General features: G+C 29.5%; 4 protein-coding genes across 4 annotated transcripts; all 4 read right to left on the bottom strand.

Moving 5' to 3' along the window:
* Positions 1-10,075: 10,075 nt before the first annotated feature.
* LOC148299793 (facilitated trehalose transporter Tret1-like) lies at positions 10,076-15,282 on the bottom strand. The gene is made up of 2 exons (XM_088275670.1): positions 14,632-15,282; positions 10,076-12,701 (listed from the first exon to the last, which is right to left on the bottom strand). The coding sequence occupies exons 1-2, from the start codon at positions 14,714-14,716 to the stop codon at positions 11,332-11,334; spliced, it is 1,455 nt and encodes a 484-aa protein (XP_088131796.1). The 5' UTR covers positions 14,717-15,282; the 3' UTR covers positions 10,076-11,331.
* A 5,178-nt stretch (positions 15,283-20,460) lies between these two features.
* On the bottom strand, positions 20,461-23,980 carry LOC148299794 (trehalose transporter 1-like protein). Its single transcript, XM_088275669.1, has 2 exons — positions 23,720-23,980; positions 20,461-21,813 (listed from the first exon to the last, which is right to left on the bottom strand). Exons 1-2 carry the CDS (start codon positions 23,805-23,807, stop codon positions 20,489-20,491), a joined length of 1,413 nt encoding a protein of 470 aa, XP_088131795.1. The 5' UTR covers positions 23,808-23,980; the 3' UTR covers positions 20,461-20,488.
* A 2,523-nt stretch (positions 23,981-26,503) lies between these two features.
* On the bottom strand, positions 26,504-43,589 carry LOC148299795 (facilitated trehalose transporter Tret1-like). Its single transcript, XM_088275667.1, has 2 exons — positions 43,080-43,589; positions 26,504-28,439 (listed from the first exon to the last, which is right to left on the bottom strand). The coding sequence occupies exons 1-2, from the start codon at positions 43,162-43,164 to the stop codon at positions 27,070-27,072; spliced, it is 1,455 nt and encodes a 484-aa protein (XP_088131793.1). The 5' UTR covers positions 43,165-43,589; the 3' UTR covers positions 26,504-27,069.
* A 21,292-nt stretch (positions 43,590-64,881) lies between these two features.
* Positions 64,882-68,925, bottom strand: LOC148299796 (facilitated trehalose transporter Tret1-like). Its single transcript, XM_088275671.1, has 3 exons — positions 67,908-68,925; positions 66,674-66,701; positions 64,882-64,975 (listed from the first exon to the last, which is right to left on the bottom strand). Exons 1-3 carry the CDS (start codon positions 68,797-68,799, stop codon positions 64,882-64,884), a joined length of 1,014 nt encoding a protein of 337 aa, XP_088131797.1. The 5' UTR covers positions 68,800-68,925.
* Positions 68,926-72,089: the final 3,164 nt, after the last annotated feature.

Consider the following 72,089-nt stretch of genomic DNA (forward strand, 5'->3'; position numbering starts at 1 on the left):
CATTTCATGAATTATTTAGTTGATATCTTAACGAAGATAACTAAGTCTGGATGTTGAACAGACTTATATTCTGTCATAGGCTGGTTTAAGTAATCACTTATACGTACTAACTATGAATCTTACACACTTTTGTGAAGGTTTCTGCTTGAGATTTCATCAAAGATGAAGAAGAATATGGAAGTCTGGGCATTCACGGGGCTGACGACCGTCATAGGCTGGTTTAAGCGATCACTTTACACACGTGTAACATTCACCAATTCTACCCATTATTGACAACCACACTACTTGACACACTATTGACTACTTGACTTGACTACATTATTGATTTGATCACAGTGGGCAAAGTGATCTCTTAAACCAGCCAATGACAGGTCGTAAATTAGAATTGCATATTCTATTTCATCTTTGTATAGATGTCGACTGACAAATGTTGTAAATAACTCCTAAATGCTACGACCAAATCCAGAAGACGTTAACAAAATTTTGATGCTAAAATTTATCGTGAAATTTCATAAAATTCATCATTTACTGATTTTTAAAAGAAAAGAAGTAGTTTTTTTTACTCGTTGAGTTTTTTAACTTTTATTTTCTTAAAGATATTTTTAATAATAAAGTAGAACGAAATAAGTCTTAAATTTTTTACTCTTATTTTTTTCTACAAAAAAAGCGAACAATAAAGGTTTTATAATTATATAATGAGAAAACAGGAAAAAGTGTATATTCCCTTAATGGAGAAATTAAAATCTTTTAGTAAATCCCATTATAAAATATTTCCTAATGATAATCCAGTCTTTAATTGCCTAATAATAGGGCAGATGCGAAAATACGAATTAAGTATTCAGAAGGCTTTGAAAATATTCGGGAAAAATAATTTCACTGAAAATCCTGAGGGGTAAGGAAATTAATGAGCCTGGTACTCGTGAGTGCCTGACTATTTCAACACTGGAAAAAGTAAGCTTATTTTTCAAAGTGTTTGTATACAGGAAATTGAATTTTATTTGAAAAAGCGACGGATGGATAAGGGAAAGGTGATTTAAAGTATCAAATATTTTTCACAAACAGGATATTTCAAAAATTAAATTGAATATACGATTTTTTCACCTTTACTCGGAACTTCTCATCAAAATTTTACATCCGAGGCTCAATCAATGTAGAAGAAAAACAATAAGTGTTGTAATTTTTTTTTCTTCGAGCGAATTCCTAACGACAATGGTCTTATCTTATCTTATCATATCAGTGCATGTTGAAGGTCTCATATCAATATAATAAGGGCTTTTCACAGATGAAATAAGCTAATAAATAAGTTGTTTTAACGAATTCAGAAATGAGGACATTGAGGTGCATTACTGAAAACTCATTAAGAGACGGAATAGATACATGGGAATTCGGAAGATGTTCGGAAGGGAATTCGGAAGAACTGGAACACAAGGAGAGAATACAAGAAAGTAGATTGACCCGAATTGCTCTTCAAGAGAACCCAGATGGAAAGAGACCACCTGGAAGACTTCCAAAGCGATGGCGTGTTAGCTGGCGGTCCATATTACAAGAAACGGATATCGGAATAGACAGATCTTTGGATCTATAAGCAGGAAAAAGAAGAAAAGAATAGGTTTTTGCAATTATCACTTTACTTTATAATTAAACCTACGATTAATTTACATGTTCCTGTTTTTAGTACAAAATTATTAATGATTTGTTGGATTGTCGCATTGAAGTCACTGACGAAAAATAAAGAAAAATATGAATACATACTTTTTTTTTACTTGATTTCGTAGTAAATTACTTTATATTTCAACATCTGAGATCAATCAATAAATCTTTGGTTAATATATCAGGATAATCAATGAAATGTCTTTAAACAGAGGTTCTCATTTTTTTTTGATGACGGACTTTTAAAACGAAATATTTTACGGAACCCTGAAATAGGCAATATCTGATTCAATCTTCAACATTCAAGAAAAATCATAGAAAAACAAATCCTTAATACACAACTCACTTCTAGAGCAATATACAAAAAAATCACCCAAAACATGAAATAATACTGATTTCACTATGAATAATGAACGAAAATCAATTCAATGCGCGATAAGAAGTTGTTTTAATTGTTATTGACCAACCGTTTATTGTTGAATAAGATAGAAGTGAGTTGAAGACATATGTAAGGCTTAAGATCGTAGCATCATTGTTTATTTATTATGCTGCTTTTCATAGCAGAGCCCTAGAGCAGAGACTTGGAACAGATTCAGGACTCCGCGAAGCATACTATGATAAACGCTGCGTTAGAGGTTCGACGTCTCACTTAGAAACATCTGTCACCCTTTTAAATGAAATTAACATTTGGACGTGATTTTCTTTTGAAAAAAATAATAAAAATAGCACGGTTGTAATTCATCTATTTCAAGTAAATATTCAATTCAAATACTAAAATATTTATATTTGAGCTCACGTTACAGTAACATAAAGTGTTTACTCAGTTCCCTGACACGTGTGAGCCTCTCTAGATGTTTTCGCACAATAGAAATGCAAATAATAACTGTTTGCCTTTACCATTAAACTATTAAAGGTATATTGATAGTACTATCAATTTGAATTGGTTTGTGATGAAAGACAATAATTTACATAAGGTTTTTTTTTCATAATCAAAATATGATTTTGTATGAAAATTGGTTAATTAGTATATTTGTTACTTTATGAATTGAAATGTGCACACACACACACATACAAACATGTAAAATGAAAGGGTTGCTTTGTAATTATATAAAATGCAGTTTCACCTAGAAGTGTCTTTACAAAACAAAAAATTTAATACATCATTTATTCATCAAAAAGGGTAAAGTCTATCGAAATAATAATAATAAAAAAAACTTTGGCTAAAAAGTATATTTTGCCATCGAAAAATTCTAATTTATGTCAATAATTGGATAGTCTTTTAAAAAAAGACTACACTTTGTCCCTATGGATTGGATTTATCAAGTAAACGATATTTTTCAAGACACGATTTTTAAACAATCAGAAAAATCACAATACTCGTTTCACAAATTGTTTTGACTTTTCGAATTTTATAAAATAATATTCGCGACAACGATTGAACTGGTTGTACTTTGAAATGTATTGTATATAAAATGCTTGTCAGCACTATGTTGCTTGACAATAAATAAGCTGGGGTGTATTCCCAAGTGGCCAATTAGTGCGACATCCAATCAGCGACATGGTACATAAGTACATATGAATTTGTAGACAAACATATATATGCACAAAATTCCCTGGTTCTCATATTATTTCGTTTATAAAAACTGTGTTTTTTCCCATGAGGATTGATGATACTTGCAGTGGAAAAAAATTGTTTATTCATATGCACACCATTGGACTAAAAAATATATATGAATATAAATATATGTATAATTATGGGTAGATAAAATAGTGCATAAAAAAGTAAATGGACATTATGCTAAGTCGAGAATGAGCTGTTTTTAAGTCATACTTGTATCACACCGCTACAAGAAGATCATTAAAAAAGAGTTGGTTATAATTATTATTTATTCAATTAAAAATAATTTTTGTGTCATAATCCTAACACCATTAGACTAAAAAATAGAGCTTACGCATTTACACACATATATATATATATATATATATATATATATATATATATATATATATATATATATATATATATATATATATATATATATATATATATATATATATATATATATATATATATATATATATATATATATATATATTATATATATATATATATATATATATATATATATATATATATATATATATATATATATATTTATATATATATATATATATATATATATATATACATATATATATATATATATATATATATATATATATATATATATATATATATATATATAATATATTTATACATCATATAATTTTTTTATGATGCTTCAATACTTTGTTGAATTCATAGTTTTTTTTTTATTCTGGATCTTATTTATGAAATTGCTAAGTTCAGGCACGAAATATACGATAGCCAAATTAATTTAAAAAATATATATATTTGGCTGGAATCGAATCCGCAACCCCCGCATTGGAGTAAGGTATCTACCGCGTAGTGTTGCCATGTCTTACTTCTGTCATGTGTTTTGACAATCCTTTTGATTCACAGATTTTCAGCCATATTTCTTCATTAAAATATTCACATTACGTTTGCTCAGCGTAAACTTTTAGATTCTCATGCATACAATTTTCACATTTGCTTTTACCACTGTCAACTTTATTTCATTTCCAGTTTCAAGTACGTCATCGGTGGTAAAGGGAATTAAATTTTCCTTTAAATTCTTTTATAAATTGTGATACATTTACGATTATTTTTATAAAATCGTTGAGAGGAGTTAATTTTACTTTTATGTACGACCAGTTTGTAGAATGACGAAGAAAAATGTTATTCAATATCAATCATAATTTTTACAATTATAATTCATTCTGGTTTTTTACTTCGAATCGGTTTAAACGTTTTACAAATTGAAAATAAAATTTAAAAAATAGATAGAAACAATTTTCTTTGCCGTTATCTTATAAAAAATATCATATATGCTTCTCGTTTGTTGGGACAAGGTGGAAAGAGAATAAATAAAAGTCTATGTGTAATTATTTTATTGTAAGACCTTTCTTATGTATAAATATATATACACATATGTGTATGATGCAGTGCTTTATGCACCATTGAATGAGGATAAAGATTTAAAGAAGAAAAATACTTTTTTTTAATTTATTAATTTTAAATTATTAATTCGGCAGTGACTTTAAGGTAATATGTATTAATTTTCAATTTAAATATCACTTGATTAATACCAAAGTTTCTTAAAATCTATTGCCACACGTATTCCGATGCCACGTACACGTGCTTTTTGTAATTAGGCCTTTATGATGTTCTTAGATCATGTTGAAAACGATAATTGAATATAGAAAAGGATAAGGCAAGCCCCATGAAATTTAACGATCCTCCTGAAAACGATCGATAAAGTTTAGAATATCAGTTAATTTTTCACTTTATTCACGCGACCATTTCCCGGAAGTCTTGTTGAAAAGTGGAGAAAAATTAGTCTTAGGTGGAAAACTTTCGAAAAAGTTTATTTAAATGGGGAACTGATAGGTATTCAACCATTTATGCCTGCATCGATATTTAAACCCACCTGGGAATCGAACCAAGGACCTCCAGGGTGGTAGCCAAACAAGACTTGGCATCAATCTAGTTGTATCAGAAGTCTACGTAACCGCAGAGCATGTATGACTAATCATATGGATTTATGTATAAAAATTAAACACTTGTGTAAGGCCATATTTTGAGTTTATTAATGCAAACACTACTAGTTTCGATTACCACAGACAGGTAGTGTAAAGACAAAGGGGTATATCTGTCTCAGACCAAATTTTACAGCAAAAAAAACTTGTGAAAATAAATAACTCATTTATTTTATGTATTTTTATATGTACATTTCTTAATAAAACTAAATAAGTATTGCAACTACAGCTATATTCTTTTGCCAGATTATGGAATACACATTTTAAGACATTTTTCGGAACAAACTTAGAAAATGAAAAATTTGACAGATATACCCCTTTGCCTTTACACTACCGAGATATTCTCATCAACAGGTGAAAAAACGAACTCAGTTAAAACAAAAATTAGTCACGTTTACATTAAAAAACTCTAAAAGTGGATTTTACAAGTGATTTTATTTTATATTAATATCATCATGTTATTCCAGAATGTTAATGCCAAATCAATCAATAATTTAGATGTTTAAATGTGAAGGAAGCCAGTAGTATATTTCAGGACACACAGTGGGCGTTCTCTGCCTGCCCCTGCAAACAAATGGCGTGATGGTAGTAGAAATATTACAAACGGTAGCTTGAAGTGGATTTTTTTAAGGCATAACGTAAGAAAGTTTGAATTCTCAACCACACACGCGCTACTGGTACACCCCTCGCTTTGAACTTTTCATTTAGTATAAGTTTATCAATAATTTCCAAACGACTGGGTTTAGTTCTCAAATAAAATGTTCGTGGTGCCAAGCCAAGGGACAACTTTGTTAGGAAATAAAGTAAGCCAACGAGAAACTTCCATTAATTTTTTTAAACTTTGTATCGCTTCGCGGAGACTCGAAGACATTATTGGAATTTTCGCATTAAAAGCCACTTCAGCGGGTCAGTATTGTATTATGTATTGGTATTGTTGACAAGGATTTTGTCAAAATGCAAATAAATAAAAAAGTAAATGACACTTTCCTTATCATTCATCGTTTACTTAATGTAATACCAATCAAAAGCAGTATTACTTAAAGTGAACGATGGATGATAAGAAGAGTGTTATATATTATTACCAAACCACAAATATAAAAATGCTTTTAATGTACAAAAAATAATAATTTTATGTTCGTATACAGAAAATCTTAAATCACCTGGAGTAATTCACAGATTGATTAAAAATTTTAATACTTATTTCATTAGTGTGGTAAATAACTTATGAAACATACTCGTATGTTGTTAGAAATAGGAAATTTGTTTCAGTCCTTTCTTTACTCATTTGACTCACACGTCCAAACCTTTTCAATACACCTTTTTTAATTTGATCCATAATGCTTATCCAACTTTGCGTACTTTCCTAATGTTACCATTTGAAGATAGTATATCACGCAACTTCATACATAGTTTTGCGGCACATTTGTCTGATAGCTCGCATTTCGACTGCGTCTAGTCTACCTGAATACTTCTTTTGCAACGCCATGTTTCACTACTATTTTTTTAAAGATAAATATCTGTTATTTTTTGACATTTCATCAAAGATGAAGAAGAATATGGAAGTCTGGGCATTTACGGGGCTTACGACCGTCATAGGCTGGTTTGAGTGATCACTTTACACACGTGTAACATTCACCAATTCTACCCATTATTGACAACCACACTACTCAAATTCTTCGAAGTTCTATATATATGAACCAATTTAGAAACTTTGTTCTTGAATCATTAGAACTTCACTAGAGACATCTATTGGTGAGATGTAAAGAAGCTTTTTTATTAAGCAGATAAATGTTGTAAATAAATAAGTATCTGTGTTTTTATTATTTACAAAATACTTCGATTTGATATTATTCTGTGAGCCTAAGTAGCTCAGAATCTCTGACTCAAGAGTCCGCGACACTAACCACAAGATCACAACCCGATACAATTTTCGGCCATATTTAGTATATAATAAAATATTGTTTTTCCGTGCCTTATCGACACAAAATGGTACATACTCGTTTAGGTTACAGCATCGCATAGGTACAGTTTTAACTAATTTTTAAGCAAAGCACAGGTTAAAAAAATACTATCGAAGATTTTTTTTATATGAAACTATACAAAGAAACACGGATAAATATAGGAATATGGATGTCTGGGTATTTTCACTATGTCAATCGCTATTTTCATGTGTAAAGTAGTATAAATACGAGATTTTAAAAGTTATTTTAGTATTCGTATACTGTAACGTAGATAAAATCCTTTTATTTTAACAGAAAAACCTAAATATTCACAGACAATGTTCACGTGATAAATCAGGATAGAACTTCATTCCCGAGGGTCACATTGAATAGGGTCAAAGGGAAAATAGGTGTGTCCCGTTTTATTTTTTCTCTTCCTTTTTACCTTTTTTAGTTTGGGTTTTCTTTCACCTAATAAAAATTGAATTTATTAAAGAAATCTCTTCCTCCTATCAGACCATACTTTCGCATTTTTAAATATAATCTGGGTGTAAATGGGATAATTTTGGAGCAGTTGGATGATTTTTGTATATCTGGAGAGTATGTTTTCTAGGGCTGGACAGGTTGATAAACATTAAGAAAGAAGAGTGAATGCTGAGTACAGATTGAGTAGTGGACATATTTAGTTAAAGTAAACAAAACCTTTCAGTTAAAGCCGAACTGGCAGTACAAAACGTCCTGGTATCAACTGTAATGCATGGAAATGAATGGCGAAGTTAGCGAAAGAAGGATAAAAGTAGACTAATTGCAGATAAAATGAGATCTCTCTGATTAATTTGCGGCAAAACGATGTATGATTGATGTCTGAAAGGGGAAATAAGGAACGAATTTAATACAGAAATAAGCATTATTGATTAGATAAGAAAGACGTGTTGAGATGGTTTGGACATGTGGAATGAATGAGTGAAGAAAGAATATTAAAATAAATTTACAAGGCGAATGTTGTTGGAAACGAGCAGAGGAAGTCCGAGGTGGAAAACTTGGCATGATCAAGTTTGGCAAGTACGTCATTTTAGAAGCGAGAATAATCGGCGGGTATGCATGATGAAATGCGTGAATGTGGAAGAGGAGAAGATTATCGACAAAGACATAGAGTTGTGGCGTTCTATTTCTCTTCCTATGCCCGCGGGAAGCGGCGGCGGCGTGATGGTTAGTTACTTTAATTATTGTATTAATAATTTCATAAAACTGGATTAACAAAAAAAAAGTATTATTTATGATTTGTGTATTTGATTCCTCCCTTACAATAATAATAACATCTCCCATTAATGTTCGATTCAGGAAAAAAATATAAATAAAATTTATTTATCAACTACGTTAGGAAGTTAACATAAATAAACGTATACAGAGCTGATTTTGGATGACGTGAGTGGTTAGAAAAAGCATTAAATTTATATCAATTTACCTTTGTCAAAAAGATATATACACATCGAAGATCGATATTCTTAAAATTGTGAATTAAGTATTTATATAAAAATAAAAAGTCAATAAAATATGTAAACGAGATCCCTCAAAATATTTTGTTACTGCCATCTGTTGAGCACGTGCCTCAACTAAATAATATTGTAACGGGCTTTTATATAATACTAACACCCCTTTTGAGGATATACTTTTTGATATGATCAATAGATGTCGCAAAATTTTGCAACAATATTTTGACCACAACATAAATGACATTTTTTTTATAAGTTTTTTTAAATTTAAAAATATTATTTTTAATAAATATATATGTGGGCATAACTTGTGTTGAAGCGTAGCACAAAATTAGAATTTGGTTTATATCTCGATAAATAACTTAAAATTACCTCAAAAACCTTTCCTTTATTTGTCAACTATTTAGATAAGCCTATGTGTATGTGTATTAATATGCTTAGTGCTTGAAATAACCAGAAGGTAACAAGTTTAAAAAAATAATTTAAAAAATCGTCTCTAGTAAAATCTCATATATTGAATACATTAAACGTATATTTATTTCGAGAAATAAAAATACTTTGTGTTTTGATCCACTCACATTTTTAGTAACCAACTAGTTTCGGCAACAACCTGTTGCTCTCTTCAGGGCTTAATTTATGACTAATACAAAGTATTTTTATTTCTCGAAATAATATGCTATAACTGATTGATTGAAATAAAAACCTATCAGCGGAAGCTAAACTGGCAGTGCACAACGGATGGTTCCAACTCTAATATTTGGAAGTGAAACATGGAGTTGGCAAAAGAAGGATGAAAGTAGACTGAATGCAGTCGAAATGCGATCTCTCAGAAGAATGTGCGACAAAACGATGTATGATAGATGTGCGAATAGTGAAATAAGGAAGGAATGCAAAGCTGAGATAAGCATTATCGATAAAATTAAGAAAGGTGTGTTGAGATGGTTTGGATATGTAGAACGAATGAGTGAGGAAAGAACGGTAAAACAAATTTATGAGCCGAATGTTAGTGGGAAAAGAAGCAGAGGAAGACCGATAAAAACATGGCGCGATCAGGTATGCCAAGTACTTGAAAGTGGTCAGGTTAGGAGTCGTAACAATCGGCGGGTATGTATGAGGAGATGCATGAACCTGGAAGAGGCGAAGAATGTATGCAAGGACAGAGTGGTGTGGCGCTCTATTCTCTCTGCCTACCCCTGCGGGGAAGCGGCGTGATGGTTAGTCAGTTAGTTTTTTTTTTTTTTAAATAATATATCAATATGATCCATAAAGTTAATGCTTTCAATATTCAAAACACATTAAACGTACTTTGGTGGGCAACTATCGATCCAAATATGTTGAAATAAAACGCAAAAATAACTTATCATTGTATAAATGTATTTTCATAATATTATCGTTATTTTTCTCACAGACAACAGATTATTCACCCTGCGGATGATGAATCAATAAATATTATAGCTGTTTCAACTTGAGATAAAGCATTTATAGTTTTATACGTACGAATTTGCAAGTCTGTGCATCCCGGGACCTTATATGGATTTGGCATTTGGCTGGCTTAAGTTATTACTTTACGCAATTGTGCAAAGCTCATAATTCTACAGAATATATTGATCATCCAAAAGTATAAAAACGATAAATGCTTAGTCTCGAGTTCAGTTACCTATAGTTTTAATGTAAATTATCTAGGTACATATTAAAATGGTTATAAAATATTGTGTTCAGATCCGAGATTCTTAAAAGGTTACACATTTATAGGTGAGTATGGGCTCGGTATGAAATAAAATCATTTTTTTTTACTGGTAGGCAGTTAAAATATTTAACCATTATTATTATTATTGTTTTTATATTAAGTAGTATTGTCTTTTTTTAACAAAACAAATACAAAAAATGCAAATTCTTCTACGAGTATACATATTTGTATATAATAATTTAAACAAGATATTCATTTGATATCGTTTTCATTTATGCATGAAACAATTTTTTTTTTAAATACATATAATATTTACTTGTCCGCATATGCGAACATATGAACAACTTTAGCATCCGTATTAAAAAATCATGTTTATATTTGACCTAGTTACTAAATTCCATGAAAAATAAGGAGGCTGCTCCCTATTCATTATATCCCACCAAATCCAAACAAAAACATCCAATTCATAAGTAATTTACTATCGCTCTGGAGTCTGAAGGGATGTATCCAAGTGTCCAATAAAAAAAAGGATTTAAATATCATGATGGGCAAAGATCAGCGTTTTTTTATATGGATTTTTCATCACTGTCGAATACTAACAGGATTTGAGAATACGGACATAAGTAAACTTATTTCAATATAATAATAATGTCTTAGGTATAATTGTCCAGTCAAGAAAAATACATTTATTCTAAGGATGTTTCACAGAAGCAAAGCTAAAAGTTATATCTACTAAATAGGCAAAACATGAGTTTTATTTTTTTAAATTCAATTCGACGTATCGCACAAAAACAAAGTTTTCACAAACAAAATATAAACTGTTCACGATTTTATTCTAAGGCCTTGATATTCTGATAAGTTATTTTGCAATTGTTATATAATATAATCTTAAGTACTAAGGACATAAAAATAGCAACGATCTTTAGAATCGCGTTGCGATTGTTTCCATTTTAATATTTTCTACAGATTCATTTTTAGTATTAAGAAGCATGTTTTGAATATCTGAAAAGCTTCTAGATTTAGTTTCTGGTACAACCTGAATCATCAGAATGAATGTACATAATGTAAGGACTGAAATGCCCCAAAACACACTAGATATTCCGTAAGAGTCTTTTATTATCTGAAACAATTTGGTTATTAGGACACCTTGTAATCCGGATATAACGGAAATAAGACAAATCGCGATTTCTTTAACATTTGAGGAGAACAATTCTCCCAGTTGTGTGTAAGGAACAGGCCCTAAGCCGAAAGCAAAGAATACCTGAAGACAGTTTATAGCAATCACAGGAGTCCAATTAGCACTGGGTGTGTTTTGCAACAGTTCGGTTCGGATAACATACATGTATGTTCCCAGAATCCCTGTTGCCATTGTACATCCCACGGTGGATATCATCAGAAGGGGTCTCCTTCCCCATCGATCGATGAATAATACTGATAGGAATCCAGCCGTATTCCCAATTACGGCCGATATCATCACCGCAACCTCCGCAGGTATAGGAACTTTGGCTGCTGCATAAATTTGCTCTTGATAAAACGTTACGACAATTGCACCGCAAACATTTTGCCCAACGAATAGCAAATTCACAATGCCTAAAGCTTTCGGATTCGGTTTCCTCACAAGCTGTTTACATCCTTCGATCAAACTTAAATTTTCACTCGCGCTTTCCTTTATCACGTCCAATTCTTCGTCAATCACATTTTTGTTCGGTTGTCTTCTAAGCCACTCGATCGACTTTTCAGCCTCTTTTTTTCTATTCAATCTTATAAGATAATACGGAGACTCGGGCATAAATAGCATAGTCATAAATAGTAACGTTGGAAAAATTAAGGAAATTTCTGCCATCACACATATAGTAATGTACGGTCCAATAAAACAAACGAATAATGCACCGATACCCATGCTGAAAGTGAAAAATGATAAAAGAGCTCCCCTGTTGCGGTTTTCTGATATTTCTGCTATGTATATAGGAGTTGCAGTTTGTCCAATGCCGACAGCAAATCCGGATAAAAATCTTGAAGAATATAACCAAGTAGGTCCTTTCGCGAAGATTATTAATAGAAACCCAATTAGGTAAGGAAACGCCGATAAGGTAGTCGTCTTTTTCGGTCCTAGATATCTGGATAAGTATGACCCAATTAAAGGTCCTACGGCACAGCCGATGGGAAGGAAGGCAGCGATCCACGAGGCTTCACTGTCGCTCACCACGAATGGACCAACACCAGATTGAAGTATGGCAAGAGACGGGGAGGACCAGCCAAAACATATTCCAGCAGTGAAGAAATTCAAGGACGCTGTTAAAAAAAAAAAAACATGATTATAACAACATTTTGAGTGTGCCCAAATACTCGTTCACAAATCTGTATTTTCTCCGATTAGGAGTTTTTTTTACATCTCAATAAAAATCAAGAAGAATATGGAAATCTGGGTATTTACAGGGCTTATAGTTTGTCATAAGCTGGTTTAGTCATTACTTTACATATGTGCAACTTTTCCCATTCTACCCATGATTGACAACCACACAGTCTACTCATTTTTTGGAACTCTTATGTGTATCATTAATCTTATGACGCTGTACATATGAGTTCACAATAGGCATTTATGTTGGATTGAGAAAGCATGTTTGCGGTGCAATTGTTTAGCAGACCCTTTTTTGGTTATCTGCAAGTGTATGCAAATGTATGGAAACACCTTGCTTGCATATTCTTCTTCATGTATGTTGAGATGTCAAAAAATATGTAAACAATTATTTTTTGACCGTGAGGATTATTTATCAAATTATTTCCTATATTTGGGAAGCATCTTTTCTAGGGATGGTGAGACCGATACATATATAAAAAGGAGAGCACGTTGAACGATTTTTTTCGCAAATCATGAATGATTTTTTTAGGAATATTAATAAGCATACCAATATTAAGGCATACCAATATAAACTGGCTTTAACAGCATTTGCCTGTTATAAATTTATAACTGCAGCATTTTTTTCGTGAGAAACTATGATAAAAGTAACAAGATAATGTTTACATTGCATAAATAGCTACTCATTTATAGTAAACTTGCATTTTATTATCAGGACACGTTTCTTTTTGCGCACTTTTATTTCCTGTTCTAAAGTCTAAAATCAATTATTTATTACTTCATCATTATGCAAGAGGTATCTATTATCTGTTTCGAACCCGGGAAATTAATTTGCTTTATGTTCGATAACAAAAGGCAATAATTAGATAGTATTTGACGTGTAAATATAAGGAACTGATAATTTTGATTTATTTATTTTGTCCGTATTGTATAATGCATTTATTAATTGATTTGTTTTAAACTTTTTGAACGTAAAATATATCAGTGGTTAGTTTACTGGTATTTTAAATCTACTTAATACTTATTCTCTGCAATTTTTATTCTTATTAATAAATAAACACACTTAATAAAGTTTATCGATGGCCAAGGATATTTTATCAATCGTATTTAATCGTATTTTTTATTAACAATTCATATAAATAAAAATGAAATCTTAATAAAAATTGAGAGAGTTCTTGGCCTTATTACGTATTTTATTATTTAATTTATGCCAATGAGAACCGAGTGAGGACCCGTTACAATATTATAAATAATGGATCTTTCAACTTTTTTTAAATCATAAAATGTATCGTTTTAATTATAATACTTTCATATATTTGTCGCATTCTTTTTCTTTCTTTCTTAAATTACAAAATAAAATTGCCATCATTATCGATATTTTTTTCATCTTTTATATAGATTTTCAATACCCCTTTATATAATACAAATCTAAATAACTCGACACTGGCTATAACATAAGAAGAATACAAATCTACGCGTGTAGTTATTTTGAATGAAAATATCGGATGATACAATTTTTAACATCGACCACATTAGGATTTTTATCTTCCACTGAGTGCTCATTAGATCTAAATAGACGATAATAAAAAAGAGCAAGGTCTGATGAGCATAAAGGGTGAGGTATGACATTCATTCGAAGTCTAGGATTTTTTAAGGGGACATTTATACTGAAAGAGATAGAATGCTGTCTTGATGCAGTATTACTCGATTTCGGTTGACTAAATATAGCCGTTTTTCTTTCAGCTACAGACTCCTTTCAGGAGTCTCTTCAATTGACTACAATTATCTTATGATGTTATTGTTTTAACCGGTTTTAATGATAAGTTGCTGGAAAAAAATTATATACCAAATTCAAATAAATAATACCTGATATCACAGCTATCCATTGAGGCCACTGTTTGTTTGTATTAAGCTTCTCTTCGTCAGGACAATATTGGTTTTTCAAATCCATTTTCTTTACAATTATATGGAATTTATATTTCGATTTTTCATAAAAACAACACTTATCTCCACAATGTTAGTAAATTGAATTCAAACGCAAAAATTTCAGTTTTGTAATTCATTCAAATGTCACTTATTTTAAAGCCATTTTGGCATTTACATTATTTACGATTTGTACTATTTTTATAAAATGTTATGTTAGATTTATGTTGGAATAATATGAACACTTTATTTTAATAAATATTTCTCAATCAACTCAACTTTTAATTTAATTCTGTAGCTTTCATAACTTTTCACATATTATTTTAACATGTCAATGTAAATTATAAACTTCGATTTGTCACCGCGAACTACAAGTTGTGCCAAGATACCAAACAACACAGAAATGAACTCCTTCGAATATAAATGGAATAACATTTTTTAATTAATAACATCCAAGACGAAATGCTGATAAGTAAAATTATTTAAAAAATATACACAGGGAGTAATGCTTCATTTATAACACAATGATTGTTTTATCAGCAGTTTGACCATATTATAAGAATATCACGAGTACTCGACTGACAGGACCAAACTAACGCATTTCTTGGAAGTTGTGTTATAACAACCAAATATTACTGAACGCAGTATGGTCAACGCAAATATTTAGAATTACCTACGTACATAGATACTAAATAGTGATAATAGACACTAAATATCGTTACTTCAGAATCAAAAACTTGTATCTGAATCGTTGCAAAAAAAAATATTAAAATTTAAATCTGTATAAAACAAATGTAAATGGTCATTTGTTCAAAATTAAAAATCTCTTCAAGTTATCGACTTATTTGTTTATTGACGAGGCTTTGAAGTATGTGCGTGTTTTTACATTTTTTAAAAATAAAGAATTATAAAAAAAAATTAAATGTTTTTAAAACTTTTAACCTTGAAGTAAAGTGTTAATGCATCTATGTTCCATATAGAGTATGCATATTTTAAAATAAAATAAAAAGATTGTTTATTCAAAACCTAAAATTTCCTTAAGTAATACACTAACTGCTTTGAAATTTTAATACAACTTTACATTCGAATTATAAATACTTACCTGTTACAAATGTTTTTAGCTGTAACAGATAAAAAAATCCAAAGCCTAAAAATACGGCAATGGAAGCGCCATCTGTTGAACCTAGAAACAATACATGACATATCAAACATCTCCCATGGTGGACAGCGTGCTTCTTGATAGCTGCTGTCACTTTGCATTTTCATCGTACACAATTGCATTGTTGTTTCACAGATTTTTGAAATGTTTATTGCATCGCAAGCTCTTTTTAATATAACTTATTAGAGATGTATGCTTTTTTTTTCTTATTTATTAGAATGATTTTCATTGTTTTGGATTCGGTAGATTTTTTTTCATCGCTACATAAGCATTGTGAAATCTGAACCGTTTGACTCATTACAATGTGATTATCAATATTTTAAATATTTATATTGATAAACTATGAACCTAAAATTGATAGGTAGGTATTTTTTTTATGCATTACCGACGACATTATGTTATATGAGGACGTACTCGAGTAAAGGAATTTGTTTATTTAGGCGAAAAATAACTTGTTGGATGTTGGATGGTTAGTTGAAATCAGAAAAAGTAAGTCGGATAAAACAAGCAAGAATATCATTCAATAAGAAATCCAAAAAAGGATAATCACAAAACATGAGTTTGATTTAAATGTGAGTTTAGTTTAAGAAATAAATTAAATCTCTAGTCTGGATATACACATATATATATATATATATATATATATATATATATATATATATATATATATATATATATATATATATATATATATATATATATATATATATAAATATATATATTTATATATATATATATATATATATATATATATATATATATATATATATATATATATATATATATATATATATATATATATATATATATATAAATATATATTTATATATATATATATATATATATATATATATATATATATAAATATATATATATATATATATATATATATATATATATATATATATATATATATATATATATATATATATATATATATATATATATATATATATATATATATATATTTCTTTCTTATATATATATATTTATATATGACACCCAAGCCGGCTTCTTATGATAGTGGAAGGCATGTGCGAATGCACAAACTATATGGGCCAAATCATGTTTGACATGCATTGTATGCTGAGTTGAAGAGACGAGCGCAGGATAGATGCGGCAGGAGACTGTCCATGAAAGAAGCAAACCAATCATCTCTTCTTTTTTAAATCCTTATTCTCACTCGATGGTGCATAGAAAACTGCATCTTGTCGCAGTGTTATCTTGGTATTACTTGCATGATGCTAAGGTGAATGGTGCACTGAAATCAAGCAAAAAAAAACCATTCAGTGAAATTCAAACTGGCAGTGCACAATGGAGTCCTGGTTCCAACCTTAATATATGAAACTGATGCGAAGAGATAGCTAAACAAGGATGAAAGTTGACTGAGTGCTGTCAAAATGCGATCTCTCAGACGAATGTGCGGCAATGAGATGAAGGATGTCGTTATTTTGATTTTTTTAAGTATTAAAAATGGCATGAAATAGATAGAATAAATCATTATATTTGCAAATATTAATAAAAAAATCTTAAACATAACTATTGTTAAAGTCAACTTTATAAAAAAAATCTTATTATTCTTTACGTTAGCCGTTATACTTCGAGTTTTAGTGACTTCTGACCTTACCGCTCTTAATTTGACTGTTATCTTTCTTTGATTATTTCATAGCAGAACATTTTTTCCTTATGATTGGTAGTATAAACAACCACGTTTGTTTGATAAAATTAAAAAAAAATATGTAATACCATAATGTTCAAGCTAGGTATTTGAGTGCATGGAAATTTTACTACTGCTACTGCTTTTATATTTTTGTTATTATTTAAATAATTATAGTGCATGCCAAAATATAAAGAATTAAGCCTTTTCTTGTGTTATCGGATCATTTGTTAGTTCATATCTATGTAGATATCACTATTTAATGATGTTAGTATTGATTAGCAAATAATGAATGAGCTAAGCGTTTAATGCCATAATTGGTATAATATGAACTAATTCAAGAACAATGTTTTGAAATTGGTTCATATATATATATTTAGAACTTTCAAGAATTTGAGTAGTGTCGTTGTCAATAAAAGGTAGAATTGGTGAATGTTACACGTGTGTAAACTGATCACTTAAACCAGCCTATGACGGTCGTCAGCCCCGTAAATGCCCAGACTTCCATATTCTTCTTCATCTTTGATGAGATGTCAAAAATTATACAGGAAAAGTTGTATATTAAAATATTTTCATATTATTTTTTGACATCTCATCAAAGATGAAGAAGAATATGGAAGCCTGGGCATTTACGGGGCTGACTACCGTCATCGGCTGGTTTAAGTGATCACTTTACACACGTGTTACATTCACCAATTCTACCCATTATTGACAACCACACTACTCAAATTCTCGGAAGTTCTATATATATATATGAACCAATTTAGAAACCTTGTTCTTGAATCACTAGAACTTCACTAGAGACATCTATTGGTGAAATGTAAGGAAGCTTTTTACTAAGCAGAAACTCTTATATTAGTATGTGAGGTCCGAATCCTGGATTATAATCACACACATGAGAAACGCCAGAAAATACCATTTTCATTTTTATTATTTAAGCTTATAATTTGACCAGATAATTTATTTACAACATTTTGAGTGTGTCCAAATACTTGTTCACAAACTCTGGATTATCTCCAATTACAGGAGTTATAACTCCTGTAATTGGAGATAATCCAGATTTTGTGAACAAGTATTTGGACACACTCAAAATGTTGTAAAATATTTTCGTTATTTGTACAGCGCCTATCATTCCAATTATCGCGCTTAGCGCTTAGCTCATTCATTATTTACTATATCTTAAACTAAGCCTAAGATATCATTAAACAGAGATATCTGCGTAGATATGAACTAACGATTGACCCAACACCAAAAGATAAGTCTTGATCCTTTATCTTTTATTACGCACCATAATTAATATGCAAGTATACTGAATTAATGCATTTGTTTATTCACCAAACATTCCTCATGAATCGGTTTTACGATCATTTTAACAACGTTGTAAAGATAATTTTTGCTTACTTCTTTTTAGAAATAATAAAAATAAAACAAACAACAAAAACAAATTAACATTTTAGAAAGACTAAAGACAAACAATTACTAGAGTTACCATCACGCGGGTCTTTGCAGGGGTAGGCAAAGAGGATGAATGCCACACACGTCTGTCCTGACTTATCTTCTTAGCTTGCTTCATAACCATACATTTAGACATAAATGCCCTTCGGTTCCATAGACTTTTTACAAAAGGAAATTCTAGGTTCAGGTTGATCTGATCTTGCCAAGCCTTTTTTTAAGAAAATGCATTTTTATTGTAATTTTAGCCTTGGGATGGAATAACAGTAATAATACAACACATTTCAACAAAGTTTAGATAACATTACCTTGCCTCATTCGTTAAAAAATATGAAAATTAATTTTGAAAATTAATTTTCCAAAAAAGACAAACAGTTTAAAAATGCCGAGTTCGTAATAAATTAATTCCCATATATTAAATAGAGTTTAAAATATATTTTGATATAAAGCGTTCATTTCATAATTAAATCGTATTTAAAATATATTTTTATTGTGAAAATCCAATATTCAAACCAAAATAAACATTTAAATTATATTAAAGTTAGTTAGAATAGTCGATAGATGTCGCACACTTTTGCCGTCGTTTTCTTTAAGATATATTGTTATTTATATATCGCTCACTCCTTTCAAGAACGTCATAAATCAAAAATCGACAATTTTCAGTTGTACATGTTTTTGAAATGCCCAGAAGATGAACTATATCCCAGCGAAAGAGGCATATTTTTAACTTAATATTTACCCGCTACAGGGCAGAAAGTGTGGTTTTTGCATTTGGAAGAAAAGGTGTTGTTTAATTTTTTTTTTTTAATATACAATTTTTTTCAAATGGAGGAAAAACCTTCAGGTTTTACCTAAAAAGATCTGTAGCACAGTAAAAAGTTCAATAAGTGGCTTGATATTTATTTTTAATACATTGTGTTATATTTTTAAACTTTAAAAACGTTCTCCTGAAAAATCAAGTATTTTGATTTATGACGTTCTTGAAAGGAGTGAGCGATATGTTACATCCATTTCAAATATGTACCGTATATACAGCATGTAACTTTAATATATTTAATTGTGTTGCTGATTTATTAGTGTATAATCAATGTTTTAATTGATATAAAATTCATACCATAAATTCAATGTAAATTTATTCGACACCAACATAATAATATTTATTAACTGTGGAAAAAAAATACCATCCACTATAAAGGGATAAGAAAGTAGCAAAACTTTGTATTTTTGTTATAAAGTGTATTGCAATATGTAATGGATGAAAACAAGCAATCCATAATATGAAACTCACCAAAATAAAAATAAAAAACAACAGATTTTTTTAACAACCTATATATTTTTTTATAAAAATGACATGTACGAATCAATTATTGATACATTATTTAACAAATTTATAGTTTAAAATATGATACATATTTGTTGTATGTTTATAATATAATAGTGATCATTGTTTAAAAATTATAAGCATACATAATATTCTAAATTAATAATCCTAAACCGTTTCCCATAAATATATCTGTATTTTAATCACGAATTTAATATTCTGAAGAAAGAAGCATATTTTGTATTTCTTTAAAGCTTTTTGATTTGGTTTCTGGAGTTATTTTAAGTATGATTGAAAATGATAAGAATGTGAGACCTGAGAGCCCCCAAAATACTACAGTTATTCCGAATGCATCCTGCACTATTTGAAATAATTTAGTTGCCAAGAAAAATTCTACTGAGACAATAACAGATGAAATGCAAATCGCTAGTTCTTTGATGTCCGCTGAAAACATTTCTGCTAGTTGGGTTGAGGGAATAGGGCCAAGACCTAGAGCAAAAAAAACTTGAAGAGTTATCAAAACCACCAGGGGAGTCCATTTTATACCAGGAAAACTCCAAAGCAATGAATTTTGATCTAAGTAAATGTATGTACCAAGTATCCCTGTAGAAATACCACATCCAAATGCAGAAAGAAGAAGCATTGGCTTCCTTCCCCAGCGATCTGTTAACGTCAATGATAATAATCCTACAGAATTTCCAATAACTGCGCATAACATAGCTGCAACTGGCGCAGATATGGGAACATTAGCTTTTTGGTTAATTTGTTCCATATAAAACATCACTACTGTAACTCCGGAAGCATGTTCTGCAATAAAAGACATATTCACAATTCCAAAAGCTTTGGGATTAGGTTTCTTAAAAAGCTTCATGCACGATTCGAAGAAGCTTATATTCCCACTAGCACTCTCCTTAATTATGTTGATTTCCTGAATGAGGACTATTTCATCCTTTTGTCTGCGTAACCACATTATTGCTTGAACAGCTTCCCTTTCTTTATTTAATCTTAAGAGATAGTATGGAGATTCTGGCATAAATGGAAGTGTTGCCAATAGTAGAACAGGAAATATTGTAGATATCTTTGCTGTTAATTTAATTGTTAAATATGGACCTATGAAATAAATCAATAAAGCACCGATGCCCATAACAAAAGTGTAAAATGAAGATAATGCTCCTCTGTTTCTGTTTTCAGCTATTTCAGCGACGTATACTGGAGTTGCTGTTAATCCAAAGGAAATTGCAAAACCTGACATAAACCTGGAGCAATACAACCATTCGGGGCCGTTTGCGAAGTTGATGAGCATAAATCCACAGATATAAGGAAAGGCCGACATGATCGTTGTTTGCTTGGGACCAAGATATCTGCATAAATATGAACTAACAATCGATCCAACACCACAACCAATCGGTAGGAATGCAGCAATCCACGAAGCTTCGATGTTGGTTATCGAGAAAGGACGATGATAGGTCTGAAGTATTGCCAACGACGGGGATGACCATCCATAACAAATTCCTCCAGTGAAGACGCTTAATGAAGCTGCGAACAAAAAATACATGGGTAACCTCTCAAGTATTTTTTTTTCAGTTTAAAGTTTAAAGTTTTTGAGGTTAGAGGTTAAAATAAAATATGGAACAAAGGCAAAATGAAGGAATGGGTAAATGAGCAAGAATTAATTATATGACAAATTAAAATAGTTTATGTTCTAAATTCTCTCTCTCTTTTATGTGTGTATATTAATTAGGTTAAAATGGATAAAAACAGTAAAAATGTGTGCGAAAAGAACTGTACCGACAAAACACAAAGGGGGGTCTCTGCAAAAAATATTTTTAATTTGTTTATAATTGTTCTTTAAATAAATGTATACTATTTATGATAATAAATATATATATATATATATATATATATATATATATATATATATATATATATATATATATATATATATATATATAAATATATAAATATATATATCAATAAAAGTATGTTTATGTTCTAGGATACTAGAGCGATAGGCTAATGTATACTTTTAAAAGATGACTTTTGAACTTGTGATCTCATTTCAATTTAATTTCAACCATACCCAGTCTAATAAATTTAATAAATATCATATTCATTCATGCCCTAATTATTTATTTATTTGTTAAATAATCAAGAGAGGATGATACTATAATGTTAAGATAGTGCTTAATATAAATAAAATTTTCTATATTTTTTGACATCTCAACATAGTTGAAGAAGAATATGGAAGTCTGGGCTTTTCCAGACTTCCATATTCTGTGAAGTAAGTAAAGCGATCACTTTACACCCGTGTAACATTCAAATTATACTTCCTTTGATTGACAACCACACTTCTCAAATTTTGAAAACTTCTAGATATATTGATCAAATTTGTAACTCGGTATATGCGAGTTCACAACAGCCATCTATGTTTCGATAAGGAAAACTTTTATTAAGAAGATACCTACTATTTCCATTTGTATGTGAGGTCTAAATCTTGAATTATGTTCACGTACTTAAGAAACGCTTGAAAACATGATATTTAATTTATTTTGGTTTATAATTTAACCAGTTTTTAAACAAGATTTTTCAAATATCAAAATTTTCATCACCACAACCAAAATAAGCATCAACGTGTAAAATTTATGAATCAAATATGGTAAGTAACAAGCAGAGAAAGACCAAGAGAAGCATGGCATGATCAAGTATGTCAAATACTTGAATGTGGTCAGTTCAAGTTTCGGAATAATCGGCGGGTATGTGTAGGGAGATGCATGAATTTGGATGAGTCGAAGATTGTTTGCAAAGACAGAGTAGTGTGGCGTTCTATTCTCTCTACCTACCCCTACAGGGAAGCGGCATGATGGTTAGTTCGTAAGTTTTTTGACAAAAATTTAGGGTTTGTAGTTCAAGTTTACTTTTCATCTTATTAATGATATTCAGACTCTAATATGTTAAAAATCATTTGACATTTGATCAGAACTATCGAGGTACTCTTTAGAGCTGCCATATACAAGGATAATTACCCTCGTAATAGTCGACGTCAAGAGTACCTGTTACGACACGCACATGTCGCTCACTCTTTTCAACAACGACATTTATCAAAAATCGTCAATTTTCAGTTAATCAATGTTTTTGGAATGCCCAGAAAATGTACTATATCCCAGCAAAAGTGGCATATTTTAAGCTTAATATTTATCCGGCAGAGATTGTTGTTTTTGCATTTGGAAGGAAAGGTATTGTTTTTTTTTTAAATATACTTCATAAGTGGCTTGATATTTATTTTTAATACATTTCATTTTATTCTTAAACATTAAAAACGAACACCTGAACAATTTTTTTTTGAAATATACGTTGTTGAAAGGAGTGAGCGATGTGACATCATTAAAAATCCAATAAGTAGTATTTTAATTTATGTATTTTTAAATGTAATTTTTTATCTTACCTGAAAAAACTGCAACCCATTGTGGCCACTGCTTATTCGAGCTATTTTTTTCATCATCCTTTAACAATTTTTCATTTTGATCTTTCATTGCATGTAACAACACAAAATATATTGTATTTAAATTAAAACATTATTTTATTGCACCAACTATCTGTGTTTTAAAGTTTGTGTATTTATTTTATATATTGAAGAGTAATACTTGAGTTCTAACACACTTATAAATCACAATAAAAAATTAAATGAGAACATATCAAAATATGAACATAATGATAACGTGATGGTGATACAATGAATCTGCTGGTATACCCTACGCAAAATCTGTGTCAATATTTTTAAATACTTGCGTCAATCATAAATTGCTTTATACATTATTTTTGTCGCCTACTTTTTAAATCCGCCAGATCCATGTGAGTTGATTTTACAAAAAATGAAAAATTCTCCGGGTAACATTAATGTTTAAAAGATTAGTCTATCTTTGGATAAAAATTTTTGAAATAGAGAATTTTTCCCCTTTTTTTTAGAAAATATTTAGTTTTAAAAAAAAAAACACGAGACACAAACCGATAATGACGTCATCTTAATTTTCACCTATCCCCGATCTCTGATTGGTCAATATGGGCCAGAAGGCAAGTCCCATGAATATAGCTGAATTTAAAATACAATGCTGTTTTTAAGTATTATTAGCAGGATTTTCAAGTAAACAATAAAACCCATAATTGGCATTCCGATTGATACTCCTGACCAATTTTACGACTCCTGACCAATTTTAAGAATTTTAAATTCTTGATCATGTATATTCGGTCTTCTTCTGTATCTATTTCCTACTATATTCACCTCATAAATATGTTTTACCGTTCTTTCCTCACCAATTCGATTCACATGCCCACACCTTCTAAATAAAATTTTCTAAATGTTATCGATAATGCTTGTCTCAGCCTAGAAATCTTTTTATTCGAACATGTATCATAAATCATTTTACTCACATTCTTCTGAGAGATCGCATTTCAATTGCATTCAGTCCACTTTCATTCAACTTTTGATAACCCTATACCATACATTAGGGTTGGAACCAGGACTCCGTTGTATATTGTCGGTCCACCTTTAACTATTAGGTTTTTTGGTTTTACTCGAGGAAGTTACGTGTATTCTATGATTACCATTTATGATATTATATGATATATATGATTAGGTATGTTCGATGCAAGATTGGTCTACGATGTTATTTAAACATTGAATTAATATAATAAAACGATAGATGTTTCATCTCAAGGTGAGATAAATTATAATATAGATATGTCATTTCAAGGGTGATAATTTAGTGTCTGATAAAAAAAATAACTGGTGAAATAAAAGCATCTATTTCTTTATTATTATTTAAGGTGAAAAAATTAACTAATCCGGAATCAATCTCACCTATGTATGTTCAATCGGAATAAGCTATATACTTTACAAAAATAACTGAAATAAAGGACCACCGCACCGTCAGTCACACTTCCAAAATCTTTTTTTTTATAGTAAAGAGAAATATTTATGTTTTTATTGCTTTCACAAATATTTCAATTTTATACTCATTTTATACTCATTATGTATCAAATTGTAGTAGAGTGGGTTCGAACCGAGAAACTCTGACTTAAGAGAACGTGACACTAACCACGAGACCACAACCCGACAATCGAATAACAACGAACATATTTGTGTCACCAGAATCCAACAACGTTGCATACATACGTCTTTCACAAATTAATGCAATATGGATATTCAAAAATGGGCAAAATAGCAAGTGATCACTTAAACCTGCCTGCCAAATGCAAGATCGTAAGAATCTGAATGATTCAACTGCCATCTCCTTTCGTTTTAAATAATATATGTTTTATCACAAGTTATGACACCCTGTAAAATAAATATATTTTATTATATTATTATTATCATCCATATTTTATTTTGATTTATTTGGGAATTGTACAGCTTACATCTAAAAAAAGATATAAAACAATTGTTACATTAACAATAATAAACATTACATTACATTGACAAAAAATAGTTACGATAAAAAAAAGCCGATTAAACAATTCCACAATTATGTTATAAAACTTTTAAAAAAATATGTAAAAAAAATGTTGGAAAAATATGGGGTGATAATATGGGGTAAAATATGGGGTCTGATAGAAAAAGTAAAAATGATAAAACCTTTTTATGCCTCTGAATGTCTAATTAAATTATTTTATATTCACACAAGTCACATGGATCCAACATTTTTTTTACATGTAAGTTGCATTTATTATGTACAAGGTTTAAAGATCAATTAGTGAATTTTTGTTTCTACAAGCTTAGTTGTTTGTTCATTGTTTTATTTTAATCTGTGTTGGGAACAAGAAGGATAAAATAGTGTGGGCTCAGCATTTGCTCAAAGCTGAGAGAAAACTACGTAAAACTCTTCAGGAGATGCCGGATTGATGACTGTCGTTAACGGGCCTCTCGGTCCACTAGAAAAGGGTCCAGCATTTTGCGTCCTAGATTGTTTTACTGTACCAATTTCCTTCACTATTTTTATCATGTATGATGCCACGGATCTAAAAATGCCAGCTACTTACTGCTAATTGAATTGAATAAATAAACTCGTTAATAAATTGCAATATAATATTCTCCCCCATCCCTTATACATCCCTTATAAGCAAATACCTGAACCCCTGTGGCAAATGAACATATTGTATTTATAAATGTCCGGCAATGTTTACATGTATAAAAAATAATATGATTGTATTAATTAATAAATAAAACACAGTGTAAATTTGCAGTTTTATTAAAACAATATTTTTCAAATCAAGTAAAAAATATATTTGAGTTTCATATTGATGAATTATTAACCAGTTAACTGTTTAATACTGATATTAATATTTTCTACAATACATAAGATCTTTTGAAAAATCATTAAATGTAATAAATCTTTTAAATCTAAATAAATTATCTTAAAAAAGTTAAAATCTAATTCAATGTATACTAATAAACTTATATCAAAATTTAAGCTAATAACTTAAAAATAAAATGTTCGTTTTACATAGATTTTCAAAGGGAGATATCACGAACATACTTGTTAAATATTAATTCTTATTTATAAAAACAATCACAGAATATTTATACTGTAATGAATGCATTAAAATAGTTTTAATTAGAAAAAGGCAAAAGGTTCGTGTCAATAAAACAAAACCCTGGTTTATTTTGAAACCTTACTTTATACGCAAGTGTCTAGGTTTTTTTTATTTCTATGGAATGTTTAATGGACATTTTACAAACATATCCGAGTACCTCTTTGTCAGACTAGATATTTTAGTGAATAATGCTATTCAATTTATTTAAAATCTCGTAGCTATATCGTATGGCTTAAAGTTCTCAACTGGTTCTTCTTTACAAGATAACATCATGTTTTGAATCTCAATAAAGCTTTTAGATTTCGTTTCTGGGGTTATTTTAATCATCGTAAAGAATGTCAAAAATGTAAGAATGGAAAGACCCCAAAATACTGTTGTAATACCATAAGCGTCTTGGACTATTTGGAACATCTTTGTCATTACGAAGCCTTCGAGGGCTGTGATGACAGATATGAGACAAAAGGCAATTTCCTTGACATTGGATGAAAAAAGTTCACCCAGCTGAGTATTCGGTACTGGGCTCAAACCAAACGCAAAGAATATTTGGAGAGCGTTCATCGCGACCACTGGAGTCCAGTTCACATTGGGAATATCAGCAAGCATTCCATTTTGATCTAGATAAATATAGGTTCCTACTGTTCCAGTAGACAGGGCACATCCAAGAGCAGAAGTCAACAATAGAGGCTTCCTTCCCCAACGGTCTACAAATAATACCGATAAGAATCCAGCAGTGTTTCCGATTACAGCCGATATCATTACAGCGACTGCCGCAGGAATGGGAATTTTAGCTATTTCATAGATTTGCTCTTGATAAAACATCACGACTATGGCTCCGCAAACGGTTTGTCCAATGAAGGATATGTTAACGATTGCCAAAGCCTTTGGATTTGGCTTTATAATAAGCTGCTTGAAGCTATCAACTAAGCTCAAATTTTCACCAACGCTTTTTCTGACAATGTTCATCTCCTCTTGAATAATATCATCATTTTTTTGCCTTCTCAACCATTTGATTGACTTTTCTGCATCTTTTTCCTTGTTGATTCTGACGAGAAAGTATGGCGAATCCGGCATAATTAACATGGTCACTAAAAGCAAAACTGGAAATATCGAGGATATTTCAGCCATTACTTGGATGCTAAGATAAGGTCCGAGAAAGGATATAAATAGGGCACCGATTCCCATGGAAAATGTAAAAAACGATAAAAGTGCACCTCTGTTCCTATTTTCTGCTATCTCTGCTACGTATATTGGTGTCGCTGTCTGGCCGAAGCCTACAGCAAACCCTGATAGAAATCTCGACAAATAAAGCCATATCGGTGCGTTTGCGAAGATTATTAAAACAAATCCCGCGAGATAAGGAAAGGCTGATATAATTGTCGTCTGCTTAGGACCGAGATATCTGGATAGGTAAGCGCCGAAAATAGGTCCAACTGCACATCCGATAGGTAGAAATGCAGCAATCCACGAAGCCTGGTCGTTATTTACTGAGAACGGACTGTTTTCCGACTGAAGAATCGCCAGTGAGGGAGAGGACCAGGCAAAGCAGATTCCGGCGATGAAAATACTTAGTGATGCTGTGAACAAAAGAGAAACCAGTATTAGGATATTTGTACCATAAATATTTTTACGAGTTTTTTTTAAGAGTCTAACATATTTTATACACAAAGAAAAAAACTTAATATCGCATACATACTCGTATGAAAGGCAGATTTTTTATGTTTTCGAGTAGCTTTATTTAAAAATAAAACATCCTATAAATCTTAAAATAAAGGTAATATCCTATTTAACGAATTATTATAGAATATTAAGGCACTGAAAAATAAAAAGTTAATGTATTCGTTAAATATTTTATGTCATAAAGTTAAACGTAATATTGAAATTCAAATACCAGTCTGATAATGTCTATTACGACCAAATCTGGTTGCTGGTCAAATTAAATTCATGTGGAAAAAACTACATACGAGTAGTTGTTATTTTATTATATTCACATACTAGTTATAAGACTACCCAACCCTTTTGAAAATTTGTTAATTTTGTGTACTGTATTTGTCATTAATGGTAAATGGTACTATATTATTAGATTAAAACCAAGATTTTTAGCTTTTCCACTTTATTTTTATTTGACCAGCGACCGGGTTTCGTCGTTACCGACATCATCAGACTGGTGGGAGGCTATACAATTTTTTATGTTATATATAAAACAAGGCAGGAGTTATATCAAATCATGGTTATCAACTCCTACCTTGTTTTATATATAACATAACAATTTTTATAGCCTCCCACCAGTCTGATGATGTCGGTAACGACGAAACCCGGTCGCTGGTCAAATAAAAATAAAGTGGAAAAGCTAAAAATCTTGGTTTTAATCTAATAATATATTAAAAATGCAATTCCATCACGAAGTGTCAGTGGATAATATAAATCTAGTAAATGGTACTGTTTACCACGTAATCTGTGTTCTAGTCAAAATGTTAATTAACGTTTAAAATAGTTCAATATCTACTGATTTCCTTTGTATTTTTTTTTGTGTCCGCATAAGAAAAAGTATTAGTGGTATTATTAATAAAAAATATTTTATGATATGAAAATGACACCTGCCATACATAACTTTTAATGACTACGTTTGCTAAAACCTTGTTTTTTTCGTAATATTAATAATCGTTTAACTTATTTCAAGAATGTGCCTAATAATACCTACTATACGAAGTCGTTTTTCGTTTACATACTTTAAGGAAACTAAACGCTAAAGGCATTTTTAAAGAGAGAAAACATGTTTTTTCAATAATATGCATATTTTACAACTTTTCAGGATTTAAGTACGTACTTTTAACTTAGATTATAAAATATTCATAAAAACGAGTTTGGTTTCAAATTTATTTATTCATTTATACAGATATTCGAATTGTAGTTTCCTTGAGTAAATATTCATAGCACTAAGTGTTCGCATATAATTTAAGTACTTTTATCAACAATGTTAAAATATAAGTACAAAAGTCATCGTCTTAATTCTATTTACATTGTGATATCGTTCTTTGCTAAACTTAGTTAAACAAGATTAATATTTATATTACACATGAACAATTGTATATTAAATAATGGTACCATATTAAATAAGTACTGGGTGATCAGAAAATACGTTGTGATTTTTTTATTCAATTGTTAAAAGGACTAAAAAATCATTGAGCCGAAAATAACGTTTTGAAATTCATAAAAAATCCTAACCAGAGTAATCAGATGAGCAGTTGAAACTATTTTTTATTATAAGTACTTTTTATTTTTAATTTGATCATATATTTTTTTTAACCTCTCAATATAGATGAAGAAGAATATGGAAGTCAGGACATTAACGGGGCTTACGACCGTCATAGGCTAGTTTAAGTGTTTAAAAATAATAAAAATCGAGGACTCGCATGCAAATGAAAAAGTTTCTATTCAATAAAAAACTTCTTTCATCTCACTAATAGATGCCTCTAGTTAAATTTGAGTGATTCAATCAATATGTTTCGAAATTGAACCATATAGAAGTAAGAATTTGAGAAGTGTGATATTCAATTGTGGGTAGAATTTGTGAATTTAACAAGTGTGTAAAGTGGTCACTTAAACCAGCCTATGACGGTCGTAAGCCCCGTATTTTTTGGTCGTAAGTCTGGACATTTGCCCAGACTTCCATATTCTTCTTCATCTATGTTGAAATGTCAAAAAATAATATGAATAATAACCCCTTTAACTGGAGATAATCCAGATTCGTGAACAATTATTTGGATACACTCAAAATGTTGATCAATTTTTTATGAAAAAATCTTTTTCACATCATATTTTACTCAGAAGTTTAAAGATGTTTAACAAACGAATATGTTACATTTTTTAAAATTTTAATAAAGACTTATTTTTACCTGATAATTATTTGAATAAATAAAAATATTTATTAATATTGAAAGCATTTACTTTGTGGTAAGTAATTTTTTTTTAATGTTTATAATATTGGTGTATAACCACTCCCCGAGATTTGTATGTCTACCGGTTTCGAAACGTGGTTATATACAAATATTATTAACATTTTTGTAAAAAATAAGTAAGTAATATATTTACTTTACATTTTTACAACTGTATAAACTGACAACGATTTGTGTCAAGCGTTTTATTCATTTCGATTCAATCAAATAAATTATCATTGTGATTAGGGAAGTAGATTTGAAATAAACGAAGTAGGAAGTGTAGATTGAAGGATAATATCGGTAATATCTTAAGGCCAAGGCAAATATTTGACATAAAAACGGTTATCTCTTGAGTGGGTCAAAATCTAGGACAAATCTACCTACACAATCAATAATTGTTATGAAATAAATGTACTTTGATGCTTCGATTGACAAAACGACCTTCTGGTATTTCTGATATTTAATTTATCTTTCAGATTTAATTCATTATTAGATACAATTTGAGCGCTAAATCATTTATTTATTTATATTACTACCTTATGAGTGTTTTATTTGTATTTTTTTTGTTAAACTCGTATTAATGTATACTCGTATATTTATAAATACATTTATGTTCATAGATTTTTGTGGAGAAATACCCATTTTAGTTACTTGTCGGTAGAGTTCTTTTTATAATCCTTTTTTTAGTATTTTTTTAAAATATTTTTACACTATAAAAACACCAATTTCACTATTTTTACAAAACTATTTTTTTCTTTTATTTTGCCTTTGCTTGTATTTTTAGTTGCCGTCTTACCTACGCCAGTAACAAATAAAATAAAATAAAAACTTAGTATTAAGTGTTCTATTTCAATATTTATTGTTCACTTTTGGGACCATCAACCCTTCGTTGTGGGCGAAGCAGATATCATAGTGCTGTACTGGAGGATTTTTATGCATTTTACTTGTTTGTTACATATATATGTATATATATATATATATATATATATATATATATGTATATATGTATGTATATATAAATATATATATATATATATATATATATATATATATATATATATATATATATATATATATATATATATATATATATATATATATATATATATATATATATATATATATATATATATATATATATATATAATATATATATATGATGAAAGCAGAGTGAATGCTGTTGAAATGCGCTCCCTCAGACGAATGTGTGGAAAATCATTGTATGACAGAATTAAAAACGACGATATAAGAAAGGAATGTAAGGCTGAACGAGGAATAATTGAAAAGATTAGAAAGAGATCTTTGCGGTGGTATGGACATGTGGAGCGAATGGATAGCGAGAGAATGACTAAGAAAATATATGTGGCGAATGTGAGAGGGAAAACAGAACGTGGACGACCGAAAAAGACTTGGCACGATCAGATCAATCAGAACCTAAAATCTGGCGGTGTCAAAAGTCTGCGTAATCGGAGGGCATGTATGACTAGATGTATGGATGTGAAGGAGGCTAGGAGTGTATGTCAGGACAGAGTGTGGCGTTCCATCCTCTCTGCCTACCCCTGCGGGGAAACGGCGTGATGGTAGTAGTAGTAGTAGTAGTAAATATATATATTTATATATATATATACATATATATATTTATATATATATATATATATATATATATATATATATATATATATATATATATATATATATATATATATATATATATATATATATATATATACAACATTTTGAGTGTGTCCAAATACTTGTTCACAAAATCTGGATTATCTCCAATTACAGGAGTTATTTTCATATTATTTTGATATCTCATCAAAGATGAAGAAGAATATGGAAGTCTGGGCATTTAATAAAAAGCTTCTTTACATCTCACCAATAGATGTCTCTAGTGAAGTTCTAGTGATTCATGAACAAGGTTTCTAAATTGGTTCATATATATATAGAACTTCCAAGAATTTGAGTAGTGTGGTTGTCCATAATGGGTAGAATTGGTGAATGTTACACGTGTGTAAAGTGATCACTCAAACCAGCCTATGACGGTCGTAAGCCCCGTAAATGCCCAGACTTCCATATTCTTCTTCATCTTTGATGAGATATCAAAATAATATATATATATATATATATATATATATATATATATATATATATATATATAAATATATATACAAAACCTACAAAACTGGGTCCAATATGTAATGTTATATTTTATATACATATATATAGCAAATTCTATATCATTTTTCATTTTTGTTTTCGTAATTTTTTTATGATGCAAAAAAAGGCGTTTTAGATATTACAAATCGGAGACCATAACACCGTATCATGTTTCCACATCGCAATCATTTTCATTATAATTTGATTGGTAATTACATATTCGTGATATTCATATCCAATTGCAGTGTATCATAGTTACTTTAAACATCGATGAAATTGAACTGATTTCATTAATCAATTCGACAGTCACTTTGTAATAATATGTAAATCCATTTTTAAATTGAATTTCGCTTGTTAAATATCACTATTTCTTAAATCGCGACACGTGTTTCGATACATTCCGCAGCATTATCATACACAGTTTTTAAGAATAGTGGTATTCGTCGAATAAAATTTACATGAAAATTAACTAAAAAAATGATTGTAGAAGATATTGATTGTTTTAATCCAGCTTTTTGAGTCTCCAACCCTGTTGCGTTAGTAGCTTTCTTTTTTAATTATATTTATTATATTATATACACATATAAATAAAATATCCACTTAACTAACAAACCATCATGTCAGTTCCTTCAACGGTAGGTAAAAGAAATAGAACGTCACACTAATCTGTCTGTACTAAAAATCATCGCCTCTTCCACATTCATGTATCTCCTTATTTGTACCCGTTAATTATTTCAACTCCTGACTCACTATTTTTAAAAGTTTGAAATATTTGATGCCATAAACATAAATTACTGTAAAAAAAAGTAACTGTCAAAGAAAGCTATTTTTACCCTTAAAAATCTGATTTCTAGTCGTGTTTGCTTTTCTGTGTAGCAGATAGGTGTCACTTATCAAAAATATTTTCGATTTTTTTCTGTCATCATTCCTTCCATGTGATCTAATATCGCCCGCGTCAAATATTATAATATTGCTTTGATACACTTCAATGTAACTCATACTCGTATGTCGATTCAGTCTTAACACTGCCGTTGAATTTTTAACATGTACTTTGTTACGTGCCATTAAAACCTCAAACGTGAAATATTCACATGTTTTTTTAAAGCAATTTTATCATGAACATCTCATCTTATAACAGTCACCGCACGCCCCTGATATATGTAATTTGTAAGCATATTTCATGTCACGTAAGGTTTACGTGTCTTTTTTGTTATTTTAGTTATTAAATTATTGAATCTTTTGAAAAGAGGCAAAAACAAATTAAGATTCACCTAACAGATGATGTTGATAATGTTTTGAAAACGTCAAATTAAAGTTATCCTTGTGTTTTGAATAAAAGTTGCATTTAGAAATTTTTCAGTTTGTTGAAATACGTATTAATTTTTAATATAAGTTTTACGAGGTGAATACCACTTTTCTTCATACTTCTTAAAATCTATTGTTATATGTATTCCTCATAATTTTGAAAACCGCCATGATGCATCATGACACAAAAATGATGCGGAATATATCGAAGCACGTGTCACAAAAGATTTTAAGAAACAGTGGTATTTACTAACTTAAACTTATATTAAATATGGATAGATATTATTGCATTGTAATTTGTGACTAAATTAATGAAATAACATTTTTAGTTTGTTTGTTTTCAGTTCGTTGTTTATAATCTTCTGATGAGGTTGAAAAAACAATTCATATAAAATTGAAATGCTTCAAATAAAAGTTACATTTTTCGGATTTTTAGTTTTTGAATTTTCTGACGAGGTACAAAACTAGTTTAGATACACCTAACGCAGCTGTTGATGACGTTTTGAAACTGTCAAATTTAGTCATGCTTGTGTTTGAAATAAAATATACATTTTTATGGTAATTACGTGTTACTTATTCAATAATTTTGTTTTGAAGCGAATCGGCAAATTTGCATAATATGTGTAAAATATTCAGCCGTAAAATGATGTCAATATCATGACGAATTATTGCAAGAGTAATATTGCTTAGTATTTCAGAATTCTCAATAATTATTTATCATTGATATTCAAGAGAAATTATTATAATTGGATCATATCGAAAGGAAGAGACCTCTGCAGGTTATTACTGGCTTTTTATTTAGTAGCAACCATTTAGAAATTGACTTCTATATTCTTCTTCATCTATGTTGAGATGTAAATATATAAATAACCCATAAGTATTGAAACCAAGGTTTGTAAAAAAAGGTTTTAACGCATCTAAATTTATGTACAATTTTTTTGTTTTATTTTTGTATTATCGTTTCTTCCTATATCTTAATATATTTTTTCAATATGTTTGCTTTGTTTATCAAATTATGTGTAGTGGCGTATTTATATTATACACGAGTAATATATAAATTAGAATCTCACATGGCATATAGTTGGAATATGTGACAATATTTTTGATTGTGTGTATATTTAATTTGCTATGAATAAATAACACCTATACATACTTTGTTTTATGTAATAAAACAGCAAATATATATTTCTTCCATTTTTATTATGTATGCAAGTATAAAATAGAGAATCAATAAGCAAGTTACAAAAAAAAAGACTAGAAAAACTTCTATAATTGTCTAAACAAATATGTGTCGGGTTGTGGTCCCGTCGTAAGTGTCGCAGACACTAGACTTGAGTCAAAGTTTCTCGGTATGAACCCACTCTACTACAATTTGATACCTATTTCTAACAATTGGTTGGGCTCACAGAAATAGTACGAAAATAAAGTTTTTTTTAAATAATAAAAACACAAATATATATATAAGATTTAAAAAAAAACAATATTTCTTGAATTAATATTCCGATTGGCCGGAATCAAACTGAGTCTTGAGCGTTTATATATGATTAATAAGTATGCCATTGCATTTGATTTTACTGTTTTACTATTGTGATTGAATTATTATGAAAATTTCCTGGGAAATGTTTGCAACGTAATCGTTGTTCGAAAAAGTTAATTAAGAAAAATCAGTCATTTTCGATATTTATTACAGCTGTGTCATAAAAATACTTCTGTTTACAACACATGTACACACATTTTACGTTGATTCGAGTAATTTCTAATTACCATACTTAATTTCACATGTTCGTAAGTTGGGAAATTAATTCGCACGAATATTTTATTCGAGCAAATAAAAACCGTGTGTGTGACGAAACTAAATACTAATTGCTTAAATCTTTTATGGTATTGTCTGAAAGTGTTCAATGTCTCGAAGTGATACAACAAAAATTAAAAATTACAATAATTAAAATAGACATAAAAATAGCTGTTATAAAACTCAAATTTTGGTTTCAGTTTCGCGTGTGTATGAAATGTGAAAGTGAAACTATATTTTTACACTTAATATTCATAAGCATTAAAAAATAGTAAAATGCAATTATTTGCACGTGTAAATAAACCATGAGCAAAACAGGCTTTTTTCTTTCTTCTTCTTCTTCTTTACCTCATCATCTGCATCAAGTGGAGCATTGGTTATTCTATTGCGTTGACGCAGTGTTTATTAATTGTTAAATATATGAAGGCAGGTTGACCAGTCCTGCGCTTCAGATATCAGTCTTAGGTTATAAGAGTGACAAGTCACTGAAATTTATTTTAACCCCCTAAGAATCTATCTCAGGACTATGCAGGTGGTCGTTTTTTTCACGAAAGAAAGCAATGAGAAAGTGGAAAAATAAAACAGATCATTACAAAAAAAAATTGGGTATTTTTTTAAACATAACGTAACGGGGTGCGTTTATATTTATTACAACACGTCAGGTACAGAATCACAAGTAAAATGATAATGATAATGTTATACTGATGACGGTACATGGGATGAGTAAATGGTTTATCCCATGTTTTATGATTTTTCGAACTTTTAACCACAACACTTAACACCACCAACAATGTTTAAAGTGACTTCATTTATTTGCAAATATACTGAAGAAAATTTATAATTAACACTTTTCAATGTCAAAACTTATATTTTTTCTAATAATGAAATTTGAGAAAGAGTTTTACAACTACGTTGATTAATCAAAATATTTAAAATAAATACATTTATACACATAAAACATCGGCAAAGAAAAGTTAGGTATTATGTTTGGTCAGTTCTATACGGAGTTGAATCGTGGACCCTCAAGATCAGCACTTTGAACCAGTAAGAAGCATTCAAAATATAGCTACATCATAGAATGCTGCTATGCATTCTATGGACCAATATAGTCAGCAACGTGAATGTGCTCTTAAGAGCAGGAGTACGAAGACAGTATCTGACAATAACAAAGTCAGGAAGATATCCTATCTAAGCCATGTGCTTAGAGAAGAGAAGTACCTACAAGTTATTGCATCTGATCGTTAATGGCAAAATATAAGGTGTGGGCGGAACGCTGGTCTCCTGGCTCCGGAATATACGAGATTGTATGGGGATCAGAACCATCGAGGCACTCTTTAGAGCTGCCATTTACAAGGATAATTACCCTCGTCAAGAGGACGACACGCACATGTCGCTCACTCTTTCAAGAACGCCATAAATCAAAAATCGTCAATATTCAGTTATGCATGTTTTCGGAATGCCCTGAAAATGTTATATATCCCACCAAAAAAAGCATATTTTTAACTTAATATTTAACCGCTACAGGGCAGAAAATGTCGTTTTTGCATTTTGCAGAAAAGGTATTGTTTAATTATTTTTTTAAAATAAACTAAATATTTTTCAAATGGAGAAAAAACCTCCAGGTTTTACCTAAAAATATCTGTTGCATAGTAAAAAGTTCAATAAGTGGCTTGATATTTATTTTCAATACATTATATTTTTAAACTTTAAAAACGTTCACCTGAAAAATCAAGTTTTTTTATTTATGACGTTCTTGAAAGGAGTGAGCGATGTGTGTGTGTGTGTGTGTGTGTGTGTGTGTGTGTGTGTGTGTATTTGCTATATTTCTTTCAAAATCCAAGAAGGCACTTAAGGCTTATTTTGTAGTTAATGAGTTGAAAACTTTTTCTTTTATTATTTAGGAACCAATCATACCTAATCTAATCAAAACCAATATTACGCATTCGTTTTTTATAAAATATTTTTGTTCATTTTGCCTGTGTGCCTTCCCTTAATCGAAAATTGTAATCGGGATTGAACATCATGATTGGGCATCATAAAAGGTTTGACGTCAATACAAATGCGGTTGATCGATTTTACATTAAAAGGTCAGATCCCTTAAAAAAAGAAACTACGCCCAAAATAAAGAAAATATTCTTATTTAAAAAAAAGTAGGTAGTTAACATTTTTTTAAATTGCAAGTATCGTTAGAAGATACTCTATGTGTACGTTAAATATCCCCTTTAAAACGATATTCAATTCACGAACGTCTAAAAATTTACGAACGTGGAAAGAATACTGATGTTTATAATATAGTCATTATTTCCTCCTTAAAATCTCAACGGCTTCTTAAGGCCCAATTTACGATAAATCGCAACTTAATTTTCTTTTAATCCAGGTATCATTTGACGGGTTTGAATTTTTTGTATCGAATACCGTTTTTGTATAGAAAGAATAAGTTTTCTTCGAATTAAATTAATGGTTTTTAAAAGAAAAGAGTCATTGAAAGGTAAAGAATAAAAAAAACAGGTAAAAATATTTTTAAATTCTAAAAACGTCATATTGCAATATTTTTTTTTACTGTGCGCGGAAACACGTGTGACCTCTCGCGCGGCCGGTCTCGTTCTGAATTTGAACGGCCGAAGTCTATCATCATTGAAAAATGTTCTGTAATGTAACGACTGTTTTAGAAAAACAAGGTGGACTTTTTTATATGAAGTGGATAAATATATTTAATAAACAAATAGTTTTTTATCTTCGTTTTTGAGAATGAGTGAAGAAAAATAGTGAAACAAACATATGTAGCGAATGCGGTTGGACATAGAAGGAGAGAAAGATCGAGAAAATCTTAGCATGATCAAGTTTTTCAAATACTTGAAAGTGGTCATGTCAGGAGTCGGAATAATCGTCAGATATGTAAAATGAGTTGCATGCATGTGGAAGAGGTGAAGTATTCTCTCTTGCCTACCACTGCAGTGAAGCGGCGCAATGGCTGATTAGTTAGTTGGTGTTATATTTTTGTATAAAGCAGAAAAAAACATATTCACGAAAAAAAAAATACACATAATTATTATAAAAGAGATGAGTGAAAATTTGTCAGTTGTGTTGTGAGTAAAGATAAGAAATATTTTTTTATACGAACAAATAAATTGATTAATTGTTATGTCAAAACGATTGACTCGAAGATAGCAACGAACCATGCATTAAATTGAGCGTTTTACTTATCAAATGATCTGGTACTCGTTTATTTCGAATTCTTTGAATTTTAAATCCTTTCAATGACCCCAAACGTGACCTCACAGTTTGGGGATCTCGGCGAGATGTCTTTTTTGCAAACAAAGCATCAGACGTGTATTTATAACCCACATATATAAGACTATACGTTTTAATGCCTGAAACTTCCTTAGAATTTAAAATATCTCTCTTTCGCATCCATATTTCTTCTCTTGAAAAATATAATATAACTAAATAATATAATAAGCTAAATAAATAATAATCCAGGATTCGGACCTCACATACAAATAAAAGAGTTTCTGCTCAATAAAAAGCTTCTTTTCATCTCACCAATAGATGTCTCTTGTGAAGTTTTAGTGGTTCAAGAACAATGTATCAAAATCGGTTCATTTTTATACAACTTCCATGAATTTGAGTAGTGTGGTTGTCAATAATGGGCGGAATTGGTGAATGTTACACGTATGTAAAGTTATCACTTAAATGTTAAGGTTTCAAAAATTCAAATGCACTGTCGTTTAAAAAAATACACTTTTATCAAAGTGCATATATTTCAAATCAATAAATCATGTACAAAACAGTGGATTTCTTATAACTGCGGTACTGAAAGTTACAATAATGAAAGCGTTTATTTGAAAATCTTATTCCTTAAAAAAAATGCAAAAGCTCATAATATATATTTGTGTGGTTTAAAAATTCAAATATTGAGTATGATTAAAAGGTATTTATGGAATTTTGGTAGCAATTTGACAGGACTCTTTTTTTTAAATGGTCTCTTCGGATTCCAAATTTTAAATCACATTTTCGATTAACAATTTATAAAAGTCATATCAGAAAATAAAGATACATTTTTACTGGGTACTTTAGGGAAATCGTAAATATAAAGTAGACGTTTTATTTACATGTTTAAAGACACTAGATGAGATATTTAAAACGTTCTTAGAACAAATTTTCCGTATTGTCTATGTTCGAATTATAAAAATAATTATAATGACACAAATAATTTTGTCAGATATAGAAAAATAACGTTATTTAATAGCTGCCGAAAGAAAATCTATATAAATTAAAATTTAATTGTACGTTTGTTCAAAATCTCAAATCTCCTAAAGCTATTCACCGATTATTTTGAAATTTAAATGCGAGGTTAAATTTGAATACGTGCATGCCCGTGTTGTTATATGATGTGCCTGTGACAGGTGAAATATGTCATGACCAAGTTATCTATCTAAATAGTTCTTGAGACCGAAATGACAGCGCCATCCGTTGATAGAAATAGCAACTCATTCAAACATACTTAACATTTTTTATGTCAAAAGCAGCTTTATGGTGACTTAGTTAGTAAGCAAATCTTTTTGACTATAAAAGTTTTTTCATCCGAATCCATTTAATGATTTTCCTTATTTGACAATACGGAAATTAAAAAATGTAAATAAAGGAGTATCATTTATAACTTATAAACAATCCGAATGATTTCCGTTTATTTACTTATGTTTTATTTATAATGTCAAAGATTATATTTCCTAAAAGCAGTAATTAGACAATGGAACTTGCCCACTGAATCTTACCTCCACCTAGTTTTAACTAAAAAATATGTAGTGAAATACCCTCTTATACATTCGTTCTATCATTCCTCTTCCTTCCTCTTATCCGTATAAAAGTTAAATAATCCTTCTTGATCTTCAATTTATCTGTATATTGTCATCGTATTCTAATTCTAAATCTAGGAATCATGACTTAATCACCTTGCCTTTATGCTTATGATCATGTTAATACAACGTAGTTCCGATGTGTGGCCTATGCACCATCGGATTATGAATAGAGGACAATGAAATATTTTAATAAAAGAATTTTACATGTAATTAAAAAAAACTTCATTGAACCGTTTATTACTAATATACGACGAATAATATCTGACAATGAAAAAAAAATCCTATATCTTATGATATATTGTAAAATTAGATATCATCTTTGATAAATATTTAATTGACTAAATATGTTACTTCAAGTATGGTACTTTTAATTTAAAAAAAAAACTAGGTTTGGTTTGACAATATTTCACTTTTTTTTGTTAGTTTTGTTATCAATTTCCAGGAAGATCCTTTAGATTGCATGTCAAGTATACGTGTGACAAATTTGTACACAATACAGCTGCGAGAAACGTGTACTTGTACATTAATTCACAAAATTATACAAAGTCTGCGGAGATAAACACTTGATTCAATGAATTGATTCATTGGTGATTCATTCTTAGTATTGAACATGTAAGTCATTCACAGTATTCATCATGTAACTTATATGTTAATACCTCAGAGGTCAAACGTACTAATTACTTTTAGTTATTTATGCACTGAAGTAATTGAATTATTTATTTTATTTCATCGTACACATAATAACTGATTATAAATTACAATAATGTGCCTTTACTGAGTTTTCCAGTACCGAGGGCACATTTAAATTAAACACAGTTAAAACAGGGAGCATTAAAAAGTAGTGTTACCGTGTGACTTTGTCGATTATTTAACTATGATATTTCATAAAATTATATAAAAAAACGAGCACCATTCACAAATTACTTGTAAAAAAAACTCAACATGTCTTAAATGATAATTTTTTTCTGCGAAAAAGTAATAAATTAAAGTTTTTATTTGTATATTTTCCAAGGACTAAATGACATCAGCATCTCTGCGCTAAAACTGTTTAAATAATTTTAAAAATGAAATCAGTTATTGTGGAAATTTCATTCAGTAAAGAGCGCGCGTTTAATCATTTCTGTATTGATACGTTTTATACAAAAAAAAAGTATGTTTGACCTCTAAAAAATTGATGTTAAAAAATATAATCAGTACAACTGATGCAAACTTGATGTTTGTTTAATGTATCTTATACGGTTTTCTATTTATATAAATTAACAAAAAAAATTAAGAATCAATTATCAAAGTCGACTCAATTTTTATGTAACCTATGTTTTGTTTGGTAATATAGTAAAATGAATTTTCGTAGACAAATTCTAAATTCTTATGTACATATTAGGAGCAATAAAGATAAAAACGATACACACTTTAATGGACGTAAAGTTTTACGTATTTGATAAGTGTTAAATATTTTAATTAACGTTTGAAACCGTTTCAAAACATAAAAAAAAATCTAAAGTTAAATCTTGATCCAACGTTTCTTAGTTGAAATAATTCAATAAAAATCCATTCTTGTATTTTATATATATTTAAAAAAAAATGTTATGAGTTTTATACAAATGGATCGCATGGATTAATATTACAATTCTATTTTATGCTTACTGAACTTTCGATTTAAAAATAAATGCTTTAAATCGTTGTATAAAAATTAGGACGACATTACATGTTTTTGACTATATATTTGTAATAATGAAAAAGAATTCAAAATGTTTCATATGGTTGAAAAATATTTTTATGTGGTTTTCTCAAATTGGGCTAGAAAACTGATTTAAATATTAAGGATATACAGTTGATGACAATTTGGATTGAAATAAGTATCAAAATGCTCAAATTAGATTGATGTATTTGCTTTTGTGTTTTTATAAAAATTGGGTTTAATTAAAATAAATGGGTGATAATGAGAGTTTACCATAAAAATAATATCAAAATTGACATTGGATTTTTGTTTTATTTTAATTTTTTATCAAATAAACACATTTCAATCATAAAATATTATTTTGTTGTAATCTACTTGAAAATAAAAGAAAAACTCTCATTTATAAAATAAGGATCATTATCAAAATTTCAAGTACTTAAAATTGATAAGATATATAAAAAAGTATATTTGTATGAATTAAGTACCTGATAAAACAGCCAACCACTGTGGCCATTGTTTGTTTGTGTTTTCCTTTTCTTCGTCAATGAAAATATTCGTTTTTGAATCCATTTTATAAACGTATCACAGACAACACTCCAGAAGCAATTCAATTATCAGTCACGGGAACTATGAATTCCGGATAACGGAAACAAAATTGTCACTTGATTCACGACCACCGACTAACGCTTAGTTCCTCCAAGTGATATTACAACCTTTTCCATTATGAATATTAATTTTCAACAAGGAAAACTTTTGAATTCGTGAGATACTCCAGCCGTGATAAATATTAGTATAAGTTGATACAGAAAATTGTCTTTTCTTTCAGCTTATCTCATTGTATCAATACCGGGCTTATTTGCGAGCTATAACGGGCATTACGGTTTTATAGCAGTCGATAGTCGAATGCAAGGATTTTATATCGGGCCCTGCTTATATCGCGACTCCGCAACGTTCAGCGTTAGCACGTGTGGCGGAGATAAAAATCAGGCCTAACTGATTATTTATCTCACAGATGGCGCTGAAAATTGCGGGAAGTAGGCATATTCATGAGTTCGACGAATGGTGAAGTTGTTGGTAAATAAATATTATGACTATTCACTTGATTTGACCAAGTTAATGGCCTCGCCAAAGGTAGCAATGACGTCAAATTGTTTACAATTAAGTGTATATTGTGATATATATTGCATTTAAATGCGAATGGAAGTAAATAGAGTTATTGGATTCGTATTAAAACAGGAAATAAAGATAACATTGTATTTTGTATGCATATATAGGTGAACTGTACACATTATGAACTATTGAATTCCACTTAAAATAAAATGATATGTAAAATTTTACATAAAAACTAATTCTACATAAAAACTATTTCACCTTATACAGTATCATTTTCATTGTATGACTTATTCGTCAAAACATTTTTATGTCCAAATATGCGACCATTTTGTAGGAATAAAATTCGTTATAAATGTATGTCATGAGTGGATCAATCTAAGATGAACAAATTCATTTAAAATAATTTTATTTCTAGTATATTCTGTTAAAAATAAAAACGTTCAACGAAATTATTTTCTTGAAGTTGGTCAGAAGAAAGTCATTGAAATAAAAGCGTAATGAGAAGATATTTTCTACAGTTTCCTTTGATGCAATTGAGTGGGTGAAATCTTCCCATTACCAATACTTAAACATAAAGGTCGAGGATGCATCCATGGAAACGAGATAATATTGGCCGACACTAGGTCATACGTTTCAAAGAAATTCACACATATGAAATAGTATTCCAAGACTGCTAGATCTGATGGCAAAAAAAACGCTTACTTTTTCGATTGTATATTTATTAAGCTTATTCAAAATGATAATTAAAAAATAAGCTAAATGATTGAGTTGAATCTTAGCAAATAAATAAAGTAATGGTAAGATCAAATGTAGGCCCCACTCTTGTACCTTTTAACTTCTTATATTGGCAGGAAATCTTTGAATGATCACACTGATTTATGATATAAATATAATTAACTGTTTTTAATTAATCATTGGATAGGGCTAGATGCGAGAATAAGGATCGGCTAGATATATAGTGTGTCTCAAAAGTCATTCAGTATTTTTTTTCTGCACCCCCATGAGCCACATCTTGTTTAAACTGTTTGGGCAAGGTATGGGAGAACCCAGGCTTTACATACTATGGGAGAGTCGGTAGAGAAATGTGTAAATGCTCGTTCAGAGTGCATTAAAGCGTATTTACAATTTCTACCGATAATGTCAATAAATCTTTAAAAACATGTATATTCTTCTTTATGTTTCGTGTCGGGTCCCGCCGACGTTGACTATCACTTGTAAAAATGTGTCTCTATTTTGGCATTCCAAAACAGCTCATCGACGCTTTGTACTCCTGTTTCCTCGTGTATATGCATTTTTCGGACACCTTTTTGACCTTGATCTTGCCTCAAATGTTTAAAATATACATAAATTCATCACTTAAAAATCATCTGATCACTGAAAAAAATTATTAATTTAGGTAGTTTTTACTCAAACACTTCTTACTTCTTTTTTCATACTTTTAAATATTCTCTATTAATGGTAAATCCCTTTTCAAGGTTATAGATGTATAAAAACCGTGCGTATCCCAAAATATGAAGACAAAACCTTATCAGTTGATATGTGATCTGTGATATGCGTTTTTAGTAAATTTGGGCGTCTTCGACAGTTGCTGTCCACTCAGCTTACTATCGATTCGACTCTGAAGTGTAGTGTTGGATTCATGTTTCATTCGTTGGCCCGTAACGCTTTTTTTATCGCGCTGAAACATGATTTGTCGATGTATTAAGAAATTTATTAGCTGTATACATTTCTGTATGTCGTATGATATTTATTCCAACGCAAATATTTCAAGATTAAATAATAAAGTCAAAATATATATTCAAAAAATTAGAATACATACCCTTTACCAACACGCTACATGAAAAATTGTATTTTATTTATCGCTTATCATTTTTCAGTAGGTACAACCTCATATACAAACAATAAATATTATATGATAGTATAAATAAAAAATCAACCACTCCAATATAAAGTCAATAGCCCAGTCGTTATTGATGTATGTGAAAAATAAAACATTTGCAAAATATACATATTTTTTGTTAAATAATGAAAATACGACTAGTTTCGAAAACTTAACATTTTCTCATCAATAAAGTACTCGTACCTACAATCATTTTGCTTTTTCTCCAGTTGATGATAACATCTATAATTCTTTATAGATGTATATATATATGTGTATATATATATATGTATATATATATATATATATATATATATATATATATATATATATATATATATATATATATATATATATATATATATATATTTATATATATATATATATATATATATATATATATATATATATATATATATATATATATATATATATATATATATATATATATATATATATATATATATATATATATATATATATATTATTTTTTGACATCTCATCAAAGATGAAGAAGAATATGGAAGTCTGGGCATTTACGGGGATTGCGACCGTCATAGGCTGGTTTAAGTGATCACTTTACACACGTGTAACAATCACCAATTCTACCCATTATTGACAACCACACTACTCAAATTCTTGGAAGTTCTATATATATGAACCAATTTAGAAACCTTGTTCATGAATCACTAGAACTTCACTAGAGACATCTATTGGTGAGATGTAAAGAAGCTTTTTACTAAACAGAAACCCTTATATTAGTATGTGAGATCCGAATCCTGGATTATAATCACACACATGAGAAACGCCAGAAAAAACCATTTTCATTTTTATTATTAAGCTTATAATTTGACCAGATAATTTATTTACAACATGTTGTAAATAAATTAAAACTCAAAATGTTGTATATATTTATATATATATATATATATATATATATATATATATATATATATATATATATATATATATATATATTTATATCCATATATGTATATATATATATATATATATATATAATATATATATATATATATATATATATATATATATATATATATATATATATATATATATATATATATATATATATATATATATATATATATATATATATATATATATATATATATATATATATATATATATATATATATATATAAATATATTATATTTCTGGAAATGTATGCGAAGCGACTGGTCTTTTATTCTTCTGAGTTTGAAGGGAGTCACGATTTTTTCCTTATTAATAAGACCGATCAACGAAGCTCAGAATGCGAGAAATACTCAAGCTAATAAACTGCCTACCCTGGGTAATAAAGATGAAAAATTATCTTATAATACGCACGTATTATTTATTTTTATTGCCACCAATCTAGTTCAACCACCTAGGTAGTTAATTATTTATTTAAATTGTCACTTTTTTCATTTGTATAAAGAGATACTGGGGTCAAGGAACTTAATAAGGATATAAGGATTTATTTAGTGGCTAGTAACAATAAGTGACACGTGCAAAAATTCACGCATGAATTTGTTCATGGACATTTTATTGTATCGTACGATATTTGTAATAAACATTAATTATATTGTATTTGACGTTTTGTGGCTGCTTAATATTATACTTCTGATGCTTCTAGCCGTCCAATGGAACATAGGGCAGTTTATTGAATTCATTGATAATAAAGACAGAAATTTAAGGCGTATTGTGAACCAGTAAAGAGCCATGGATCTTCCTCGAAAGACATCTAGAGAAATAACAAAAAAATCATGGATGCTACAAAAAAGTATAAGGTTAAGCTAAGGCATGGCCTAGGTGACGTTGTCAATGATAGAACTATCTACCACCTGAAAACGAAGAGAGCTGACACCAACAGTCTGTAAAGATGATAAGCTGGGATGCTGCCAGGAAGAAGAAGAGAAAGGAATGTAAGGATGAACTAAGAATAATTGAAAATATAAAGATAAGTACTTTAAAGTGATATGGACATATGGAGAAAATGGATAAAGAGAATATCTATTGCCACACGTGTTTTGATGCATTCTTCATCATTTTCAAACACCATGTTTCGATGGATTTCGCATTGAGAGTAGATTTTAAGAAATAGTGATATGAACAAACTAAAATTTAAATTAAAAATGCAAAGATATTATTAAAAAGTGACAGCGCATCATTTAATAAAACAATAACAAATGTTAAAAGATAGCTGATGAAAAGAAGTACGCTTTGTGCCATGAGCAAACTTAAGTACTGTGTGTTGCTGTTGCAATAGATGGTACTGCCATTGTGATCAAAGAACTGTTTTTAATCAAATAATGCGTTTAGCTATTACATGTACAAAGTATGAAATACTAAACTTATGAAATACGTGCGTATTTAAATGCAACGTTGCAACGTGACGCAACGCAACGCGTTGCGTTTAAATTTTAAAGCAATCGGTGAAAAAATGAAAGAAATTTGTGATTTTAAACAAACATTTACAATTTTTTTTAGTATATGTATTAATAAATATATTTGATTCAGTTTAAAAATATGAATAGTGCATAATTCAATTTCAGTGTCGCTAATAATTTTTAAAAACAAAAACTTCCGTAATTTTTAGTGTGGCACGCTGTTATGAAGAAAAAACAAACGGTTTATATTTTTTTCTATAATCATTGTTATTGAAAAATAATTTACGTGATAGGAAATGCTCAGGTTCATTTATATGTACGAATAAAAAAAGTTAAGTGCATTAATACACAAATCAATCCAGTGAGCAGTGTAGGTATTTATAGCTGTAATCAGTAGTAGGTTAAACGGTGAATTAAGATTATACGGATTTAAATTATAATTATTATGAAGGGAAAGTTGAATTCACACGTGACCTCTGGCTAATTTGAAGAAAACATTGGTGCATTTATGTTTTATTCATTTTTTTTACTTACCTCTTTAAAAAGCACCGGAAGACAAAAAAAAAGTAATTTAAATACGAAATGAATGTATTTTTCTCTGTGGTGCAGTGGTTAGCGCGTTTGGTTACTATTTAGATGAGGTCTCACATATCATGGGTATACTGGCATAAAACGTAAATCCCTGTTTGAATAATCGCTTTCATTTAAAGCTTTTAGCCTGAATAAAATACCCGCTATTAATCTTTCACTTTAATTTACTTTTTAAAGCACAAATATGACATTTCACACTAAGTGTGTTTTGCCAGTTTATACAAAGTTGAAAACTTTATAATTTGCATCATTGAGTCAAAATTGCATATTTTCGAGTTAACTTTTATGCCAGTACACCCACAAACTACAGAGGACGACCAGCTTAAACTACATGAATCAAATTATCCTCGACATGTGGTGTAGCGGGTACGCCGAGTTGAAGAGACGAGCGGAGGATAGAGTCAGGTAGAGACTAAACATGAAAGATGCAAATCAATCACCACTCAGATACCCGCGTAAAATATATTTTTACTCTTACCCTGCCCGTAGATACTTTGCCTTTTATAATTAACGATCAACATAACATTGCATCAATTTGAAGCAGTATGTTATGTAAAATTGGCTGCAAATGAGGGTTAGAAGAAGAAGATACAAACACGTTATCGAAAAGGGCACTGTATTGCAAAATTATGAGTTCGTTGAGGTCAATTTAAAATAACATGACTATTTTACCTTGGAATTCTACCGGAATCGTGACATTTTACGTTCATTTGAATTCCGATCAACTTTACTTTTCATTATCAGATGCAGTGTGCAAGTTAAAATAGACAAAGCCAAATGAGAATGGTATCTAAGAAGAAGTAGAACTGGAATTTTGAAATTTATCAATATTTGTATTAATAAACATAATATCATAAAGATATAAAACATTGAATGAAAAAAAAATCCTTGTTAATTTATATTGCTTGACTAAGCCAGTAGTCGTCAAACTTATTAGCCAAACAGCCAAATATGCAGATAATTTTTTCTTCTTCTTAAGGGTCAAATGTGTATGCATTTCTTAAACAAATTTCTTGATTATAATTTCAGACAAATTTCTAAATTATAATTTCAGACCTTTGTTAAATTTCGGGTACCTACACTCAATAAAACTTGGTTTCACACTAAATGAGGATTATATTATTTGAAAAAAATCTTTATGTAAGGTATCCATAAGAAACCTATTTATTGCGAATAATGTCCTTGCATCTATTTTGAAAGATTGATCAAGTCAGGTTTGTATGTTGTTATTTTTACCATTCATGTTCTCACCAATATTTTTGATTTTAAGATTTCTCAGTTTGCTTTTAATAAGGTTAATGCTTCAAAAAGATTTTTCGCTTAGTATGTATATACGCATGGTGCCCTGGAGGTATCGTTTTGCATTATTTTAAATGGTTACTTTTTATTAACCTACGTAAATATTAAAAAAAAAAAAATCTTCTTCCTGGCTTCATCCAACTTATCGTCTTTGCAGACTGTTGAGGTCAGGTTTCCTCGTTCCCAGATTGTAGGTCCTTTTATCATAAACAATGTCACCTAGACCATGGCTTTGAATCATGTTATCTTTCTGTATCGTTCATGTTTTTTTTGGTCTTCCTATGGATGTCTCTCAAGGAAGATCCATGCCAATCGCCTGTTTTAATGTTTAAGTTCTCTACGTCCTATGTGCCCATACCATCTCATTGCCTTTCCTCTGCCTTACTTTTGATATCAGTTACACCCAAGATTTCACGAATGCGTGAACTTTTTATTTTGTCTCTAAGGGACACTCCAGCTGACCATCTAAGCATTTATATTTTAGCAGTTTCTAGTTGCATTCGGAGACATAGAAATGTGCGGGTCTGACAATTGTTTGGTAATAAAACTTTCATTTGTAATTTTTGAATGGAATCAGTGGCTTGCCACTGCTTTGTGTAAGTCGCTTAATCCGACCTTCAATAAAATGGATAAAAAAATCACATTGAGTTTTTGCATGACATTTATTTAATACATATATGGTTGATTTATAGAAATCGACATGTAGTTATTTTTTTGTTACACATTTGTAAGGTAGCAAATATGTAAAAGTTGTTGTTTTACGATTATCAAAATTGTACATTCTAAACAACAACGTTGTTCAATACACGTGACTTATTAAAAAAAAAATGTTTTAAATATTTAAATCGAGACTTTTGCCTGTGTCTCAATAGCTAATATTTTTTTATCACGAATATGAAAGGAATGCCAAACACGTGCTTATTTTTAAATTGGGAAAATGGTAGAATCATGAATAGCATTGGAAATGGTACACATGTACAGTGCGATCACTTAAACCAGACATTGATGGGTCGTTAGTTCTATAAATGCTAAGATTTAAAATGTTCTATCTTAAAAACATCTTCGTTTCTGTTGATAAACCAATAAAAAACTATAAAAAGCCTTGCGTGTTTTTTTTATATTTTTATATCTAGTATTTGTGAACACTACATTTAATAAATTGAACAATATATTTCATTCATTCATTCAAACCCTTATCCGCACCTTATAGTGCATAGGGCACTGCATCATATAAACGCAGAGCAATCTTGATCATTAACACATGAAGGAAAGGTGATCAGCCCTCCACTTCAGGTACCAGTCCAGGGTTATACTGAATAAATATTAACGTGAAAAATTCACTAATATTTATTTAACCCCCCCCCCTGGGAATCGAACCCCGGACCTCCAGTATGGTAGCCAAGTGTGCTGACCATTACACTACGGAGGCGGACGATATATAATAAAACAATATAATTTTTGCATTTTTTTATTAATACCTATTACTTTTATTGGACAATATTTCGGATTTTTTATAATGATATAATTATGTGCCGTTCGTATAGTTATATAATTGTTGCCGTCTCTGCCTACCCCGGCGGAAGCGGCCTGGAACTGGTAAATTTAAAAAATATATTCAACTAAATTAAAACCAAAGACACCCATGAACCTAATTGCCGAACTGGGATATTAATGGATTACAAGAACGGATTGAGTTATTACAAGTATTTATTATAAATTGGATATTTATTATATCAGGGTTTGATTTTAGCATTAATTAATTTAAATTAATAGCAGAAATTGAAAATGCTAGTAACAAATTTGCTTAGATAAGTATATTCGTGCCGTAAAGTAGGTACCTATTAACGAGTATTTATTATTTGCGATAAAGTAAGAATTCGCATGTCGTACAACCTTGAGATAGAAATACAGTTGAGTTAGGAATATAATCCATGACACGAACGTGTCAAAGCAACTATTATATTATAAACAGTAATTAATTATACTATTTCATTAAGAAGTGAGTTCATGTTTATGAATGTCGTCTTGTGGGCCCACATTTTCATATTTTTATGAAAAGCAAAATAATTATGTATAAATTATATATAACCCACGAGTCTAGAATATAATGATTATACTGCTTTATAATCCAGTGGTGCAATTAACATAACAAAAATGCAATTCTGATCAATCTTCTGCTTCAAATATTATTTCAGGATTGCCTATTTTACCAATGAATCCCCTCAAAAAGTTGTAACTGCCAGTTGAGAGAAAAACAACATTGTTTAATACAATTTACACAAAATATATCAATTCACCATATGAAAAAATAACGCCTGAAAAAAACATAAACACTTTAAAAATCACTATAAATGTAAAAAAAATAATATTTGAGAATTTATTTTTTTATAAAAAGTACAACAACGCAATGTACTTTATGTATCAAACTGGTGATAAAGATATTTTTCAGGGAAAAAGTTGAACAATATGTAAATAGTTTACCATGGGCACAATTGTAGAAAAATAATAACTTTTAATCTTTAAATTTATTATTTGTTCAGTCTTATAATTACATTAAAATTAGCAGAGCACTTCAATATTTCCTTCCTTTTCTAATTTATTGTCGATGAAGGTTAGAGGGGAAACTAAACATAAAAAAATATAAATGTATTTATGTACGTATGTTTCCATATGAAACAAAAAAATTGTTTTAAAATAAAATAATTGTTTCTGTTTTTTTTGTAAAAGTGTATACAAATGTTTCAATTGTATTCAATTATCGTGAGCCTTAAGTAGTTTATGTGAAAGAGAAGGTTCGAACCTTTAAACTCTCATTCAGATTTCATTACACTTACCACGGGACCACTGCCTAAAACTGCAATAATCACGATTTGAAATTTCAATTTTGCAAACTACCAATCGCCGCTCTTAAATTTTGAATATTCGAAATTATTAATTAAAGGTAAGTTTTATTTTACAATGCCTAATAACGAAGGACTGTCATCTTAAATTAAGTAGTGTACAAATGGGGTTAAACCGGTTTATATTACTTCCTGATATTTGTGTAGTTCTAGGAAAAAGTCATAAATGTGTAAAGTATTTTAGATATTTAATCTGAACATGTGCTTAGGTTGAAAATTTAATGACATTAGTAAATACTTTTTGACGAATGTTTTCGGTAATAAAAAGTCACCGTGTAAATATTTTCCTGAACTCTTATCGGTGTTATTATAAACAATACAATGCAAACAATTGATTTGTGATAAAAAAGGTTTTTAAATGTATTAATTTTTTAGCGGTTACAATTTTTAAAAACCCCAGAAAATGTAATAGAAATCTTTCCTATTTTGTGAACATTTAAACTCTCATTTAGAGTCCATGAAACTAAGCATTGGACTACAGTCCGAGATATTAGTAAACATGATTTACAATTTCAATTTGAAAACTATTATCACTCTCCAGTTTTAAGCATTTGTTTGTGTAGTTAGACTTAAAACGAATAAATATGTATTACAGGATCAAATAACATCACAGTCTAAAATAAAAGGTTGTAATTATTTAAAAGTTACATAAAAAACAACAGAATAAGATAAATAAGGAGAAAATTAAGAAACTGGTAGTAAACAAGTCATAATAAAAAATAAATAAATAAACTTTGTATCATACAAAACAATCACATGCTACAAAAAAACGTATGAGAGAGGGAAAGGATACTTTAATTACTGGAAAGACGATAAACAAAATTAAATTTGATTATAATATTATTTCAATGTCATAAATATGATACAACTTTTTGTGCATATAAAACATTAATGAACAGTTTACAAAAAAATGCTTAGTATTTTTATTGTATCTACATATGATCCTCATATTTTATTTGTATGTAAAAACGTCCTTCTTTATAGTATACTATGCATAAAATTATATTTGATCATAATATCTCTGGTTGAAATCATTTCAGAGATCATACATACAAATAATTTATTTACAATTGAATAATGGGTCCACTTACTCATACAGTTATCCATACGCGTTTATTCATACGATTGATCATTTCCTTTTTGACGTCATTATGTACTTAAAAAAATGTCATTTTTATTGATGACAAATATTATATGTTTCCTTTGGATTTATTTTATAAGAATCATTTTTCAAATATATGTATGAATGCTGCGCACATTTTAAGTCCCAGATTGATTATTCAATTTACCTTTCTATCGCTACTATCATCTCGTCGTTTTACTGCAGGGGTAAGCAGAGTGGATGAAACACCATGTATGTCTATCCTGACATACACTCCTAGCTTCCTTCGTATCCATTCATCCAGTCATACATCCCCTTAGGTTACGCAGATTATTTTAAACCATATTATATATTCTGATTAATTCTGGTCTTACCAAGTCTTTTTTGGACGACCTCGTTCTGTTCTCCCGTTTACGTTTGCTAAATCGCTCACTACTTTCAAGAACGTCATAAATAAAAAAATCGTAAGTTTTCAGTTGTGCATGTTTTCGGAATACTCAGAAAACGTACTATATCCCAGTAAAAGCGGCATATTTTCAACTTAATATTTACCCGCTACAGGTCAGAAAGTGTTATTTTTGCATTTTGAAGAAAAGGTATTGTTTAATTATTTTTTAAATACACAAAATATTGTTCAAATGGAGAAAAAACCTTCAGGTTTTACTTAATAAGATCTGTTGCACAGTAAAAAGTTCAATAATTGGCTTGATATTTATTTTTAATACTTTGTATTGTATTTTTAAACTTTAAAAACGTTCTCCTGAAAAATCAAGGTTTTTTATTTATGACGTTCTTGAAAGGAATGAGCGATTTGTGTTATGGCTAGGGAACATGGCATTCTTTTAATAATTTAATTGTTTGATTCGGCAGTCACTTTGTGTAAGTATTTATAATGAAATTACAAGTTGATTGTTGATACTTAATATATTCTAAAATTTAAACATTATTAATATTGTGGGTTTCATCTTTTTAAATATCATTTGTAAAACATGCAAAGTACCTACTTTATTAAACGAACGTGAAATGCAATGATCAGTTTTCTTATTTTTTTCTACGCTAATTGCAGTTAGGAGTTATTATTCGTAATACATGTATTATTATACAAGTGTATAAAGTGTAATTTAATCCGAAGGACATAATATAAGAAAGTGTTAGGGTATAATTATTTACAAAATAATATATTTTTTTAAAGAAACACCAAAGATATTAATAACGTGTTATTATCTATCATGCATTATAATGTCCTTCCTATTCATATCAGAGTTTGACTTTACACGTATTATATGCAAATATGCATGAATTGCTTTTGCCATTGTTGTCTAAGCTGGCGTATTAAGTGTTCCTAGAGTTAAAACAATTAAATTCAAATCGTACGATTTATACAAAAATAACTGTTATTTGCATATTTTGCAGAGAGAAAACCAATAAAATAAATAAATTAAGTAAAATAAGTTATGCCAATTTGTTATATTCTAATCTGAGCTCAGGGCAACAATTTGCGAGGAATTATTTTTTTATTGAAACATTAATAAAGTATTTTTTAATCTGGTTGAGATAATAACCCCCTGGAAATAAAAATATAAATGTTTTTAAATATTTTTTATTTGTCCTTTTCCACAGTGTAGTGGTAACCTGGTTTGGCTACAGTATTGGTGGTTCTGGTTCAATTCTTATGTGGCCTAAGTGAAAAGTGTTTATTCAGTGTAACTGACTTTCGTTTAATTTGATGCAGTTTCCGCAGTGCCCTCCCTATCCACCACAGTACGTGGATGATTATTTAAAAAAAAAATTAATAAATATAAAAAAAAATATTTTATTTGTCTATTTTATTGATACAACGCATATGAATAAAGGTCTTCTATTGTTAATATTCGATAAATATGAACATTAATGTTATTTTCAAGTTGAAAGTTTTTTCACAATTTTTTTTAAAAACTTTATTCGGAATATTTTCTAACCAAACATGAGTTTTATTATTATTTAATTAAATAATATATTTTAATAAAAAGTTTTTTCTTTGCGGTCAGACATTTTTACAAAATGTTTATATTTTTTCCGATTTCAAATCTCGTTTTTTTTCCATTTTCGACTATGGCATTGTCTGAAATTTAACTCCATTTATGTATGTTTCTTTGAATTGATTTTGTACTTAGGCAATGAACAGAGGACATCTCAAGTGTTTATTATTTTGTAATTATCGATTAGTTGGTTTATATCTCAATAACACATATGTTGTTTGATATTTATCGATCTTTACTTAATATGATATTAAGATCACGGTTTTAAATCAACAGGAATATGTAGTTCAAAATCCTGCCATAAAAATTCCTGATATTTACATAGCAAAAAATTAAATAATTGTTGATATGATACATTTGATCAAAACATGTCAGTAAAGGTAGGGACTAAAAAATTAAAACCATGAAATTTATTATCCCACTAAACAAATTATCATCAATTACTCAAGTCTCATGTAGGGATTTTGAATGTTGGGGTATTGACGTAGACCTTTATCAATTAACTAATTTATGAATTCAAATTTGTTAACGACCGTCAATTCTTGTCGGCAAAAAATGTTTCTCTTGTAAAAAACGCAACAAAATTTTCCTCTTAATCTTGTATGTCTTTTTCTTATTTATTTTCTTTATTATCTAATTGTTCTCCCTTTCCCATTTTTATTTTTAATTTATCAGAAAAAATCTTCAATGGACTTTGGAAGTACATGCTTGTTTAAAACGTTGATTTTTTTATTTTTTTTGCTTAGCAATTGTACAGCTTTACATTTAAAAAAGTACAAAATAAACAAAAGTTACATTAACAATGATAAACATTACATTACATTAACAAAAAAAGTTACATTAATAAAAATAAAGCCAATTAAACAATTCCACAGTTATAATAACTATTAAAAACATTAAGAGAAAAAAAATGGTATGGTATAAAAAATAGATTTTGCAGGAAGGAGAAGGAAAGGAGAGGAATTAATGACAGTGGTAATTGTTTTTTGGTAAGAAGATTAAAAATAAGAATATATTTATAAATATACATACATGCATATACATACACACATTTATATATATATATATATATATATATACATATATATATATATATATATATATATATATATATATATATATATATATATATATATATATATATATATATATATATATATATATATATATATATATATATATATATATATATATATATATATAAATATAAATATATAAATATATATATATATATATATATATATATATATATATATATATATATATATATATATACATATAAATATATATAAATATATATATATACATATATATATATATATATATATATATATATATATATATATATATATATATATATATATATATATATATATATAAATATATATATACAAGATAAGGTTTTGTTCTGACATAAAAAATGCACTGTATTCTATTCTTGGTGGAACTACATTTTGTATAATAGAAAAACAATTTTAAAAAAAAAATCCTAATTTTACCGGATTTTGTCGTTTTCAGACATCAGACAGATGTAAGGATCATCACTGTCGGTAACGACGAAACCCGGTCATTAGTAAAATAAAATAAAAGTGGAAAAAACTATACAGTTGTTTTATTATAATAAATACTTGACGTATTTCATTGCTTTTTACTGCATAGATCCAATTTCTGCATTTAAATTACCTACTAACCGCACCTACACACGTGGTGCATTTATTATAATCAAACGGGTGCATAATCAATTCCAATTCAACGCAGTGTTGCCTGTTGATGAATGTATTGGCAAAACGCAAAACACAATGAGCACCTCAGCTCATATTTAATAAGACCGTAGCTAACGACGAAGGTCTAGAAGCAAAGCAAGCTCATAATTTAAGCTTGCTTTTTCTGCAAAATTTATATTTTAAAAATACATAATCGGTATAAGTATGCACATATTTTGTGATCTAAGGCTTTAGAAGTAAATTTTACACAAATTTCGCAGATTAATAAAATTGATTTGTTTAAGTGATTTTTTAGAACCATTGTAAACAGTAAAACATTTATCTTAAACAAAGTTTAAAATATAATTTTATTAATATTATTTAAATAGTAACAACTTTGTATACTTTTGATTTGAGCTTTTTGCAATAAATAAATCCAAGTCTTAGTATCAAAAACATCAAAAAAGCGCCAGATTTTCGGTCAACTATCGACTATTTCCATCCTAAATTTGAAAAAAAAATATGGCAGCTATGAGAACCTCTAAAGAGTTGGAGTGCAAAAATTGAATTTATACTACCAATGACCTCCCCTGCTCTTAAGTTTATAAAACTGCATTTAATTACTGTGATTTGTTATTTATAAATTAAATGGACTAATTTTGTACTCTGATTAAAAATGTTGATCTTAAATCAATACAAAATGTATTCGTTTATTATCTAATTAAACATGAAGTAAAAAAAAATCACAGTCTCTATCAAATTTAATTATTAAATGTATTTAATTTGTATTATGACAATAACAATATTACATTTTATACATATATTACATTTGTTTTTTAAAATCAATATAACAGATGCAATATTTTACAAGATTGCATGAAATCCATTGTAATAGAGCTATTGAGATTATGTGTACACATTTTACAAGGATTAATTACAAATTAATACTATATGATTCAATATAATTACGTACATTACGAATCAATTGAGAAAACAAACATTTATTGAATGCGATAAATGATTTCAATAGGTTTAAGGGTGTGTGTATAATAATTTATCAAAACAAATGTGTCGTATTGCAAGTACTCATAAATGAACAGAAATTAATCATCATAATGGTATGTCGATCGATCTAGTTATTCCAAATTAAGCTAGGGTATCTATTCAATTATTATTACTTTGTAATTTTTATCATATACTTGTTTACCTGTATCCATGTTTGTATTTAATACATTTTTTATATTAACTATAAAATTATTACGAATTGTCATAGGTTGGTTCAGCGACCGCTTTACAATTTAAACGTGCAACATTTACCAATTCTACCCATGATTGACAACCACACTTCTCAAAAATTTTAAACTCCTAGATGTATTGATCAATCTCGTGACACAGTACATATAAGTTCACAACAGCCATTTATATTGGATGGACCATAGTTGGCTGTTGCGAATTTAATCGTGAAGTGTCATAAGATTGGTGATATATGTGCGAGTTCCAAAAATTTGAGTAGCGTGGTCGGCAATCAATTTGTGAACGTTGCACTTAACCAGTTCATGACCAGGTCATAAGCCTTATGTGTATTCATAATACCCGGAGTTCCATCTCCTTCATCTTTGTTGAGAATATAAATAAAAGTAAAAAAAAGGAGATAATCCAGATTTTTTAAACAAGTATTGTAACACGCACAAAATTCAGTTAGTAAAAATACCATTATAATAATTCTAATAAAGTGTATTGAAGATGTAAAAAAATCTACCCTCATCTTTCTAGGACACAATGAATGCCGAACCCTCTTCTTGTGGAACGGAAAGTCTGTTGACGACAGTCAACAGTCCGGCTTCTCATGAGGAGTTTTACGTAGTTTCCTCCCAGCAATGAGCAAATACTGAGAAGTTCCAGATTGGCCATCACCAGATTTTCCCTCCTATTCCTTACACTGATTAAAATAATAAAAAAATATTTAAAAGAAACAAAAACCCACTAAATGATCTACATTTAAACCTTGTTCATAATAAGCAAGGTAAAAAACAAATGCAACTGTCATCTAAAAAAAACCATACATTTATTAAATGAAATATTTCAAAACAAAATTAGCAAATGTGGTGAAACTAATAATGTTTTAAGGTCTTTTTACATCTGTCAAAAAATATGCATAGAAATACGTTTGCCGAAACACGGCCTTATTATTATTAAAAAAATTGTCCATGTTACTACAGCAAAGAAACATTAAATCAATTTTATATTCTTTTTTGCGATGACATCGCAACATCAAATATCGACAAAAAAGTTACCAAATAATATCCTGTGTTTTGACATGTTGACGAACCTAGTCGAACAGGAAATCGATATATTGATATTATAACATAAACTGCCAAAACAATGGTCTAAGTCCGATTGCCCGTTTTTTTCTAAACGCGCCATCAAAATTTAATGAATATAAAACATATTTAGTATTTTGACTTTTTAACTTCGAAGAAATAATTCAAACATACTTGAACTTATTTTTAAAAACATTTTTTAGTGTGTGTTAATATTTGTTCACAAATCTGGGTTACTACACTTAGGAGCTGTTTTTAAATTTTTGACATCTCAACAAAGATGACGAAGAAAAGTCTTCTTCTTCTTCTTGTGAAGATGTTAAAGATGAACCCAGAAACAAATACTTGTGACAAATATTTGGGCACACGCACAAAATATTGTGAACAAAATGATCTAGCCAAATTATTAGATAAAAAATTAAATCATATTTTCAGGCGTTTCAAAGTATGTTAACTAATCCGGTTAGGATCTTGCGTACATCCTAATAAAACTGACTCTGTTTAACAGATGCTTTCCCAATCTAAGTATAGATGGCTCTAGTGAACTCATTAAAGAGTGTCATGGAATTAATGATATATGTAGGAGTTTCAAAAATTTGAGTAGTGCGTTGTCAATCATAGGTAGAATGGAGAATGTTACATGTGTATAATTTAAATCAAATCTCAATCCCTATGACAAGTCACAAGCCTTGTAAATACCCAGACTTCCATATTCTTATTCATCCTTGTTGACATGTCAAAATCTAAAAATAACCCCTAGGCGGAGAAACCCAGATTTTTGAAAAAAGGACTTGGTCATACCCAAAATGTGCGTAATTTAAGACTTATTTCTGCTCTGATTTTCCGAGAAAAATATAAGTTTAGAACAAAAACATTATCCAGATTCTAAAGATAATTATATAATAATACGGTAACATTTTCTGAAAATAATTTATCATAAGATTTATTTCGCAATTTTATTTCTAAAACACAACGATAAAATAACATGAGCCTCATTTTCTTATTCCGTAACTCCAGTACAATAACATTAAAATCAGTTTAAATAAGTCATTGGACTGTGAAAATTGTGCTGGTTACGTTTCAGGTATAATCAAATATATTTTAATTCTCGTTGAATATTATGAAATAAATACTTGATATTTGAAAAATAATTATATATCTACTGACATTACTTTTGTCCATAGTAAAATATGTTCATATAATTGAACATTAAAAAATACGTACCTTTTACGTAATTTGAATGAAGACATCAAATTTGGCCTCAATATTCAATGATCGAATTAATTCATTGAGTAATCATTAATTCTTTACGGTAAGTAACGATCAATTATTAATTTAACCTATGTTTCAATAATTAAGTTCATATTTTTGTTATTTTGCGTAGGGTTAAAGAAAATAACAAAAAATCAGAGCTTGTATTTAATCAAACCAATAATTACAATATGAATTTTTCATTGCGATACAATGGAACATATTTACTAAAAACTAGTTGTACCTGACCACGTGTTGCTGTGGATCAGTCTGGTAATAAATAAAATAAAGAAAGCATATTTCTAATTTGATTAATTTCACAATGTTGGTGATGAAATGAATATATTGAATATCGTTGAAAAAACATTGAAAAAGAAGAAGTTGTCAAGAAGCACGTAGTCCACTATGAGCAATGTGACAAGCAACGTTAAACAGAATGATAAAAAGAGCATAAATGTGTATCAACACCATCATCATCTTTTCTACTTAAAAAAAAGTAATGGTCCAAATAAAGATTTCCATTACTCAAAATCTTTTTTTTTATCTAGTAAAAAAGTCATTAAAAAACAAAACTGAATCATAAATTTTGCGCCACCCTGAATTTGTTAGTATACTGCAGCTGTCTCGTTCACAAACGTTAATTATGATTGATGTACGACGCTATTTACAAAAAAATTATAACATCTACCGATAGGGTGATTAATATTGCGCCTTCCAGTACAACCTGAGGACGAGGATAACTGACTCCAACAGTCTACAAGACGATAATTTGAGATGTAGTCGGGAAGAACAGACTTTTTGTGTACATATACAATATGTGAATAAAAAAGTAGTAATACTTATTATATAAAATCTAATGATGTTGAACAACTAACAACCAACGAATGAAGTTCAAGCCTCAAGAAAAAAAACAAGAATTACGACACAATTATACGAATTAAGGCTAGATTTGCTTCTTCTTAGAAATGGTCTAGTTCAATAACACGGTTAAGTGTAACAAACGAGCAAAATACCATTCTTGTAAACATGTAACGCAAGCCCGATAGTTAAGCTAAATTACGTAACGCAGATTAACCAGTTTCTTTTTATCCGAATATCGGCTGCGTTCCTGGTATTGTTTTGATCCGTCACTTCCGAGGAAAAGAGAAATCAATTTTCAGAACACGTTTTGTCGTTTTATTATACGTTGTATTTTATTATTCTGCTGTGACGCAATTACTAATAGGTAACGATCTCTTGGTCTGTGTCTGCATCTATTTTAATTATATTTATTACAGGCCTATAAAATTATATTGTTTGCATATGGTAATATATACCCAGGCAAATTTTATTTATTTATTATTTCCAAGCACTGTCCACGGGATTTGTGAATAAGTATTTGGACATAAGTATATACAATAAATAATGTGAATAAAATATATAAATATAATTAACCTTATCCGCACCCCAATGGTGCATAGGGCACTGCGTCATATAAACGCAGTGTTATCTTGATCGTTTACACATGAAGGAAAGGTGATCAGCCCTCCGCTTCAGGTACCAGTCCAAGGTAATATTGAATAAATATGACATGAATAATATAACTAATCAAATTACAAGTTAAGTAAAAAAATTAAAACCATATTTTCATGCGTATCCTATTTCCCAGATTTTTACGCAATTAAAAATCTGGGAAAATTTTACAAGTTAAAACAGATATTAATTTCCAGATATTAATGGTTTGTGATAAGTAAAATATGAGATGTATCATATGCCTGTGATTCGATATTTTCAAGATAACGAGAAAAAAATGCATCAACTGTAATTCAGAACTTCATTAGTTGGGTTTTGTTACAATGCATTGATAAATATTGCTGACACAACATATAGCATCTGAACTGTACGTGTATCTCTATAATTTTTTCGTCAAATTTTAACGAATCCGTTAAATAAATTTATGCACATATTGCTTATTTGTAAGAACAACGTCATAACTCAAAATTGGTCATACAACTAATGGCTCTGTAACCTCATCAGATGGTCACTACGCTACTTCAGAATAATTTGATGAAATGTATTGACTTTATCTTCTTCTTCTTTATATAGGAGTATTATATGTCCTGTCATTCTCCGGTTCGCTCCTGGGAGGTGGAAGACCAGCTATCTCTCCATCGTTTAGGTTATCTTCCTGGGGGTCTGCTACCTCTTATGCTGTTGTCCTTTATAAGCTTATTTATAAAGAATGACAGCTTAATGCACATGATTTTTTTTCTAAAAACGTTTAAAAATCTACATAGACATTTCAATCACGAATTGTTACGTTGTTCCATACCAGGTTCATTGAATTTACGACCTTCAAACTGGTTTGATGAGTTTTTTGAAGTCGGCAAGGTTAAGATACAACAACAAAGACGTGCTACTGATTTCATAATTCATTCAGGTCACCTGCATACAAAAAGGATGAGTCAGTTGTCAGTCAACACGATAGCGAGGAATTTATTATATGATTTTCATGTTTTTGGGTATCGTTACCTCTTTTAAGACCTATTTTTTGTTGTTGATGTTTTTTTCGAAGTCATTCATTTATATATGTTGACATCTTAACAAAGATTAAGAATCATATGGAGGTCTTGGTATTTATATGGCTTATAACCTGTCAAAGCTATCAATTTTTTTAATCAATTTTAAATATAATGTTGAATGTCCATTTTATGACATTGCAGTAAGTATCTGGTGATCGTGATGAATCATCCAGATTGAAAAACTATAGAGTTTTGAAATATAATTCAAGTAGGCAATTATAATATTGAGTTCATAACTTGATACTTTGTTTGGAATTTTGATTTGAATTTTGTTTTGGCTTTTCATCATCTTAGTAACGATATTTTTTATTTAACTTAACAAGAAAAATAATAATGATTTTAATATTTAAATAACATTTACTTAATTAGGAAATATTCTAGAATGGCTGTGGAGCCGCTGAATACTGGTTGAGAAACACTGTTCTAAAGTAGACGCTGAATACTGGTTGAGAAACACTGTTCTAGATCATCAAGACACTAAGGGCGCTTGTGCGCTACACTGAATTTTACTGTCCGGCTGTCCGGTTAACATGATAAAACGGATGATTGGCTTGTGCTTTTGTCTATCTTTCTTCGGATTGGTGCGCTTGATCGGCACGTGATCACGTTGCGCGTAAATTCGATTACGCTAAATTGTCGTAGTCGTTTTTATTTTTTTTTTAAAACCAGACTTCCGGATGGTAAACTTGTAGTGCACAAGCACTCTAAGAATGGTAAAAATGAAATACTAGAATATTGTCTTTAGGAATGTATTGTACTCTCCCTTTTTTGGTTACAAATAATATTTATAAAATTCTTATACATAAAATTACCAAAGTATATTTATTTACATTTAGTAGCTAAAGGGGATATTAAAGTAGAAAAGACCAATCAATCATTAAAATATATACTTATGGTATTACTTATTTACAGTTGGTATTAACATATTTTTTTATACACACTAAAAAGTAATACCATTTGATCATTTAAAAAGCGTCATTTAGGCAAATTACTCCCTGAAGAGCGCTTTAAGAGAAAAAGAGACTGTGAAAATGATTTGGCAAACAAATACATTTTGTTTTTTTTTTAAAGTCGTCTCACTCTCATTGTAATGTTATTACTGGTGGAAGAGCATCAACGCCATCGATCCCGCAAACAAAGAAAGCATATTCGCCGATTTTAGTGCCCTGGTTGCCAGCTCGTAAGATCACTAAGATATCCATAGCAGTTGTTGTAACCGATCGAAGTGTGAGACGTGTATAAAGCAATTCCTCTGGAATCAAGAGATCTTTTATATTTTCTGGAGCCACCCTGTTTTAATTTATACGTGAATAGATAAAGTTCATACTCTGCCTTTGCAGGAAAGCGAACCAGTGCAATTGATCAAGTAGTGGGGTGATATGACCAAATTTAGTAATTCCAAAAATTAGTCTCGCTGCAGCGTTCAACACTGATTGCAGTCGTGTCATTTTATTGTTTAGTAAGCCCGTGTGTACATTTTTACATATTTTTTGTACCTAATCGACTCTAGATACTATTGTGCAAACGTATTTATCAATTGACGGGCAGCATCAACTAGCAGATTCTTACGAATGCTCATAATTTACCTTAGACAATAAAAACCATTCAACATTAAAATAAAAAACCAAATACTTTCAAAACATGAGATTGGCGTTTTATAAATTTTTATTAAAATTAACATTGTTAAAACAAATTCATAACACATCTCAACAAAAATGAATAAAAATATGAGTGACTTAGTATTTACAGGGCTTACGATCTGTCATAGGCTGGTACATCATTCACCATTCTACCCATGACTGACAACCACATTACTCAATTTTTCAGAACACATACAATTCACACGTATTAATTATTTTTACATATATTCTTTGTCGTCTTTGTTGAGCTATCAAAATGTATAAATAGCTCCTAAGTGGAGAAACCCAGATTTTGAACAAGGATTTGGACACACCCATAATATCAAATTCATAACTCATAGAAATATACTATCTCTAAAGACTATTAAAACTATTTACTTTGCCTTGATACAATCAATTTTACATTATGGAATTATTGGATGGGGAGGATCCTATAAAACTACTATAAATCCTCTATTAATAACACAAAAATGTATTGTAAAAATTATCTTAAAAAAGCCTAGGATCTATCCATCAAACTTGATTTTCCAAGAATTTAACGCACCTACTGTAGAATCGATTTTTAAAAGAGCATCAATTTCACAAATATTTAAAGAAAGGGAAACATTATTGACACATAATTTTAGAAATACAAGATCACAAAATAACTTAAAGACCCCAAAATATAATACTAGTGCAGCTCAAAACCACTATTCTTTTATAGGAATAAAACATTTTAATAAACTACCTGCAAGAATAAAAAATATAATCAATTTAAAATCTTTCAAAAATGATTTACAAAAACATATAAGGCAAACTCCCGTTTGATTACCATTTATTATTTCTTATTTTTACTTCTTATTTATATGTACAAACCCTGTAAGCGAACTCCCTCTCTAAACACGAGCAATCTGCTCTCTTAGTGAGGTAGCTCGTAAAAAAAAATGTACTTGTAATTGTTAAATATTGTACATGAAATAATTTTAAAATTTTCCATAGTAAGTAGAAAAATATCAAAATGTATTTATACGAATAAAAGGACAATTTTGTGCAATAATTAGTCATCATACGAGTATCTTATCACATATTTATTATAATCTTTGAAAATTCTTTAAATGAAGTGAGTACTCCATAATATCTACCATCGATTACCTGATTATAAAATCACATACTTGACATATTAATTTTGTACTTTAGTGCAGCGATTTCCAAACTATTAGGTCCTGTGTCTTCTTTTCTCTTTGTTATTTATCTGCGCCGTTTGGTGCCTTGAATGACAACTTCAGTAAAAAAATGGTAATCGGCGTTGTAGTACAACTCTAAGTAGGTACCTTGAATATATTTTCTGGAGTGTTTTGTCTAATTACGGTGTCAGATAGTATTTCATACAAATATTTTTTATTTCTTACTAAGCAAGATACTCTTCACTTATTTTGTTCTCACATGAAGAGAGCGCCTCTAGGGTGGCAATGAGCTTACTTTGGACTAAACAGCTGTAATTTAAAAAAAATATTCAAAACAATTTCACAAATGTAAAAACTTAATAATTTACTAAAATGGATTTTATTATTGATATTGATTTTGACAAAAATGAGACTCATCTCAAGTATTTACATAATATTAAAGTAAATGAAATATGGACAATGCAGGGCAAAATAATATAACAATAAAAAAAATGCCTAGATACTAACTAACACACAATAACTCCGCTTTACAGCAGGGGTAGGCAGATATAATATTATTCCGCCGATTATTACGACTCCTAACCTGACCAAGTTTTCTACAGTCTTCCTTTGCTTCTATTGCCAGCCACATTCGCCTCATTAAAATTAGTTTTTCTATTCATTCTTCACTCATTCGATTCGTATGCCAAAACCATGTCAACACATTTTTTTTATTAAATCGATAATGCTTATCCTAACCTTGCATTCTTTTCTTATACCACCATTCGAACATTTATCATACATTGTTTTGCCATTTATCTGAAAGATCGCGTTTCCACTACTTTCAGTCTACTTTCATCCTTCTTTTGCCAACTCCATACTCTATGTCCATATACTAGGTTGGAACCAAGACTCCATTGTGCACATCTAGTTATATAAGGTGTTTATTTTTTTTCCTCAGGTTGTACCATATTGTGCAATTACAAATCTACTTTTTACAAAAAAAAAATAATTTCAGACTTACACTTTTTAATTTTTTTGCACTTATCATGTATGAAACCTGTATTTGAGATATATTAAATTACAACTTAATTCGAATCCTTAATATAACGTTATAATAGAAGAAATTAATTCATAAAATTAAAAAAAAAATTAAATTAGGTAAGTTTCGAACAACCCTAGATGGTTATTCTAAAAACCCTTTGCTCTAAGTTTTTAGTAAAAATTAGATTTTTTTATTTTATAATTAAATAAATAATAATTATCATCGTCATGAAATCTCAAAATCGTTCAAATTCTTTTTTTGGATTATATATATTTTCTACTGATTCGCTCGTGGTTTTTTGATTCACGTAAATGATAGAACCTTTCAATAAATCTTGAATTTCATTGAAGCTCTTACCCGACGTTTCTGGTACAAAAAGAAATATCATTATACCTAAAATGATCGAAATGCACATCAGACCCAAAAACATTGTATCCTGGCCGAAGTCATCGGCTATAACTTGAAACAATTTCGTTATTGCAAATCCCAAAACGGCACCCAAGACTGATATTAAACAAATTGCAACTTCTTTAGCATTCGATGAAAATACTTCACTTGCTATTGTGTAAGGCATCGGACTTAGTCCAAAAGCCGCAGAGACTTGGAGGGTGTTAATTGAAACTATCGCCAAAACACTCAGATTTGGAATATCATCGTTTTTACTGAGGATGAAATAGGTACCCAACATGGCGTTTGATATAATGCAACCTAACGACGAGCCTAATAATAAAGGTTTTCTTCCTACCAAGTCTGGTAGGCGAATTGTAACAAAACAAAAGCACAGCATCAATGAAAGTGTTAGTAAAACAGCGATGTTTGTTGGAAAGTCCATGCCAGTAGACTCGTATATAGATTCAAGATATAACATAGAAGGTATCGCACCTGATAATTGCTGAGCCATAATGGTTAAAAATACTATTCCAAATGCTTTCAGATTTGAGGAAGTAAGAAACTCTTTGAAGCAATCCATAATCTTCATCTTTTGCACTGTGTTAATTTTCATACTGTTCAATTCATCTTGTAAAATTTTGCTATCATTTTGTCTTCTCAAACGACGCAGTGAATCCAATGCTTTTGTATCTTCATCATTTCGAATATAAAATAATGGTGACTCGGGAACAAAAATGAAAGAAATCATTAATAACGGAAAAATTAGCATTATTCCGCCCATACTCTTCAATGATACATATGGTGCAACAGCAGATGCAAAAACTATACCAACGTTAAGTGTCAAAGAAAAAAGAATCATCAACCCCCCTCTATTTCTAACCTCTGAAATTTCAGAGATGTAAATCGGGGTAGTCGAATAACTCAGTCCCACGGCCAACCCTGAGATTACCCTAGACACGCACAGCACTATTGGCGAATCTGCGACGATTATCAAAATAAATCCTATTGAATAAGGTATAATCGAAATCAAAATACATATTTTCGGTCCGTAGTATTTGTTAATGACGGCTCCAGAGAAGGGACCAAATGCGGAACCAAACTGGAGTAAGGAAGCTATCCAGGAAGCCTCGCTGCTTGTGACCGGAAATGGAGAAGAAGGAGATTGGAGAATGGCCACAGTGGGAGACGTCCATCCAAAAGACAACCCGGTGCAAAACATACCCAGGCAAGCTGGAAGAGAAAATTTGAAATAATTTCCTAATATCAATGATGTTATTACAGCCAATGTAATACAACTGCCAGGAAGAAGAAGATGAGTATTTTACTCTTAATTACATAAAAATATGCATTTTACTCACTCAATTCAAATCATTTATAAGTTAACCAAAACTATTGAACTGATTGTTTTTATTTTGTTTATGATATGCTAGAACCCACAAGATAACATCAAAAATAATGTAGTTAAAAAAAAACTACATAGCAGTTGATCTATCGGGAAAAGCTGTCAGAATCTGATTTATAGGTTTAATTTATCAGTGATCTTTGAAACGGTTATTTAAATTTGAACTAGCTCTCGTTTCTAGAATGTCGAATAATTTATTACACTCATACTAACCACATATAGTAGACAACCACTGAGGCCATTGTTTATTGGTGTTTACATCCATTTTGTTGTTTGAACTGAGACTCACTTTGAAATATATTTAAGACTGTATTAATACTCGTATATTAATTTAAAGTAATTTATGTATTCGGTTAACTTGTATATTTTCGCTGTTATTGCATTTCTCAATTATTTTTTTAAATAGTTTGCACTAACTTTCTCAATGTAACACGGCGCAATAAAATATGTTTGTAGTCATTCATTGAATATAGTTAATTATTATCAGTTTAACTTATGGAACCTTATCTCGTATTTTTATCAATTTAGATATCATTTAAGTGCACAACTAAACTAAGCTACGTTTTACAAAATAATAAATTGGAAAGATGTACATTATTATTTTCATTTGTAGAATTAATTTAGGTTAAAATCATTAACCGCTTAGATGCTTTTGAAATGTGGATCCACCGAAGGATGTTGAGAATATCCTGGACTGATATGATTAGTAACGCTGAAGTACTGCGCAGAGCAAATGCACAGAGAGAATTAATTGTTCACAACAATCAAGCTCCGTACAATTTTGTATTTTGGTCACATAGGTGAAAAGAATGCCATCCTACAACTGCTTATAAAAGGAAATATTGAGAGTCGCAGGGAGGTTGGAAGAAGGCAGTTTCCTGACTGCGGAACATTCGAGAATGGACCGGGATGAGAGGAGTGGAGAAGCTGTTTCGTGCTGCCCAGGACAGACAAAGTGATGATCACTTAGGTTTCTCCTAAGTGATCACCAACGTCAGGGAGACCCGGTAAAACACATGAAGAAGAAGAAGATTTGTAGCATTAAAAGTAAAAAAAATATATTATACGCGTGATAGAAGTGAAACATAAAAATTATAGTGTACTAGAGATTTTATGTGAGAGATGGAGAGAGAGAGAGCATCTCAAATGAAATCCATCAATATAAATTGTGAATAAAAATATAATTTTTATTAAATATTAACGCTGTCATTGATTGGTGTTTCAATTGGTAATACTGATATTATTGGTTTGTGATTTTTAAAGTATGATATTTATGTCCATGTTTCGATATTTTTGAGATATCGAGAAAAAAATGCATTAAAACACAATGATACATATAACTTACACAACGCGTAGTACTTCAACTGTTCATATATAGCGTCTGATGTGTACATATTCATTGCGCGCATGCACAATATTATTTTATTATTTCTCTTTGTTTCGTTGTGTGAGCGTCGCTCTCTTTTGCTCCACTGCTGTTGCGTCGCAGCAATAGTTTTCTTTTTCCTTCTCTCTTACGTTCTCTCTCGTGTAACGAAATACGCCTAAAATGTGACGCATACTTTAAATTTAACTCTCCATTTCCATCCACTTATCGATTATCGAATCGCCAATTAAGAAGTTTCACTTAAAAATATATGGTTTTAATTCATTACAAATATACTCAATATTTAATATTTGGGATTTTCGTTGTAGACCCTTAATTCTTTAATGTATGCTCATTATCCGCTATATAATACAGTACTTTGATAATATTTTGAGTACTGCAATTTTTTTTATTCTCTTTCTTAAAAACCTTTTGTAAAGGTACTATACTATAAAATTACTTTTACTCATTATTGATTTTTAGTTTTTATGTTTAATAAATTATGTATCTATTATAGAATCCATGCAAATCACTATGGTTGTTCCTATTTAATACGCATGACCTGAACTAATATTCCAATTATGCATACAATTATAATATATATTTAATTATAATTTTATGACTGCAAAACTACGACGTTTCTGTGAAAACCTGCGTAGCAAATTATCAACAAATTCTTAGGCTAAACACATATACCTAAGCACCTATGATTTGAACAAATTAAAAATCTTAACGTTTTTCTGACTAATTAACTGGAAACTATAAAGTAACTTTATTTTTCTTACATTGCATATATATATATATATATATATATATATATATATATATATATATATATATATATATATATATATATATATATATATATATATATATATATATATATATATATATATATATTTATACTACTACTACTACTACTACCATCACGCCGTTTCCCCGCAGGGGTAGGCAGAGAGGATGGAACGCCACACTCTTCTGTCCTGACATACACTCCTCGCCTCCTTCACATCCATACATCTAGTCATACATGCCCTCCGATTACGCAGACTTTTGACACCGCCAGATTTTAGGTTCTGATTGATCTGATCGTGCCAAGTCTTTTTCGGTCGTCCACGTTCTGTTTTCCCTCTCACATTCGCCACATATATTTTCTTTGTCATTCTCTCGCTATCCATTCGCTCCACATGTCCATACCACCGCAAAGAGCCCTTCCTAATCTTTTCAATTATTCATACATATATATATATACATATATATATATACATATATATATATATATATATATATATATATATATATATATATATATATATATATATATATATATATATATATATATATATATATATATATATATATATATATATATATATGTTTA

The sequence above is a fragment of the Brachycentrus maculatus genome, unplaced genomic scaffold (assembly GCF_059751285.1).
Source record: "Brachycentrus maculatus isolate JH-2025_06_01 unplaced genomic scaffold, ASM5975128v1 h1tg000941l, whole genome shotgun sequence".
In the NCBI taxonomy this organism is placed as follows: Eukaryota; Metazoa; Arthropoda; class Insecta; order Trichoptera; family Brachycentridae; genus Brachycentrus; species Brachycentrus maculatus.

Coding starts and splice junctions, on each gene's coding strand:
- LOC148299796 (XM_088275671.1), bottom strand. CDS start 68,799: ATGATTCTTTTTTCTTTGACACTTAACGTTGGTATAGTTTTTGCATCT. Junction 66,702..67,907: donor TTTTGTACCAGAAACGTCGG/GTAAGAGCTTCA, acceptor CACCGTAATTAG/ACAAAACACTCCAGAAAATA. Junction 64,976..66,673: donor CTCCAGAAAATATATTCAAG/GTACCTACTTAG, acceptor TCTTGATTCCAG/AGGAATTGCTTTATACACGT.
- LOC148299794 (XM_088275669.1), bottom strand. CDS start 23,807: ATGAAAGATCAAAATGAAAAATTGTTAAAGGATGATGAAAAAAATAGC. Junction 21,814..23,719: donor ATGGGTTGCAGTTTTTTCAG/GTAAGATAAAAA, acceptor TTTTGTTCGCAG/CTTCATTAAGCGTCTTCACT.
- LOC148299795 (XM_088275667.1), bottom strand. CDS start 43,164: ATGGATTCAAAAACGAATATTTTCATTGACGAAGAAAAGGAAAACACA. Junction 28,440..43,079: donor GTGGTTGGCTGTTTTATCAG/GTACTTAATTCA, acceptor TTTTGTTCACAG/CATCACTAAGTATTTTCATC.
- LOC148299793 (XM_088275670.1), bottom strand. CDS start 14,716: ATGGATTTGAAAAACCAATATTGTCCTGACGAAGAGAAGCTTAATACA. Junction 12,702..14,631: donor ATGGATAGCTGTGATATCAG/GTATTATTTATT, acceptor TTTTTTTAACAG/CGTCCTTGAATTTCTTCACT.